Source organism: Cryptomeria japonica, chromosome 10 (assembly GCF_030272615.1).
Source record: "Cryptomeria japonica chromosome 10, Sugi_1.0, whole genome shotgun sequence".
In the NCBI taxonomy this organism is placed as follows: domain Eukaryota; kingdom Viridiplantae; phylum Streptophyta; class Pinopsida; order Cupressales; family Cupressaceae; genus Cryptomeria; species Cryptomeria japonica.
The window spans coordinates 86,076,427-86,148,515 of record NC_081414.1 but is presented as its reverse complement, the minus strand read 5'-3'; the positions used below and the strand labels follow the sequence as shown (position 1 = coordinate 86,148,515).

At 36.2% G+C, this 72,089-nt stretch overlaps 1 protein-coding gene and 1 long non-coding RNA gene across 3 annotated transcripts; one reads left to right on the top strand and one right to left on the bottom strand.

Annotated features, from left to right (window-relative positions):
- Positions 1-25,962: 25,962 nt before the first annotated feature.
- On the bottom strand, positions 25,963-29,306 carry LOC131031545 (12-oxophytodienoate reductase 3). 2 transcript variants are annotated; one of them, XM_059213723.1, is made up of 5 exons: positions 29,161-29,306; positions 28,528-28,668; positions 27,855-28,009; positions 27,325-27,507; positions 25,963-26,713 (listed from the first exon to the last, which is right to left on the bottom strand). In XM_059213723.1, exons 1-5 carry the CDS (start codon positions 29,238-29,240, stop codon positions 26,049-26,051), a joined length of 1,224 nt encoding a protein of 407 aa, XP_059069706.1. In that variant the 5' UTR covers positions 29,241-29,306; the 3' UTR covers positions 25,963-26,048. The 2 variants fall into 2 exon arrangements, with proteins under 2 accessions (XP_059069706.1, XP_057818664.2); XM_057962681.2 differs by having other exon boundaries at positions 27,879-28,009; positions 29,161-29,304.
- Positions 29,307-36,165: 6,859 nt separating this feature from the next.
- On the top strand, positions 36,166-37,469 carry LOC131859668 (uncharacterized). The gene is made up of 5 exons (XR_009359275.1): positions 36,166-36,643; positions 36,740-36,808; positions 36,904-36,972; positions 37,065-37,178; positions 37,294-37,469. It is a non-coding gene; the product is annotated as an uncharacterized LOC131859668 (long non-coding RNA).
- The last annotated feature ends 34,620 nt before the right edge of the window (positions 37,470-72,089 follow it).

The following is a 72,089-nucleotide window of genomic DNA, read 5'->3' as shown; positions in this document are numbered from 1 at the left end:
ATTTCCTCCAAGTGACTAGATCATCACTGCAATGTTAGAATTAAAAGCTTTCAAATAGAACACAAAATCTATATTAGTCAGTGGGTGAGCGGTTGTTGATATTCTTTGTCAGGTATTTTGGAACCTTGTATTGAAATTTGAGACTGCCTTTAGTGGAGCTCGCTTGATATATATCAACTAATGCAATAGAGAAGAGTGATATCTTTTTTTAGTGAAATGTGCAAAGAAAATATTCTTGAGAGCATCCCAATCTCTGATGGAATTAGGGGGTGAAGACATATACTAGTCAAGGGCTCTTCCTTTAAAGGGTGTTGCTAGTAATCTTAATGCTACATTTTGCTCTGTTACAAAATGCACTCTACACACATCAACCACATCTTGAAAATGTTCTACAAAGGTTTTGCCCTCCTTGCCATTAAAGTTAGGTAAATCTTTTAGAGCATAGGTAGGAATAGGATCCCACTGGTCAGGTGGAGTCAAAGGAGTCAAAGGACTACCACTATCCCAGTTAACAAAGTTTTGGTGTTGTCCCTAAAGGACCATTTGAGCTTGCAGTTGGATATGGGCTCGACTCACACCTGATATGGTGGATCTCAACCATGATACATTCACTAATGGAGAGAGCAATAAGATCAGGTTGCGAGCAACTTGCAACCTAGTGACTGGTTTATGGCTCATACACCTACTTATATTTAGAGGAGTTTTTCCCACCAGGAATGCCAGAAAAATAAGTATTGATCCTAAAAAAATTGTTGATGAAGGTAAAAAATCTTATGGGAAGTTTAGTGGTTAGGGGACTAATTGCAATCCACTAAACAACCTCCAGGATTTTAGAAGCTATCTCTTTGTTCTTTCTTTTTTAGGAAAAGGGGCTAGAAGAAAATCAAGAAAATAATATTTATAACTTAGACAATACGCCAAAAATTTTGCAATAACTCAAATATCTCAAGAGTAGATGTTAAATACAACATTTCCAATATAAGCACAAAATACCGTTACCTCTTCATTGTTAGAAAGAATTGACAGAGAGTACAAGGTCATGTAGGCACATGGATAAATATTAAAATCCTTCTTTGAGGGCACCTATGAAGGCTTGGTAGAAATTATTGTTCTCTAACTACTCTAGATAAGTAATATTGAAAGGATTGCTAGTTCATCAAATTGATATGATATGACATCATAGCATTCATAATGAGTGGCTAAAAGAGTGCAACAACACATGATCTAGTCGCTTATATCAAGGAATTGAAATCTCAAGAGTCTGAAAGCAAGACTTATTATCAACTCATCCATGACATAGAATTTTAAATATTCATAAAGAAAGAGCACACATAGAGGAAAACTTGGCACAATCCAATATGTCTTCTTCATCTATGAGTAAAACTAAAGTCTCGATATATTAATGGAGTCTTCAGTGAAACTACTAAAAATTGATGAAGCAACCCTCTAAAACAGAAAACCTACAAGCCTTTTAAACATCCTAAGCACTAACTGCAATCAATGATCATAATAGAAAAGATTTTACATATTGGTCACATGTTAAAACAATCATGGTGGTTGTTATAACCATTTCCTCTTGAACAGATCAATCATCATCATTGACCCTATATGCATGCACAGAAAAAGAACTTTTGAGCACATCCACTCTCTTTGTTGTAACTACCAATCATGCAGTTCTTTCCAATTGAATGAGTATTGTCTACAATCTTCGATCATTGTGACATGTGTAATTTCTTCATGGAGTTGTTGGAATCCTTTGGTCTCTACCTAATTAAAACATGTGACATCTTGGTGAACTTTTAAAAATTCCCTTTCTCCCCGCCACTCTAGAAATTCCGCAAGGTAGCCATATGGAGGTCTCAGAAAAAATTCTCGGAAGTAGAAGACCTCGAGAAAAAAAGGAAGGTGAGAGTACACGTGTCAACCTCGCACTTTATTTTAAAAAATTTAAAACATAGCCCTCTTGAAAGTTCCACCCAATATCCAAGTGGCGCCTTCTACGAGCCTAACATTTTTTAGACAAATAAAAATGAGAGTTGATCATTCAAGAAAGCGATATTATTGAAACATAGCTCGGGAATAAGGTAAATATGTTTACAGTTTTCTTTATTGCATTCATTTTTTCAAATTTTGTGTTTTTGGCTAATCTATTATAGGGAGGAACATCACACCTAGTATCAAAGCTCTTTCTACGATTTTTTTTTCCCCTGGCACCATATACAACTATATGTACTCATGTTTGAAATCATCAGAAATTTGAGGCTAATTAGACTAAAAGGATGAATCACAGGAATCCTTAACTAATTAAACTGATTCTAAACATAATTCAATGAAATAAATGAAAGAAATAAGAAGATTAAGCTAATTAAATGTCCCTATTCTCCACTTGTGCTTCCATTGTTCTTCTCCAATTTGCGTGGTTGATGGCTCTCGAGTATTGCACCAATTTCTTGCATACAAATGTTTTGAAGACTGTGATTCTCTGATCCTCTGACTCTGAATGTTGAATGCTAGAAAATGCTAGATCAAATTGATGAAGATGATGTTGAATTTATAGATTTTCAACACAAAGGGGGTGAGAAATAGAACTCAAGTGTTGATTGGGAGACAACTGGTTTAGATTGATTAGTTAACAGAGCTGATTGATTTGTTAACTAAGATTGATTGGCTTGTTAACTCATTTGATTGAGTAGTCAACTAGATTGATTGGAGAGTGAACTGAATAAATGGATTAGTAAACTCATTTGATTGATTAGTGAACTCAATAGACTACAAAGATGACTGAGTTGATGGATTAGTCATAAAAAGTTGATTTTGAGTTAAAAAGGATGATTGATGAGTTAACTAAGCTAACTGATTAGACAACTGATTTGATCAATCAGTTCTGATTTAGCATGTGTTGTAGTAATTTGAAATTGAATTTGATTTTCATTTTCAATTTGAATTTGAATTTGGTCATTTGAATGCTTAAATGCACATGAAATTAACCGAAATTCAAATTTAGGGAAATGTGAGTTTAATTTAAATGAAATTATTTAAACTTAGAAAATAGAATTAATCAAATAATAAAGATTATTTAACTAAGGAATAAATCATAATTAATTAAATAATTAGGAAATAAAATTAATTAAATAATAAAGATTATTTAACTATGGAATAAATCATAATTAATTAAATAATTGATATTTAATTAATATTTGAGATATTGTTAGCTGATTAAAATGATTTGAGAATAGAAATAGAATAATTAGAAGTGTTGAAGGGCGATGATTAGAAGAAATTGTTAATTTAATCAAATAATTAAAAAAATTACTTAATTAAATAGACGAATGATTAGTGTAGAATTAATGAGACATTTTTAGGTGTCTACACTATCCATTGTATTCTCTCACCTTACCCTCTTAGGATCTTGGTAATTAGAAAGTGACTATAAAAGTAATAAAACTATATTTTTGCATATAAAATACTACCTAGTTATTTTTATTTATTTTTAGGGTAAAAAAACTATATTGAAATTTTTTACCTATATAGGGTAAAAAAATTTCATTGTCCAGAACATAATGCCTTGTGAACCTAAACTTTATTTCACCAAATTTGATGGTACAAACCTTACTAGTTGGATCTATCACATTAAATAATTTGTATCTCCATAGCATTCATATTTTTTGTTGCCTCATTAAACTTAGAAAAAGAACTAATGAGCACATCCACAAAGATAGGGAACCAAAAAATGGTCAAGACCACTTTTTGGGACCTATGAGAACAATAATGTGAGTGCATTATAGCTTATTATTGACCAAGCCTAGGATAACCACTACCACAACATAATAGAAATAGAAATAGAAATTAAATAGAAATGAAATGTAATTGAATTGAAATAGAAATGAAATGTAATTGAATTGCAGTAATGGAAATGTTCTCCTTTTGAGCGAGATGTTGAATAATGACTAAAACACTAATGATATACCTTCTAATGGAATTTTGTTTGTCTCCACAAGGAATTAGGGTTTCATGAAGTCTTCACAAACATGAACATAAATGCCAACTCCAATGTTTGAATCTTGACCTTACTTTTGCTCCAATGCTTGATAGAAGATTGATTGCTTGCTCACTTAAATTTGAATGAATGCTCGATTTCTTGATTGAATTCCTTGGTTTGGATTGTATGTGTGTGTATCAAAAAGAGAGGGGTAGACCTCCTTTTATACTTGCCCATTGAAAAACAACTTAATTTTTTGACATGGGACCTAGGTCCCCACCAAAATGACGTGACCATTAAGGGGTCCAAAAAAGGGTACTAACTGGGAGGACCAAGGTGCTAGGTGCTCTAGTCCCTGAGGACCAGGGTGCCAATGCCCTAGTCCTGACCAATCAGGAACCAAGAAATAAAGGGAAAATGAAGTGCAAGGTAAAAATAATGAAGAACTTGTATGGTGTGAGAAGAATCAGGGCTCCAATCAAGCCTTGGGATATGAACGCCAAGGTGAGGGCCCAAATAAGGATAAAATTGTAAGGGAGTACAATTTAGGATCCTACACTTACATATATTCTATTAGTGGGAAAATTAAAATATGGTTCAATCATAAGCAGAACACACTATGATTCCACTATAAAAATTTGTCATATAAACAAGTAAAAGAGAAAAAAATTGAAATATGATTTGTGTGTATTGTTTTTTGGTCCAAGAACCAATGCACCCTTACACAAAAGTTGCAAGAAATTCCCTATTAGTTGATGTCAACACCACAAATAAGGATTTTTTTGGGATAGATAGTGGATGGTTTTTTTCCATCCTCAATGCAACAACATGAGGTCCCATTGTTAGAGTCACCAATGGACTCAAACCTCTAGAATCACCAGCAAAAATAAAAAGATTCCCTCCACATAAGAGAAAAATAATGTTTGATTATGGGCACAATAGAATAGATTGAATTGGATACTACAAATCACAAAATATACATATGAGGTATTGCTTATATAGCAATGTTGATAGATAGAATTAGACAAGACTGTGACATATGTCTTAATTCTACATAATGATACAACTAACTTGACAATTATTAAATGACACAAGACTCAAAATTAAATGCCAAAAGATAAGATAAGATCTAATTGAAAAAAATACCTTCTAGAAATGTTCCTAGGACCTAATTAAACTTAACATGTGAATAGGACCTACTTGTGAACTAGTTAGGTAAAATACATCATTCACACCCAACGCTCAAATACTTCTTGAGGAAAATCCATTATGCATTTTTCCTCAATGAGATCCTATAATATTTTGACATATGATATTTCCAAGGTAGAGGAAAAGGCTTTCCACATGACAATGAGGGGAAACGCCATGACCAATACCATGTATCGAGGGATTTAATACGACAAGACATTCAAATTGTGATGGTTCCTTCTACTACAAAGGAGAGTGTCAAGGTGGATCCATAGCACAAACCTTACTATAACACAATAGGCCATTATCATAAGGTGTTGAGGTTAAAACTTCTAGATGTTGACATTCACCTCACCTTTGTTGTAATTTTGTATTCTTTTGTGAGTATGCCTTAGAGGATGTTGAGGACACGCACTGTTGATGACACTAGAGAGTTTCAAGAGTATGGTAGACAAGGCCATGAGGAGGATATGTCATTATTAGACAATATCATGTTAACTAATAAGTTTCTCAATAGAACCTTAAACTTTGGTCAATAGGTAGTTTCTAATAAGGCCATGCAATTTATTTAAAAAATGAAAACATAAGATTAACAATATTAATATAATGTGAATCAAAGTTAGTGTGAAGAGGGTGTGTGCAAGAAGTTGAGTCCACTTTTTGGCCAAAAGGTGGAAAGATCGAATCTTGAAAAAAGTCAGTAATATGAAATGTAGCACTCAGAGTTTATTTTCCAAATATATAATTTATTTTATTACCTAGATAATAGAAACTAACTTTAAAATGGGATTTCTAAATGCCATTATATAAAAATGCATGTTTCAAGGCCATACCATGCACATGTATGACCACCATTTTTTGACATAAATAAAAGCTTTTTTTTTTAACCCTTTTGGGAAACAATCTACAATACACTAAAGATTGATGAGGACATTTTTTAATATTTTTTTTATTAATTTTCTATTATCCCTAATTGTTGTTTTAAAAAACCCTCGTGTACGGCCACTATAATTTGACCTAAAATTATCATTTGTTGATTTTTTTTGTTTAGAAAAAGATTTTTTTGTAGATTGATGTCATATAAATTTTTTTCATAAAACGTAAAGGAAAAAGTTATTAATTAAATAACAAAAATTGATATTTCAAGTTTATCGACCAAATCCAATACAAATTAATTAAAAAATAGAAAAAAAAACCATTTTTTTCTTAAAAATTATGTATTTGGAATCTACACAATGTAATCTCTAGATAATGGGTTTCAGTTTTGTTTAATAATCATGTAAAAAAGGCATGAAACATATGTCAAAAAATAGTATTTTGTTACTCACATAGTCCAACCTTGTACTTGCACATCCAAGGCTTGGGTTTGGGCATTCTAGGCCTTACCTTACCTAATTCCCAAGGCATGTGACGGAGTTGGTTTTCAAATTTTAAATAATAGGGCCCTATTCTAGAATGGGTCCACATTATTTAAATGTAATGGTACTCGTTATATAAAGTGTGAAAATGAGTTTGTAAGATTTTAAAAAAATACTTTTACAAAACGAGGCCCCATTTTTTAAATAACAGGGACCCATTTTTTACATAATCAGGCCCTATTATTTAAAAATATATATTTTTAAAAATGGGGTCCCGTTTGTGATTTTTTGGCTTAGGCTCCCAAAGCATAACAAGTGCCCATTTTCTAAAAAATGGGTCCCCGTTTCTAATGGCATTTTCCCTCATGGAAAAACTTCCCCTGAATTGGGACTCATCTTCTTACAGTTGGCCAAGAATTGTTTGTAATAAAATTCAAGGGTTAGAACATTCATCCTACATTTGTTAGTCATTCAAATCTTTATTATGTAGCCATGTCAAGTCCACAAGTATGAAATTTGTAAAACAATAATTTTATATACATGCAAATTATTATTTTTTGATTGGTAATTCATATTTTGTATTGATGCAAAAAAGAAGCAGACATTTCATAGTATCATATCCTCAAATATGCATATCGAGGCAAATTTTAGATCATCCCTTACATACAAAAAGCCAAAATTACATTCCCCTTTCCCATCTACGCCTATAGTATATCGACAAACATTAAAAAGCACCAAAAAATACATAAAAGGTTATGCCGCCTCCTACCCCTCCTCCACCACTGCTTTTTCTTTTTCGCTCTTTGCCACCATCGTCATTGCATTCTAGTTCATAATCTCTAGTTCAACTAGGCAATCAGAGGGTTCCCATTGCAACAGGACATGAACCGTCCTCGTCATCCTCTGTCCCGCAGGTCTTCTTTTTCTACGCTTAGGAGGAGCCACCTTTCCTTCAATGCCTAGTAATTCTCATAGGGTCCCCATTTAGCTTGCTCCAATTAGGTCTCCTAAGCGATCACAAATGCAATGTATGATTTCACCCCTTGCATCCCAATTTGGGTCGTTACCCTCTTCACTTCCTTGTTACAATTTAATCTCCATAGAAGAAATGGTCTGAGAAGAGGCACAAATTCACTCACATGTATCCATACCCCTCCCAAGCATGAAAACCCTTCCTTGTCATGCACCAATGCTAAAAAACTCTCCATTCCCCCCAGCCATTCTTTCCTCGCACATTGATTCATGATTTCCATCACCGAATCTCTAGGTTCCAGCTCAAGGCACCATGCCATGAACATCAATGCAATGTCTGCATTGGTGTGGTATCTGAATTCTTCATTTAGGTACTCCTCCCCAAGCACAATCTTAACCCACATAATGAATGTTCGCTCTTCGTAACTAAAGATGTTAGCGAATCTATCATTGATAATATGATCCCAAAATGCCACCAGCTTCTTATTGATCTACAACGAGAAATTCACCTCCATTCTTTTGACTCTGTTCACTCACTCCACCTCTAGCTTCACCGAGACACCAAAAAGTGTAAATAAAAGGTCGTATGTTGTGGTATATAATCTTCATTAAATTGCCCTACGTCTTAAATGCCCTTTCCAACTTGCCATTGCCTCATAAATTTTGGCAACAAATATTTCATATGGATTCTACACCATGAGGGAGATTTTTTGGTTTTCGAATTCATTATAATCTCCTATTAGGTCATCTTGAATCAGCCACTTCTAGTCACCACCATTCATCTCTATTGTTGGTGCGAAGGGCATCATTCCTCGTACCTCCACCTCATTCACAGACCAATCTTATGTACTTCCTTCGAGCTCCCATGCTTGAGAGCAGTATACTCCTTCTCTCCTTGCATTAATTTCATTAATGAGTAGATAGCCTTCCCCTTGCCTTAACCTTATTATGCTACCATCATCCTTTCCTCATTCCACTTGATCTATCCTTGTCGATATTCCACTACTTCCTTTGCTTAAGCATCTACTTCCTGATTTCCCTCTCTCAGAGTATTATATATTTTGAATTTTAGGAATTCATTTAAAAGTTTAATAATGATCTGCATTATCTTGTCAATTTTTCAATGGTTGCCTCCCCTTTCGATATCACCTGTGTGATGATTTTTGAGTCACCCTCCGGTGCAAGGCACCTAACACTCCAAGTATAAAAAAAAAAATTTCTTTCAATTTTGTGAGTTATCTTTGTAATGTAATAATGGACCAACCATTTAGGACTCAGTAGAGCCATGGTTGAGGTGTCCAAGTTTTGGTTTGAGTCAATTGTGTTCAGGATGCTGATAACCTAAGAAGTGAGATGCATAGGTAGTTCACTGGTAAAGTACTCCAGATGAATGTATTCATGTATTAGGGGTCAATTGTGTTATGTTTAGGTCTTCTAGGGTGTTTGAGGACCTTCAGGAGTCTTAAAATACATTTGAATGTAAAATTGCATCCTAGAGCAAAAAGATGTAAACAGTTGTTGAGCAACATTTTGCAATTTCTTGCAAAAGTTGCATTTTTGGTTATAGGCGTTAAAAGTTGGTTGAAATGACTAAAATAGGAGCATAAAAGCCAAAATTCACTTCATTGTACGGGTTGCAGGATTGGAAATGCAAGAGCAAGTTTTTGGATTGTGAAGCAAACTTGTTTCCACCAGTTTTTGACAGTTTTACTCTTGTTTTCATTCCTTGTATGGTCCAGTACGGACTAGATGGTGTAAAATCATTGAAATTGTTGAGTGTTCATTGTATTTTTCTTCATTAAGGTTTATTTTCAGGTTTGATTGTCCTAGGTTGCATAGATTTCTTCCATTCTTTGCAACTAGGTACAAAACCCTTGCAAGTAGGGTTTAAGAGCAAGAAAATGGCTCTAACCTAGGCATTCTTTGATGGAACCTATTGAAATCACTAAGAATGCTAGGTTAGGGTTTGTACATAGCTTTAGGATAGGATTTGTGGTTTTGCAGGTCCTTGTGGAGGAGAAACAATGAAGCCCTAGGCTCACTGCTGGGAGTAGGTGAGATAGGATAGCAGGAAAAGTGAGATTTATGAGCACATGGGGATTGGTGTAGGACCAAGTGTCATATGAATGGAAATCCCTCTGAGTGCCCTTGAATATTCCTACATTTTTTGGAGCAGGAGATTTGACTAGTGAAGAGTTTTAGACCCATCTTGCCAAGTCACCCGATGAGGCCTAAACCCTTCAAAATATTGCAGCATTGGAAACCCCACTTGTACGGATAACCCAGATGCACTTTTATAGTATTTTTTGTAACTTCCAAAAGGGTACTCGAATCCATGATTTATTTCTATCCTTGTTTCAAACTTTTACAAACTAAGACCCTAAAACCGCCAAGGGAGGGCTAATGCAATTAGGCCTATTTTGATCTGGTAGGGACCTAGAAAGGTTAAGAAGCTAAAGCGATGCATTTTTGTGAGCCTAAAGCCTAAAAATACTTCAAAGACACCTGGTAGATGCATTGGGGACCCATTGGGAGTGGTTGTGTGTTGAGATCCTTGCAGGAGTGGTTGGAGCCATGGAGAGGAGTGTGTGTGTGATTGAGGTGGCAACCTCAAGAGGTGGAGTTGATTGTCCAAAGAGCCATTGTCTATACCTAGGAGGCAAGACAAAGAGGTTCAGACCTTGGAGGTCTCATTAGCATAACCCCTGCTAAGTGCTATTGGTTGGACTTGAGTAGTTGAAGGGTTGAGCAGGGCAAGTCACTCAAGAAGGTGTGTTGAACCAAGCTCCAAGACTCTCTGCATCACCCTCCAACTACAAATTTCTCACCCTGAGCCTTTTTTCCATCTGAAAAGCCAACAAGGATGCATTTTCTTCTGCCAAGTTATTGGTGGTAACCTCTAGGCCTTGTCCACACTTTGCCAAAATCATGCCTTTGTGATTTCCTGCCACACATCCTTCTCTCGATTAACCCAAGTTACCCCTTGTCGCATCATCAAAGTTCACCTTTATCTAATCTTTGTCTGAGGGATTCAATTTAATGTTTTGCCTCTATTTTTCTTTAGGATCAACCCTATGAAGCCCATTAACGGGATAATTTACATGCAAATTATTTTTATATATCACTGATAATCTTAAAATTTACATTTGATGATGAATAGGTGGATGTCAAACCTTCAAAATCAACACCCATTTGTGCTAGTGATTGTATATCAAATTTCACTAAGGTAATTGTAGTGTCTTAAATTGTAACCTTGTATAATTTACACCACTTTTTGTGCCCCCACTTTGGCGTGTCTGTTGGAAGTATGTGTTGTTGTGGTTGTCATTGATTTCCAACTTATTGTTCCGGATAGTTGTTGGTTCAGAAAGTCTATGGTGTAGAGATATCTTGTTGTATTGGTGTTGCAGTTATTCTATTGGTTGTTCAATAAGTGTTCGGGTATAAAAAGTGTTGTTAATGTTGCTTGGTGTTGTTATCTTCTTTGATTATGTTTTTGGCATTATGGATATGTTAGTTTTGTGGTTTAGAAATATCTTTGTGTTCTTCGGATGTTGTAGTATGTTAAATCGTTGTCGAATATGATATTTTGTTTTAATCTTATCTTTTGGTTTGGATATGATTTGTGGAAGGTAATTTGATGTGTTATGGGTCTCACCATAGCTTGTGGAGATCCAAATAAGAGTAATTTACATTGGAGAATATGTTTTGGGCTGTTAATCTCTATATGGACACATTAAGTGTTGGAATGTTGTGGGTTATGTTCCAGTGTTTGCAGATCAATGGATTGGACTTAGGAAGATGTGTTTTGGTCCCCTCTTTCTCTTGGAGTGGATCAACATATGTGTTTTTGGTTCGAAAGGTATATTTTTTCAAGTTGGATTGGTTCAAGTTTTGATGATATATCTTGTATATAAAGAATGTATGTGATTTAGTTGAAACAACATGGAAAAGAGTGTGATGTGGATATAGTCAGCAAAATTCAGTGAAGAGCACAGAAATTGGGTTGACATGTTTGAATGATATGCAAGTTGTTTGAGATTGTAGCAGAAATATGAGACAATGCATTGATAGATGAGGTTTGAGTTGTGTGTGTTGATGTTGGTCGCTTGATGCAAGGCTCAAGGATAGCCTCATGATCAAAAGATCATTCCTTTCAAATCAATTTTTTGTATCTTGCCTTGTTGTAGTGAGCATCATGTTTGCTAGTCATTTTTGTATCTTATCCCAAGAGCAATTAGCCTTGGTCTACAAGTTTGGAGAAATTAGCTCTCTTTTTGTAAAACATTTCTATATAGTGGATCATTTTTGTGAGTTGGCGCTCACCGTGGTTTTCCCTTGGTTTGATTTGTCCACATACAAAATTTTGGTGTTGATGTGTTGATGTGTTGATTATGTGTTGTTGTTTAAGTATTGTGAGTTACTGCATTAATTTTGGTTTAGACCGATTCAACCCCCCCCCCCTGCGTCTCAGTCCTGCCTTGGGTTCAACAATGTCTCGTCTTAGCTCTCTCCCAATTTTATTTTTGGCCTTTTTACCTCAAACCCAACATCATATTTCTACATGAAGAACTGAACTTGTGTCTCAAGTTGTGCACTCTTATTTCCCACTTTCCTACCCTATTTTTGGTGGACTAGGTTGCCTAAGATATCCTAGTCCAAGATAGGGAGGACCAAGGTGTCCCGGTCCTCCTTAAACAAGACGTAATTTGAATATGATGGTGTACTTCCCTCCCTAGTGATTTTGATTTTTAGTGTCTTAATTTGACCATTGGAGGTTAGCCTAATCATTAAATTACCTTTCGAACCCTATATAAGAGAATTCCTCTATTTCATTTTCACATCCATCTTCATGTATCCACATCCACTATCATCCACAAGCAACATCAAGAATCATCGAGTATTCAAGGCAACATTTCATCCAACTATATCCTTCCAACAATTTCAATGGCATGGAGCAACAAATTACAAAAATCTTCATGCTTGAGCATGTGTTTATGTTTGAGTAATTCTTTTTTTTGTCATTTTATTGCATCCAAACTTGTGATTATATTCAAAGAGAATTGCATCATCAACCTTCATCAATTGCAGCAAATCCGAAGTATATCATTCAGCATTTACTTCAATATTTTTATTTACAATTTCAATTCAATTCAAGAGTTAATTCCAAACATGAGGTTTGACCTAGGAAAACCCCTATCAACAATACATCTTCCCTTCTTTTTATGTACAAGAAATAGATTCAAAAGCTACAAATGAAGATTCTAACGAACGAGATGGCAATGATCATATCTAAATTTTGCAAGAGCAAAAATTGGAGGATTGGGATGCCCTAGGCATCTCAATCTTGCAAATTTATGATGAGATTTAGGGATAATAATTTGAGTGACATTTTGATTCCAAAAAATTATCATTTGTCCACTTTTTGATAATTGGAGGACTAGGTCACCCCAAGCATCCTAGTCTTGTACTTTCGAGCTGAATTTTTTCGCACAAGTTACTCTATGTTCCTTTTGCTCAAATCTAGATCTATGTCTACATACTACATATGTATATTGTTAATCATGTTGTTTTATGTCAATTTTCCATCATTTACCCTAGATCTAGTATTCAATTTTAAATCTCTGATGCATACTTGAATCAAACGAAAAAGAGGATAAATTGTAATAAGCATTTCATTCCAACTAAGGTTGAATCTATTAATTTTACTCCTCTCTTCCATGTGTGGTGGTTATAAGTGGATTCATATCTGTGGATCCCTATTTCACCACCTTACACTTTGGTGAGCCCAATGCTTCTTACATTTGCATTATTTCTAATTTTTCAGTTTTAGGTCTAATTTTTCATAATGAAATTTATAAAATCTAATTAGTTTTCTATTTCACGTGTGATGGCATTACTTATTAGTTATATTTATCAGAATCATGTGTTGGAAAATAGTCTCTTTCATTTCATGTTACTTGCATTTTTCATAGTACTTTCACATATTGCATAACAAGTTTTTCAAACATATTTCCTACTTATAAATTAATTTTCAAAGTTGTTATCCATTTTTAATGTCATTATATAATGACATTTTTAAATAAATTAATGGAAGGTGTTGATTTCATAAAGGCTTTGGTAGATAGTACCCTTGATAATCTTAGATGATATTGAAATGAATAACACTTGTACCTCTCCTAGGGTATTTTTTTTAATAAGGAAAGAATAAATATTCCTATCATTGATCTCTACAAGGGAGAGGTTGTTGGTAATTTGTATTGTTTTGTCATTGATGTCACGCTTGTGTGTATTGATGACAAAAGAGAACAGTAAGAGGAAGTTGTTAGTTGTGTTTTTTTTTGGTGTTGCCATCAATGGAAAAGGGGGAGGTTGTTAGCAATGTGAGTTGAATGTTGCCATTCATGTCAACCTTATATGTGTGGATTATTGTCTGATATGTAAAGGTATGAAAATGAGTGTTTATATGTTATTATGATGTCTAGTGGTGACATTGAGTGAGTATGTAGTGTTTCTATAAGGTGACAGTATTGGAAGCCAAAATATGTAGGTAAGAGTGTTTAAAGACTGTATGGGAGAATGCTCTACATTCCTCTTCTTTTGAAGATGATGGCTTGCAGTTTTGGATTTTATGTCTATGTTCTTTGGATGTTGCACTGTTATGTTTTTAGGTCCTCAACAATTCAGGTGTTGAATTTTATTGTTACAGTTTGCTAACAGTGAGGCTGTATGTCAGCACTGGTTCGAAGAATAATCTAAATTTCTTTGTAGTGTTGATTCAAGTGTTGTGTCTTGAAGGACATGTTCATATTGTTTGTGCAATGTTTCAACTCATAATTCAAGTGTTGGTTTTCTCTGCAAGTGAAGTTATCTTATTCAATTGTTTAATGTTATCATTTATGTTGGTCTCTAGACAACTCAATTGGTTCATTTTATTTGGATCCTACTCTTTTGTTCTGAGTATAAATTGGAGGTTGTGTTAAGGTGTTGTTGTGGGTCTTACCATGGCATGTGAAGATCTGCATTAATTCATTTGCATTGGATAATGTTTTTGGGTCGATTGGTTAACGTGATTTATTGTTTATCTACATGTTATGTTTGATATTGACTTTGGAGGATGTGTTGTTGTGTGTGATTCATTGGATTCAATTTAGGAAGACATATTGTGATGTATTTGGCTCCCCTTTATCTCTTGGAGTGGACTGCATTTAGCACAGTTTCTCATGGTGGCCAACTTGGTGTAAATTAAGTTTATTGTATTTTTTGCTAGCCTATTTGATAGTTTTAGTGAATAAGTTGATATAAATAGATGTGCAGCTGTGTGCATTAGAGTTTGAATTGATTGAAGGTGATGTGGAAGTATATGCGGGAAGAAGAAGTGTGAATGTCAGTTTGTGATGAGCTTTGATGATCATATATAAAACAATGATAGTGTTTTGAGGCAACGGATATGTGTGTTGTATTTACAATGATATTGGTCACTTGAATCAAAGGTTCAAGGATAGTTTCATGACTATAACATCTTATTCAACAATTCACCATTACTTTGTTCCTACTGGAAGATAGTGAGTCCTTTTGGCAGCTTGTGCAGATTTGTATCTTGCCCTCAAATCGTGCATCTCAGCCTACAAGTCAATTGAATCCTACCTTAAGGTTGTGCACCTTAGCCCGCAACTCCAAATTAGGAGCAGAGAGCTTCCTTGTTCTTGTGCCAAAAGTGTTATATTCAATTACTCATATAGTGAGTGTGATTCTCATTGAGTTCTTCTCATATTGGGTTTTCCACATAAAAATATGGTGTTCATGTGTTTGGTGTTTGTTGCTTTATATTTCATTGGTGTTTAGTTGGTTAAATATAATTGATAAGTGTTTGTGATTGAAAAAGTTTGAAGATTTTCTCAAGACTGATTCACCCCCCTCTTAGTATTGTGGTGTTCAACAATTGTGCTCAAATTATTCCTTTTGGAAGGAGGGGATGGAATCTTATTTGGATTCTATGCCATTTGGAATATGGGATCTGTTGTTAAAAATGGTTATTCTCTTTCAACTGGTGGTCCTTCTATTGCAGATGAGATCAGGTTGCATGAAAATAATGGCAAGGCAAGAAATGCACTTATCAATGGTTTGAGTGATTTAGTGCTCTTGAAATTCATGCATGCAAGACTGCAAAGGAAGACTGGGAGAAGATTATCAACATTTATGAATGAGATCAGAAGATCAAGAAAGTCAAGATGTAGAATCTAAAGTACAAATTTGAGACTTTAATGATGTCTAAATATGAGAACATTGATAGTTACCTACAATGAGTGAATGAGATAGTAAGTGCAATTAAAGGTATTGGAGGAACTATGGAAGAAAATGAGGTTGTGAGAAAACTAATGAGAACAATGATTATCAAAGGTACTAGAGGAACTATGAAATAAAATGAGGTTGTGAGAAAAGTAATGAGAACAATGCATATATCCTATAGACCTAAGCTATATGCTATTGAGGAGAGTCATAATATGGTTACATATACCTTGGATGAGCTCTATGGATTGATCTATGCCTTTGAGATATTAGAATTTGGAGATCGACACAATGTTAAGAAGGAAGTTTCATTCAAAAATACCAAGAAGATTGAAAATGTACCTAAAACAAGAAATGATCCAGATGATGAGGATACAAACTTTGTGAGAAGACTAAAGAAAGGATCTGAAAAATAGAAAGGTAAGTTTCTCTTTAAATTTTTAATTATGGAAGAATTGGTCATTATGTTGCTAAATGTACTTTCAAGGAAGATAACTATAAGAGACTTAGTGGTGATAACAAGAGAAAGGATAGTTATAGAAGAGAAGAAAAAAATAAAAGAATAGATGACAGAGAAAAGCCTAAGAATAATTTTTATTTAATAGAGAACCATTCATCTAAAGATGAAGATTGTGATGACTCAAATGCTGAATTATTATTTTTAGCCATAAAAGAAAAGGATAATGAAAGGTCTGATACTCTGCATGATGGAGAGAACAATGAAAGATCAATGATTTTAAGGACTACACTACTGTAACGGTGAAAAATTAGGGTTTCACCAAGAGAGAGATGAAAATCGATAATTTACCATTACATTCAAAAGAGGGGTGAATCCAATAGATTCAATCACAAATTACTAATGATAAGGACTGAATGTTGATGGAATTCAAGGGTCTGTGAATTGATTTGCCATATTTTTTGAGTTGAAATGATGAAATTAGGGAAAACTATTGAAAATGAAGGTAAATATGCAAAAACAGTGAGCTACAGTTGTCAGATTAAGGCAGGTACTTGGATATGAGAAGTATATGTAGATTTGGACCCGATCCCCTAAAAAGCTCCAAAAATGTTGGGACCGGAGCGCCCATCACTCTAGTCCTACTAACTTTTCGCATGCCAAAGAGGATTTATTCATCTCTGTAAATAATGCCTATTATGAAGATCATAGCTTCGTACCTGTTTCCAGCACATGGAAAGAAAGGGAAATAGGTTGGGAATAGGGGCTTGCCTAAGTCAAACCCCAGGTTTGTGAATTAACCATGAACTAGAGATAAAAGATAATTGAACTATTGCAAATGAAGATTCTCCTTTTGAGGGAGATGCTAAATAATGACTGAAAACCAATCGATATACCTTTTTGTGAAGTTTTGTTTGCCTCCACACGGGATTAGGGTTTTATGAAGTCTTTGACAAAATAAGGTGTGAATCTCCACTTCAATCCTTGAATCTTTTGTTGCTGCTCCAAGGCTTGAAGGAAGACTAATTACTTGGTAAATTGCTCGAATGCTTGATCTCATGTGTGTATTCTTGTTCCTCTATTTTTACCAAATAAGAGGGAAAAGCCTCCTTTTATATTTACCCATTGGAAAACTTGCTTATTTCTTGACATGAACCAACACGGAGCTGGGAATCCTACTCAAATTTGAAATAGGGAAAAGGGTTTTAAAGAGGCCCAAATTGACGAGGACTAGAGTGTAGCACTCTGGTCCTACCCCAATTTAGGGCTAGGACAAGGTGCCATGATAATGTGCAGGGTCAAAATAAAGATATTCTTGAATGGTGCAAGCAGAATTAGGTCCCAATCAGGCCTAGGGGCACAAACGCTAAGGTAGGGACCCAATGCGGTCAAAAAAATGCACAAGGGTGCAATTTTAGGGCACTACAACTACATACAAAAGAAGAACCTAAAGCTCGGATAATAGATTATGGATGTTCAAATCCTATGACAAGTAACAAAAGGAAGTTCATTGGCTTTGAAAATTATAATGGTGGATCAATGAAATTTGTTGATGAAGAGGCAACACCTATATGTGGTAAAGGAACTATATCCATTGACGGTAAGCATAAGACAAATGATGTTTACTATGTTCAAGGTTTAAGACATAATTTTTTGAGTGTGACTCGAATGTGTAGTAAGGGTCACAAGCTTATATTTCATGGGTCTGGATATGAAATTAGAAAAGGTGATTCCAAAAGGTTAGTTGCAAAAGGTATAAGAATAAATGCCAATGTTTATTACATAAAGGAAAACATAGGAAGTAGTTGTCTCTTGGTGCAAAGCAGTGAATGTTGGTTGTGGCAAAAAGGATCGAACACATTAATATTGACAAAATGGTGAAGATTAGTTCTACTCAAGCAATGAGAGATTTTCTAAAGATTATGAAACCTACCAATATAGTGTGCAAGGAATGCTAGATGGGAAATCAAACGATGAACAAATTCAAGAACAAGAAGTATTCTACTACAAAACCTTTGGAATTTCATATTTATATAGACTCGTGAAAACCCATAAGAACACAAGGACTAAATGGTGAAAGGTATTTTATGTTTCTCATTTATGATTATTCTAGAATGACGTGGCTTACTTTCTTATAAGAAAAATTAGAAGCACCACATAGGTTTAAATTGTTGAACTCTACAGTTGAAAATCAAATAGAAGCTAAGATCAAATGTCTAAGGTTTAATAGAGGTGGAGAATTTGTATCAAGTTAATTTGATAGATTTTTTAAAGAGCATGGTGTTAGAATACAATTGTCTACACCTAGGACTCTACAACAAAATGGAGTTATTGAAAGGAAGAATAGAACTATTGTTGAAATGGCTAGAGTTATGTTAAAACATGAGACCCTTCTTGATGTGTATTGGAAAGAAGTTGTGCATATTTTTGTCTATATTCTTAATGGGGTACAAGTAAGAGTGAACCATACAAAGACAACTTATGAGCTATGGTATGGAAGATCACCTACGATCAAATATTTTAGAATCCTTGGAAGAAAGTGTTACATCAAAAGAGATGAGGAAGATTTGGGGAAGTTTGATGCAAAAATATAATGAAGGAATATTTCTAGGACACTCTACAAAGAGGAAGGCATACTGATGCTACATCATGAGGCTGAAGAGGATTGTGGAAAGTACAAATGTTAGAGTAAGTGAAGAATGAAATCAGGTTGCACCAAAATTTGATATTTAGATAGAAGATACCCCATTACTGCGGAAGAGAAAGAAGTTCCAAAAGATAAAGTAGAACTAGATGGAAAAGACAAGGAACCTAAGCAAGGACCTAAGACACCTGCAAAGTATGTGTAGAAGAATATGTTGCAAGGTGTGCGCCCTTGGTCTCCTTGTGTTGTGCAATGTAGTGCTTGGGTTTGTGACATGGCTTAGCCGCCTCTTGTGGATTCTATAAATCTAGTGGTTGTATTGGGCATTACAAGGTCGATCTTTTGGTGCAACGACAACTACACTTGTAACAAGTGGTATCAAAGCTTGGTAACAGGTTCAAACCCCTCGCTTATGCTGGGGGGGATTGTTGCAAGGTGTGCACCCTTGGTTTCCTTGTGTTGTGCAGCGTAGCGCTCGGGTTTGTGACATGGATTAACTACCTCTTGTGGATTCTATAAGTCTAGTGGTTGTATCAAGAATTAAAAGGATGATCTTTTGGTGCAACAACAACCACACTTGTAACAGAATCATTCAAAAGATCATATCATTGGAGATAAAGACAAACTAGTTCAAACAAGAAGAAGATTAGCCAATGCTAGTGAACAACCAATTTTTTGTTTCTTATCTAAGGTACAGCCAAAGACCTTTACAAAGGCCTGCAAAGATGATGGATGGATGAAGGTAATGGAAAAAGAGCTAAAATAGATAGAAAAGAATTAGACATGGGAATTGGTTTCCAGATTGATGAACAAGAATGTGATAGGAACAAAGTGGGTGTTTCGGGACAAGTTGAATGAAGATGGAGAAAATTCACAAGAAATAAGGAAATACCGATTTGTAAAGGTTATTCATAAGTTGAAGGTATAGACTTGGAGCAAACTTTTTCTTCAATAGCTAAGATGGAAGTGATAAAAATGTTTCTCTCATTTGTTTCTTACAAGAACCTTAAGATGTATTAGATGGATGTTAAGTCAACATTCTTGAATGGAGAACTTGAAGAAGAGGTTTACATTGAACATTCAAATGGGTTTTAGTTGTCAGGAAATCTCGATATGGCTTGTAGACTCAAGAAGGCACTTTATAGACTCAAGCAAGATGCTAGAGCTTAGTATGTAAGGTTGGACAGATATTTGTTGCAACAAAACTTCAAGAAAAGTACTGCATATAGTAATTTGTATTTCAAGGAACCTTGAAAGTGAAAAACTATTGATAGTAGTTGTATATGTTGATGATATATTTTTTGGTGGATATGGTTATATTTGCAAAAGGTTTGTATAAGGAATTTGATATGTCAATTATTGGTGAGTTGTCATTTTTTCTTGGTCCTTAAGTAACACAGCTGAAAGATGGTATTTTCATTTCTTAGGTCAATTGATTCAATTAGGTGTTGAAAACCTTTGGTATGGAGAATTGTAAGTCAATTGGAACCCCATGGTTATTGGCTGTCATTTGATCAAAGATGATGAATCTCCAAAAGTGGATTAGAAACTTTATAGATCTATGATTTGTGGATTGTTGTATTTGACTACTGCAAGATGGGATATTATGCATGCAGTTTGTTTGATTGCCAAATATCAAACTAATCCAAAGCAGTCTCATGATAACAAAGTGAAAAGGATATTTAGATAATTGAAAGGGACTCTAGATGGTTTGTGGTATAAGAAGGATGATGATTTGTCTTTGAAAGCTTACATGAATGCTAACTGGGTTGGATATGCTAATGACAAAAGAAGTACAAGTGGTGATGCATTTTTTGGGGAGATAGATTGGTCTCTTGGTTGAGCAAAAAACATGATTCAATGTCATTATCTACAACAAAAGAAGAATATATTGCAACAAGGTGATGTATGATGAGGCAATTCTTATTATGTGTGATAATACAAGTGTAATTAACATTTCAAAGAATTCGATAATCCATTCAAGGGCTTAACTAATGCAAATATTCAACTAAGCACATTTGATAGTGAATAATTGAGTTTACTTAAATTCATAAATTAAATATCTTTCTAGCAATTATAAATTTCTAGAATGAAGGGTTATAACAAACAAATAAATATTAAGTGTTTTGACAACACCTATAGTTTTATTGGCCTTAATATGTTAATATTAACTAATACTAAAGCAATTATTTAATTATGTTTATTAACTTTGTGAGCTAAATAACGTTATACATTATTTTTTCCTAGATAAATTATTGCATTGGGGTAGCACCCTTATATTACTAAGAGAAAGGTACAGTATAGTTTATTAGCTTTCTACATATCTAGTTCTACCTTTCCATTCAAAAAAGCCTCTTATCAGTATGCATATTACTATTCTTGCCCCAACTTATCCTCCAAGACATAAAATTGGAGGTTATAAATGGATATCACTATAACTTTCATTATATTAGCAAAATGGTGAAATGAACTAAGACCTACCAATTTACAGCATAAACCTATCGATTCATTACGATAGACAAAGAAGATGCCAAAAAACCAAAACCACACAGGCCGCCATATTAATCATCATGTTTTAGCCTTTTGATTTCTAAGTCTTTGGTCGCCATGGGGCATTCTGGGTCACAAGCATCATGAACCGTAGTGCTTTCCATCTCCAGGGGGTCGCACATGTCAATGTCTACCCATTCCTCTTCCAGTATTGGTGCCCCAAAATCTAGGTCTGCATTCAACTCTACCTCATTCTCCTCCAACAATCCCTCCTTTTACATGTATTCCTTCACCCAACCTTCCTCCATGACCATCCTAATCCTAGTCAACCTCTAAGGAAAGATAATGCTCCTACTAATTTCCTCCCCGTGTCTACTCAAACTATCTAGCTCCAAGGTGGTATTAAGTTGGAATTTATTCACCTCCCCACCCTTATCTTTTTGCATATAATAATTATGTGGCATTAGAATGTGCAAATTTCGATCTATTTTGTCTAGCACCGCATCAATCTCACCGAGAAAATCATGCTTAAAAATATTCTAGCATAACACCTTAGCTTCATCTTTTAGCTCCCCTACCATTAGCACCGCGACCAAAAAAGTAGCTGTCATTGTCTGTATTCACCCTATGATGGAAAAAGGTTGGGAGAAACTCCTTCTCAAGGATGGTCTTCACAGCATGAATGACCAAGGGGTTGCTTGTGGTGAGTATAGACACCAACCTTTTATCAAACACCTCCCCTAAGAAGGACATCTATCACTTGGATGACTCAAGCAAAATCAACATGTCCGTTTCTTCCTCTCTTAGCTCGTAGAGTCAGGCAACTTAGTGTGACTAATTTACCACTTCCTCCACCCATTTATAAGTGCATGCCTTATGTAGTCATCATGAAAGCTTATTTCCTTTTGCATTAGTCATTTTCATCATCCTAGTCGATCTTTCCTAATCGGCCACTTAACCTTAATTATCTATTCTTCAAATATTTCTGATGCTCTGCAAAAAGGATTAGAAAATCTGTTTGATGGCAACACACACAAGAGCACAAGAAACAAACGTTAGTGTTAGCAACAAAAGATTATCCTAAACAGGCATATCAAGAGAGATATTAAGCATGAAATAGAAAGCATATAAACATAGAATGAAATAGCTAATCAAGATGCTCATAGTTGCTCCTCCCTTGTTCCTCTCCTCTCCAAGTCCCAAATGAGTGTAGCTCTCAGCTTTTAGCACTAGCCATGGATGTCATATGGAGATTCAAGATGGTTGAATATGATAAGCAAATACTATGCAAGAGTAGATAGTGATGCTATGAAAAAGCTCTATGCTAATGCCAGTATAACAACAATACTCTAAATGCTTCTTTTTGCTTGAGGAGAAGGGTTCTATTTATAGAAGAAATGGGGAAATGAAGGGTTAAGATTGAATGGTTTAATCAAGGGCCAAGTTTGAAAGTTGGGGATCCATGTGCACAATTGGCACCAATAAAATGGTGACAAGTGTCAACATAGGATTGGGTTGAGAGAAGAGGTTGGAGGCATTAAAGGCCTGAGAAGACCTCATGGTTATCTAGAAGGTAAGGGTCAAGTCTAAATTAAGATTACCCATTGGATTAAGAGTTAATCCAAGGATAAACCTTTGTGCAAATGTTTAAGAGATAATCATGGTCAAAGCATTAATGGCCTGATGAGACCTTTGGGTTGGGTAGAGGTTGAGTCAAAACAAATGTTTTAACCATGTGGGAGGGTTGAATTAACCATTAATGGTTATTGGAGACTTTGGGGATTAAGTGGTTGAAGGTTGAAAGCTTTCAAAGGTTATCCAAGACTTTGAGGGTTAATTTGTTGAACACACAAAGCATTAATTGCTTTTCAAAGACTTTGGAGTCTTTGAGAAGTGACTCCAATTTGCTTAGGAATGTGACAATATTTAGGGGATGGATTAGGCTAATTAGGAAGGGTTTAGAAGAATCTAGAAGGGGTTTAGGCATACAAGTGGATTTTGTAGGAAAATGCAAGTGGGAGAAATTTTGGTATTTTCAATTAAAATAAAATCATTTATTTCAATTAAATGGTGTAAGTTGAATTTGGATAAATATTTAAATAAGTATTAATTTATTTAAATGAGAAAAAGAAGATAAAGCATTTAAAATGCTTGAAGACTTTGAGGGAAACCATTAAAGGCTTGAAGACTTTAAGGAAAACCATTAAAGTCTTAAGAAGACTATAGAAGGAAGCCATCAAGTTTGAAGACTTTAAAGCCATCAAGTTTGAATACTTTAAGGGAAACCATTAAAGGTTTCAAGTGGGTGAGGATAAATAGGATTTTAAATAAATAATTTATTTAAAATAGTTGTGCAACTTGCTTTTGTAGGAAAATACAAGTGGGTGGAGGATAAAGGTGATTTAAATAAATTATTTATTTAAAATAATTGTGCAACTTGTATTTGTAGGAAAATGCAAGTGGGTGGAGGATAAAGGTGATTTAAATAAATGATTTATTTATTTAAATGTGAGAGGTGGGATTTTGGGGGATTTAAATAAATATTAATTTATTTAAATGTGAGAGAAGATTTAATTAAACAAATATGATTTACTTATTTAATTAATGGTATGAATTTGGTTAAGTGAATTAAATCAAATAAATTGAATAATTTATTTAATTAATAGGAGAAGAGGGTTAAGATGAATTAATTAAATATTAATTTAATTAACTATTAATTGATGGTTAAATAATCAAATAAATACTAAGTATTCATTTAATTAAGTGGACAGATTTATGTGACTACAATTTCTATTCGCCCTCCAAATGCACTTTATCCACCTTCAATTCTAGGCTCAACTTGAGTCCGAGTAGGACCACCTAAAAAAGTTATTAGTAGCCACCCCTAGCGACACTCTCTTTTTCTTTAATATATGACGTTCACATGGTCTCTAGCGACACATCTCACACTACTTGGTCCTAGATTGCCCATTGAGGCACCATCAAAGTTGATTTTGATCCAGCCCGCTTCCAAGGCAACCCATTAAACTCTATCCCTTAGATTGATAAGGTGATCAACTAACCAAGCCCCATTAACGAAGGAATAACGTTATACATTATTAATTAAGTCAGTATGGTTATTAAATTATAATAGAATTTATACTTCTAAAAATTATTTTAAATTTAAATATAATTGTTTGGTTGAATCAAATTTATTAATGGTTAAACATGGTTGGAGTAGACTTCTTTTAAAATAAATTTAATACTTATTCTTAAAATTGGAAAGTCAATCCCATATGATATAATAATAATATTGAATTAAATAAATGAGTTGTGCCAATGAAGTTGTTACACATTCAAATTTTAATATTAATTTATATTATGGACACCTTATAGTTAAGATTTCTATTTCAATATCAATTTAAAATCTTTGCATATTATAAATTCAATACTTGATTTTGTGAAAATATATATTCTATGTTAGTTATATTTGTATTGAAATATTATATAGGTTAAAGATATCAATTTTCTACAATCCATAATGTTGATAGTTGTTGTTTCTTAGTAAGATTGTGTGTGTGTTTTTCATCAAAAAAAAACACACAATTTTACGCAGAAACAACAGGGATCAATTATATAGATTACCAGAAAGAGATAGTGGTTTATCATTATTGATATATGTTATAAGTGTTTTATTTGTTAAGATAACTAATAGTACTTTAATGACTAATTTTATTAATTTAAGAGTCACAATTATTAGATTAGTGAGAGTATGTCTGCTTTATATTATTTTTATTTTAAGATAGTTCCAATTTATTGAAGGATAAATTCAATTGGTTGGTGTTAGTCCCTAATTTATATCACGTGATTTATTTATCTTATTTTCATTTGAATATTACCTTGTTTGAGTAAAAAGTTTGTTTTTTTAAATGGAGTTATGTCATGTTCACATATGTTAAAATGTGGGCATGACAAGCCCCCTTGTGACCAAGGAAAGTTTTCTCACTTAGGACTTGACATCTCCCTGCCAAGGAGTGCTTGGGTACAATCAAGGTACAAGACTCATAGTCATAAGAGGTTCCATGGAAAGAAAAACACCACTTTCATCAATTAAAAGTTAAAAACAAAACAAAGATTTGCTCGGTGCGGGGGTCACATGACCTTGACCATCAAATCAACCCTCAAGTGTTAGTTTTAGTATACTTTTTACTTAGTTTGCTTTCTATTTATTTTTATGTATTGAACGTATAACTTAGACGAATGATTAATTGCACTTATACTACTTGATTCTATTAGATTTCCTACTTTGTTCTATTGCACTTTTTTATATTTGTGTATTGGATATTTAACTTAAAGAATTATTTACTATTTTAACAAATAACTTAAATAGTTATATTATATTTAAAACCATTTATTAATTATTATTTCATTTTTAATTATTTATTTTTAAAATTTAATTTTATGTCAATTTTTTTATTAAGAAAATAAACTATAACTTTATTATATACCTCTTATTTTTCAATAATAAAAAATCCTCACCTAAAAAAATTCTCAAATTATTAAAAATTGATCATCAAATTTACAACTGACTATTCATAAAAAAAAATTAAAAAAAAATAAAAGTAAATTAATTAAATTAAATTTACAACTGCTCTTCACATTGTGCTAAAGATCTTTAGCAGGTCATTAGTATTACTTTCCAAGCCACACTCTAACCACAGTAGGGCATATAAATTTGGGCAAATATGAAGAAGACCCATTATAGGTTTTTATGCGGTTAATTGAGAAATGGATAATCAGTATACCCCACAACAGGGTGGTGGGTATAAAATGTAGACCTGCAGTAGCAAATCTCAGAGGTAAATCGGGGTTTGAAAGAAACAAGCGTCCATATGAAACAAGGTCTGCTTCACCATTAACAATGGCAGCCATACCAGAATCCCTGCTGTATCCGCCACTGCTAATTAGGGTTCCTCTGAAGGCCTTCCGAATACAGGAATGATAATTTGCATACTCTTCCTTGTCTTCCACATCTCCGCCTGCTGTAAAACGTGGGCATGTAAGATGCAAATAGCACAGGCCCGGAGCAGGGAGGTTATTTAGCTGCTGGATTATGTATAACGCGAGGGACAGGGGATCTGAGTCTGTTGCGTCCAGATGGTTTATCAGCGGGGAGATTCGAACGCCTACCCTGTCGCCTCCGATTTCCTCTGTAATAGCAGCTATTATGCGGAATAGAAATCTGCATCTGTTGTGGACTGGACCGCCGTATTCGTCGGTGCGATCATTAATGGAGTCTTTGAGGAATTGATCTACCAGGTAACCGTGAGCTCCGTGAATTTCTACCCCGTCGAATCCTGCACACACAAAACCAGAAGCTCATTTGCTATTTGCCAATTAGGTATTGTCTGTTTTCTGGAAAATCTAAATATTTTTCTTTCTATTTATAAGGATCACCATATTCCTTGTACCCTAGAAACATTTTCTTTCATTTTGAGTTGTAAGTGCATTAGTTTGCTTGTTTTAATAGTACTAAGAAATCTGAGGATATGAGGCCCACTGAAGTTACACAGATAAAAGAAATTGTACATCAAATGTACTCTTTTTTAAATATTACATCTATTAATTGTTGGAGTGAACCATGAAGACCAGCAGTTAAAATAATACTTGGCTGTACAACACTATCGTGGCTTAACCTGGAGCTAGTTATCTTACAAAATATTTATGATCAAAGGATACCTGCAAACTGTCATGATTAAGGACAGCTGCATCCAACAAGCTATTATTTACCTACTGTTCTGCATTTGGTAGATTGTTATGGTAGAGGATATCTGAAGAAATAGATTTGAATATTTTACAGCAATAATGACATTGTTTATTATATAAATTAAGTGCTGACTGATTATTTACTCCTGTTATCCAATTTGATTGAATGTTTTAAATAGTTATCTAAATGTTAGAAAATTGCCTGCTTCAATTGCATTTCTGGCTGATCTCCTGAACTGTTCAATAATTAATTCTATCTCTTTGGCATTTAAAACCCTGGGCCAGGAAAAAGTGGCCTTTGAGGCATCCGGCATTAGAATGGTCCAGTGATCTGAAATCTTCCTTCCTGTGGCAGAAACAGGTGCCATCTCATCGGCTTGGTAGCCTGCATAAATAAAATCTGTCCTGTTAGGATTTCAACAACCGTGTTGCTTATGATACTGACTGCCAATAATTAAACACGGAAATTATTATCAAAAAGCTGATTTGCGTATCTATTTTAAATGTGCGAGGGTAACAATTCAGGAATTAGGTGTGGAATGATTGTCATGTTTAAACAGTCTGACTCTTAGTGCAATAAACTCTTTTAAAATACTCCTTAAGCTTGAGAGATTAAAAGACTTGAGCTGGGGAAAAAGCAAATTGGCTATAATATAATGAAGGGTGAATTCTAAAAAGTTTTACTATTGAACAATAAATACAACAATGTGCACACTGTTTCACTCAACATACAAAAAAATAATAGCAATTTCTTACAGGTATGGGAAGCTCTACCAACATGCCAAAGCTGACAGAAAATTACACCACCCTTGTCATGAACAGCCTTCGATACAGGTTTCCAAGCTTCCACTTGCTCTTCTGTATATATTCCAGGACAGTGTGGAAATCTGCAAACAGAGAGCACAACTAGGTAAAATCCAACAAACACACTGATATTTCCTTCTGTGTACAAAACATTAATGGTGGAATCCAGTACATATATTGAAGTTTTCTTTTATATGAAAAACAGAGTACCATTAGAGAGATTGTCAAGACTTTATTACCACCAGCTTTGTCAAAAGGTCTATATCTAAAATGATAGAAAACTTCTTCCCATTCTATGATCTAGTAGACCCTCTTAAAGACATGAAATTCCAGTGTATAGTTAAAATTATGTAAATTTATTTTCTTTATCAATATTTGAGATCTTTCCTCTGACTATCTCACTCTGATAACATCATAAAATGTGATCAAAAATAAATTAAAATAAACTAATCCAAAAGTTCTGGAAGTTAAACCTCTATTTATAAATATAGAATGTAAAGGTCACTGTAATTGAACACCATGGAGAAGCATAATAAAGATCACCACCAACATTGCAATGACCCTGCTCAGATTCTTATGTAAGTCAATTAATAAAACATACCCAAAGGCATTATCTGCTATACCAACACCCTCAGTGATGAGAAAGCCTCCCTTAGTTGCTCTCTGGGAGTAAAACTCTATGTGAGCTGCCTGCGGAAGGTGATCCAATGCTCTGCACCTGGTCATGGGAGCCAATACAATCCTGAAAAAAAAAAACACTATAAACTTTTTTAAAAGCACTTCAACTCTTCTCCCACCATAAACAGAAATGGCTTTTTAATCAGATTTAAATATGAAGGTGCAAAAGAAGAACAATATTGTCAATCACAGCTCCTGATTCTAACAATATTGCCAAAATTACACATCCTATACAACTACAGAATATGTAAGTTGGCTAACTTAAATGAATAAACATATTCTTTAAAATTTGTCCACTGTGTATTCAACTATGTTAGTTGTGATCAGAACTTGATTTTAAGTTTAAACCAAAACACATTTTTAAATAAGAATCGGAATGTCATTTTAAGAGTATTCAACCCTTTGGAGACTTCAAATCAAACAGTCATATAAGCAATGTTATGAAAAGTAAACCCGCTGTTCATTATCCAGCAAACCATAAGTAGCTGAAAAGATATAAAATGTCTTCTACACTTCATTTCTCCCAAAAACTCTACATCTCTCAATCACTATATACCTGTGAGATAGCTTGAATCTCCCCAGTTGATAATTGGACAACAAGCCCTTTGACGATTCTTCCAAGTTATTCTTACTCATAGTGACTGCACCTCCCGTAAAGTAGTTGACAAGTGATCAAAAGCACGAATGTTGTTGCTCTTCTAGGAGAGGTTATTTTATAGACTACTTGGGCATGGACGTGGAAATGTTTTCTTCCACAACATGGTGACCATCAATAAAGTAATGTACCAGTAAACTGTTATATCGATGAAGTAGTTTTAGTAGGTGGACAAATTGCAGAGTCCTACTGGAAGAAAGCCGTCCTTTGTCATGAGGGCCACACAAGACGAAGGCATTATTACACAAGACGTGGAAGCTCCTTAGTCATGAATTCAAGTCAGGTCGATGTGACCTTAAAAGAGCAATGTTGTTTTCACCTACACCAGCTTTCAAGTTACAAAGTCTTTTTTTTTGTTTTTTTTCAATTTTTTCCATACGATATGACATATATATAATCTGCATTGTAACGTGGCAGCTAGTATCATGTTCCTGCGAAGCTCGTGCAGACAGCCTTATCATACCCAACTATGAAATTATGCATTATGTTAGTGTTAAATTGAATGCACATGAAGTAAACGAGATTAAAAAAACAACCAAAGAGAAAATATGTTGCTGTTCAAATGCTTTATTCTATGCTGGTATTGAGCTAATTGTGAGCCAATGTTTTGTAGTTAAATTTTCTTGTGCCATTAATAGAGAATAAGCAAGCCACTTTGCTAGAAGAAATTAATGGGTACACATCATTTCCCTCATATAAATAGGTCCAGTCTTTTCAAGGTCATTTTCTGGCTAGATCGCTTTCAGTGGGCTGGTGTATATGAGCTTTTTCTAGCTTTATGACATAAATGGCCGTGCACCTACTGGATATGATTTCTTAGCTATTCGTACCAGGTGAGGTGAGATAGCGGTGAGAAGTTGAAATATAAAAAATTGTGAAATATAAAAATCAATCACCGATCACCACTTTAACATTTAGTTATTTACTAGCTTTTAAACTAATAGAAATGTATATTGTTGTGTTAATAGGAACATGCCAATTATATGGATAAGGATTTAATATAATAATATTGAAGTGGAGAGGGAATATATAAAATATTAATAGTGAATGTAGGTGTAGCAATGATCATTTTAATTTATGAATGTATAGAAAATGATGTAAATAAAAGTGAAATGAATATGAATGAGAATATAGTCATGAGTCAAATTTAACATGAGTGTACTACTTATCATTAAGATGGTAATCATAAAAGTAAGTGGGAAACGTATGGATATGTTAGTGTATGGATATTTATCTCAATCTTAATATTCTAAACGAACATTTTCTTTTGACATTATTTAAACTTACATCTTTTACACACTACATTTTCTTCTATTCTTGCAATTTCAGTCTTATACACATATCTTATTCATTCTAATGGTTCTTTCTTTTTTTTGAAAAAGAGGGTAAAAAATTATTTAGAAAAATAGCAAGAATACAAAGCAAGGGCAAACAACCCACACAAAGAGCCACACAACCCCAAGGGAACAAGCCCCAAGGAACCAGCCCAAAAACAACTACCTCTCCTAATCATCCTCAATTAATCTATCCAAGATGCCAGAATATTTTGGAGATATTCCACTCCCCCAAGTTCTCCATGGCCCATTTGGCCAAACAATTTGCAAGTTTATTCCATTCACGAGGGATATGACTAAAAGAGATATACTCCAGGGATAAGCATAAATTCAAAATATGCCTAGCCACCCTAGCTCGCTGCCAATTAACATCCTCCATACAATGAGCATTCAACATATCAATCGCAATTTGTGAGTCAGACTCACAAGCAATCCTTCTCCAACCAAAGGCATACCCTTTTTCAATCCCTTGGAGAATAGCCATGGCCTCCATTAGATTATTAGAGTGAACCCCTTTAAAAGTAGAGAAAAAGAATAGAAACCTACCATCACTACTTCTGCCAACACCACCAATTCCAACAAGACCTGGATTTCTCCTAGAGGATCCATTCGTGTTCACTTTTAGAACCCCTTCAAGGGGAGGGAGCCATCTCCCCCCTCTTTAAACTTTTTGCCTAGCCTTCCTCGATCTCCTGCCAACCAAGGAGTTCAAGACATTGTCAACAAGATTTAATTTCCTAACAATATCCATGTCGATCACATCCACTGGTACCGATAGATCACACTTAGCAGCTATAGTTTCTCCAAGTTTACCAACAATCTTGTGCCACAAAGGGGCACTTTCCAAGGTCGTTTCTTGAAAGATTCTCTGATTCCTCTCAAGCCAAAGAATCCAAATGATGAAAGAGGGGCCACCGGCCCAAGCAATCTGAAGGGAAGGTGTCTGAGTTGGAGGTCTACCCATACTATCCCAAAACTCCACCAGAGAGGTGGCATGAACACAAGCGTGGTTCCAAATTGCCCACCAGAGATGCCAAATCTCCCTTGAATGGGGGCATTGAAAGAAAATATGAGGAACACTCTCAACATTGTTTTTACACAAGACACAAATCGAAGGCCCTTGAAATCCACGTTTACTCAGATTATCCTAGGTTAAACATTTATTCCGAGCCACCAACTAGAGAAAAAAATTGCACTTAGGCCATGAGAATCTATTCCAAACCTGTTTCCACCAAGCAATACCCACGCTACCATACAATTTTCTATCTAACTCCAGGTACCCTAAAGAAACCGAAAATTTGCCCTTTAGATCAGGACCCCAAGCCAAAGTATCGCTCTCCATCTGCAAAGTCTCCCAACAAGGATTCTAGCAAGCTCCTAACGATTCTCCTCAGAACCACCCATCGGCCATTCCTGGGGGTCTTTCCAGCAACAAATTTCCATTTGACCTTGGTATTTAACCTTCTTAAAATCCTACACCTTACACCATCCAACATCTACAAAGAGGTTGAAGATGTGGAAATTGGGACATAATCGGAGGATGCCCATCCCAAGAGTCGTACCAAAATAAAACTTTAGTACCCCTATTACATAACCAAAAGAGACCATCCTTAATAAGCTTTTCCCCTCTCTTAAGAGCGCCCCAAATCATGGATCCCTTCCCCACAAGAGGATATCTAGGCACTTCACTACCACAAACTCCCCGCAAGTATTTATGTGACAAAATTCTTGCCCATCCCTGATCCTGAAAAGTACACCAGCTCCAGTATAACTTAGCAGATAAGACTTAATTATTTATCCTAGCAGGATAGAGCCCTAAATCTCCTTCTTGCTTTGGTCTACACATTGAGTCCCACTCAACCAAACTCCACTTAGCCGAGAGCAAATTACCATACGAGAAATTGACGCAACAAAGCATCAAATTCCTTAACAAAACTAGAAGGGGCTACCTGCACAAAAATTTTGTAAAGAGGGAGGGCCTACACCATTGCCTTCAAAAGAGTCACCCTACCAGCAAAAGTGAGCCAATGGTAGGTCCAATGACTAACCTTCTTTCAAAACTTATCCAAAATTTCCTGCACCCCAAACCAAGAGGAATCCCCAGATAAACCAAAGGGAGGGTGCCAATATAAAATCTAAGAATGTGAGCAATCTTGATCTAGATGAGCCGAGGAGTATTTAAAAATATGGACAACTTATCTTCATTAATTCTTTGTCTAGAAGCTGCCAAATAGATGTCCAAAGTACGTATAAAATTAACTGCTTCATTAATCCTAGCCAATCCCATCAAAGCCATGTCATCCACAAACTGGAGGTGTGAAGAAGGAGGCACATTATCACCCTATCTCCAACCCTGAATCAAACCTTGTTGACCCTGAGACTTAATAAATGCCAAGACCTTCAGCCAAAATGATTAACAAATACAAAGAGAGAGGTGTTGATGTTTGTAGCTACGTCAGATTCCTTCTAAGGCCGACCTAGCATATGAATGACTAATTGGCCTATCAGCCTTAGTCATGATGGATGCGCGAGATTAAAATATAACTTGTATTTGGACGACCTTATAATAGAATGTTATATTGGTAAAGGGTCGACCCACTATGAAAGGGTGCCTCTTGCATATATATACAAGGTGTAAATGTCATTCATTGAATTAAACACAATAAGCAGATTGAATGCTCATAGAAGAGCGTAGAAGACAAGCAAGTCGTCACGTAGTTGTGCTCGGGGGAGACAATAACAGTATATTGTCTATAGCTCAGAGGGCAACGTTGTGTCATTGCCCGTGGTTAATCGAGCACATACCATTTAACATGGTATCAGAGAGAAGGTCCTAATCCTGGCTTATATTCAGCTACGTATCTATCGCCAAATACCATTAGAAGATTAAATTGCAGAAGTGAGAGCAATATCAACCTTATACAATAGATACATTTTCAGTATTGGATCTTTGGCGGGAGCATGGAATTATCATAATACACCAGATAAGCCCGACAAGCATCCATTCCGAAAGCAAATCCCTATAATTCATGTGGAGATCTAACTAAACTAATCAGAATCATTCATGTTCATCATGAACGAGTATATAGAGCCTCAATTGAAGAGGATAGAGAGTAGAGGCTATCACTCAGTATCGTGGGCATTGTGTTATACGGAGCCATTGCATATTGATCAAAAAGATTAGATTCATGTTCAGGTGTGGATTAGCAACGAAGAATATCGTGAAAGTGAATATCTCGATTTCTTATCCAGTCAGGATCATTCCGAGTGGGAAAATATTGTAGGCACAAACTATCGGGATCCTAAGGGAATCGTACCAATCTTAGAACACCCCTATCAAGTGCAAGCATATAAGACATCTGCAAAAGAGATGAAATAATAATATCTTTTGTATCGTTATTAAAGGGAGTCTTATGTTTTGAGTCGATTATTTTATTTGTGCCTAAGCTTTCATCAAGAGTAGTATGCAGAAATAAGATTATCAATGGAGCTTAATATCACTTTAGCGTGGAATGCATCTGGAAACATATCAGTGGTTCCTGGTATCCACACGTTTCCCTGTGTGTTATGGGCTCTTGGAGAAAGTGATTTATGAATGCTTTGTGGCCTTGTTTCCTATCGCATTGAAGGACAATAGCTTGTAGCGACGATTCTCTTATTTGGCGTGAGACTATATTGATCGGATAAACATATTGTTGTGTGACATTAAGAGATATATCATTATGTGAAGCCTGTGAAGACAAAAAGAAGAGTTGATGTTTGGTATTGATTGTTAGGAGATTATGGGGTAATTGCACAAAGATGGTGGTCAGAAAAGTGGACACCACCCAAAAAAAACATGGAAAAACAAGCAGCGCGTACGCTGTTCTAAAATTTGAATTCACCGTGTATGCGCTTAGGTTTGTTATTCTCGAGCCTAGAGAAGGTAGCGCGTACGCATTGCTTTTAGGAAAATGAGCGCGTACACACTACGCCTAGGAAAATAAGCGTGTACACGCTACTTATAGGAAAATGAGTGCATACGCACTAATAATCCAAAGATAACCGCGTATGCGGTTCCTGTTAAAAAAGTATTTTTAAAAAAATTGGGTCTCATTTACCCGTGAATAGCACGTTTTTACTTCATTTTTTCTTCATTTTACCTCATAAATCGCGAACAGGGTGCTAGATTTCTCCTCCAGGCTATGGATCAAGGTTAGTTTTTGTTTATTTTTGTCTTTCTTTCCTGTTTGTTCAATTTGTTTTACATTTTGAATTTAATTTCATTAATTTTGATTAGGTTTTTTCATTTTTTGTTTCAAAAACTAGATTCTTCTAATCCACAACAAGAACAACCAAATGCACCTCCTGAAAACCCACAAGAACAACCCCCAATTCCTCCTTTTGACCGCACACCTGAAACACGGGAGCAATTAATTAATCAGTTAGGACTAAATACGTCTAAAATCAATAGACTGATTGTTAAATTGAAAACATCTGAACTTGAGCATCATCAATCTCTCGCCACTAGCCTAGAAACATTAGCTAGTGGTGCCATAGTTGTTTCCACACAAATTACAAAATGGGGAAGTTTTAGGGATAGGTGTCGTCAATTCTATGCCGATGGGCTATCATACGATAAAGTAAAAAACAAAAATATTACTAAACAACAAATATGTGCCCTTTTCGTTGATCCCAAAACTGGTCAGTCATTACCTCTTAATGCAAAGAGGTTTCCCATACATTGGTGTACCAATGTGCAGATGAAGAATCTTTTTTGGCAAAGGTGGTGGATGGTCTTTGATGATCCACCTTGTAATAATTATGAGGTGCCATTATATTTTTTGAGAAAAATATATTGTGAGTTTGTGTTCAATGTGCGCCTAAACTATTTTGACATGAGAGAGTTCCATGGTAGAGGTGGTGGCTCTACCCAAGATAGACCTGGAGCCCGTAGGCGATTACCCACGAAGAGTTGTCGCCCCCTAGCACCCAAACCCAAGGTGCATCAGGTTGTCCCAGTAGAGATGAAAGATTCAATGGAGCTACAGACTCTTCAGGCGGCCACAACATTGATTGGTGCCATCATCCAGCATGGGACGTCATTAGCACACCCTATTGTATTGGATGATGAACCATTAGGTGGCGACAGAGAGCCCATCCAGCATATGTGTGTCAGTTGCTCGGGGATAGATGATGCAGCTGATGTAGATGGATCCTCATCTCATTTGTGCATGATTTGCGGGAGTAGATGTCAGGCCCGCACGGCTGAGGATTTCACACTGACAGATGATTTGATGGACATAGTGTTTGCCCATGAGCGACAGACACAGGTGTGTTGATTTGAATTCATAGCATTTTATTTATCAGTCACTTTAAATTTGTAATTACTTAAATGAATTTTCATTTATACAACGATTTAAATTGAGACAAATAATATGCATTTCAAGATGCAGCAGTGGTATCCCATACTCCTCCCCCAGTTACTATAGCTGCAACTTCGATGCCTGAGCTATAAATTTTGTAACATGTTAAAATAGAATAGTACACTTTGAGTTCAAAAAAATACAAGATATACTAACTATCTTTAATGCTTGGTCCAATTTTTGGTTTGTAGGTGTTGACAGGGGATGAAATGTCCCAGATTGATGACATCACGCTCTCGGTGATCGATTTTGGCCTACAAGGCTATACAGTATCATATTTTGTACAACCCTTTTTATGTATTGTTTTGATGGAATATGCAAGTCATTTCATTTTAGATTTTTAAAATTATGTTTAATTTATTATTTGTACTAATATCTCATGTTAATTTTGTTTTTTTAGGGTACCCCCTCCGCGTCTAGGGCTCGTCCTAAGAAAAAGAATTCCTCGAAGACACCAAAACGTGGGAAGAAGGTAATTGAACACATTTTTAGTTGTACAATTGTTTGAAAATGTTGAAATCAATTATTAGTTGGGGTTTGTAGATTGATTAGTGTTTTTTGTCTATTTTACATGTACAACGGCCATTGAGCTATGTGGATTTGTTGAATGCACCTGATTCGCTCGTGGATCAAGAGAGGGCAGAGGTATGTATCTCTACTTTATTTTCTTGATTTCATGATTATATGCATGCGTACATGTGAACTTGTGATATATTATAATCTTATAATGTTTTCATACAGGAAATATCCATACCTATTTCATCAATGGCGAACCCTCCTCTGTGCACTGGAGAAGCATCTCAAGATCTGGTACACTTTTATTTGATATGTAAAATTAATTGTTTTAACCTTCAATACTTATCATTATATTAATTGTATTTAATCTTTGAACATTTTTTGTATAGGTAATAGCGACAGTTTCTACATCGATGGTGAGCCATCCTCAGTCCATTGGAGAAGCATCTCAGGCACAAGTACGTCATTGTTCTCTATATTATAGCTTTTAAGTGTTTTTGATATATTTATGTTAGTACATTGTATTAATTGTACATTTAATCTACAATAGACCCCTTCGTAGTACGGCCATAATGTGGATCCATTTAAGCATGTCTTCAAGAAAACTCCTAAGAGTGACAAGGAGAGGAGAGCGAAGACATTAGCTCCTAGATCGGCCGATGAGGTAATCTACATTTCAATTGCAAAAGAATTATAGTTAAATGCATAGTTATGTTGTTAATTGTGAACTATTTTCTACAAAAGAATTCTAACTCGGCTTTTGAATTGTGGTTTTGTAGCCATCTACAAAGTCGCGTATTGCATCGAGGAGGCTTGATTTTGATGATCCACCACAAGTTTAGGATCATATAGTGTTAGTTTTGATCATAGAATGACCAATACATGTAGATATATTCTACATTTTTATTGTATATCGATTTGGACATGGCATATGCCACATTTTTGTAATGCTTGTATTGACTTGGCAAACATGCCTTTTTTTAATATATAAATATCGATATTTGATCCAATAAATGTGTACTAAGTTCATTATTTTGTATTTGTTGTATTTTGTGGTTGTCTTTTTATAAATTTAATTGATCATTTGCCTATGTAATCAACAATATGAATATAAACAACAAAAATATATGATATAAAACATTGCAATCGTGGAATATGATTTGATAAAATTTCTAAAATGTTTAATTAACCCTATAAAACTCCTTGTATTCAGTTCATTATTGTGTATTCGTTGTATTTGGTGGCTTCTCTTTTATAAATTTAAATCAATATTTGCATATGTAATCAACAATATAAATATAAACAACAAAAATCAACAATATGTGTAAAGTTTTATTCAATTGCAATAAAAGAACAAATTATATATGTGAGAAATTTATATGATTATATTGTCTGATAATCTGATTGTTTTGTTGCAAGCTGAAGGAGAGAGATCGTTAATATTTTTATATGTCTTCTCCAAATGATTTATGTCGGGCTTTATATGTTTTAGAAGACCAGTCAATAGATGTCTTAACCGGTCATGTCTTTGATCGATCAAGGCACCTATTGATCGGTGTCTTTCCATATTGCACATCCCGATTTCGGTTATGTTTGGTAACTAACATTTAATACTTAAACACTCGATTGAAATGGTGTTAGTTATGATGCTTTGTTAATGGCCCGATTATAAATGCTTTTCGGTATGAACTAAACCCGATAACAAATTGCATTACATATGCTATTGGGTTAATACCCCGATAGCATATTAATGTTGATTCATAAATGAATCGACATTAATATGCTATCAGGTTATTAGCCCGATAGCATTAAGATCAACGCTTAACTATGTTAAGCAAGTCGTCGATCTAATCCTTCTTTATCCAATGCCAAAATCATAATCATGATCAATGTTACAATTTGATAAACATATTCAGTTCGGAAAGAATAAATTAGATAATCTAATAGCATAGATGAATAAACCATAACAGAATAAAGGAGATTAATGGGTTAGAGAAGTCTTATCTTGCAGAAGCTACTAATGCATTAACACTCTTAGCTTTGGAAGATAGATAAAGTAACCTGCATCACATTTCTCTTTCATAACCAAAATAATGTCAGTCTCCAAGAATATATATCATCTATACATATGATATGAAGTACCATCAGGACACAAGATACAAATATAAAATATCACTCTAAGTATGTGACATAGAGTATCACCTAACCATGTGATATAGAAGATTCATCATTTCTTTATGACAAGATATCACCTGAACACGTGATATCACTATTGCCTAAACATGCAATACTACGGATAAACATATAAGGATGGTTAAATTCTCATCTTATCCAGGTTGTGATATGTGCACAAACATTTTATACAATTGTTTTACCACAACACCATCATGGCACATCCATGACATACCAGAGATCCAACATGATAACTGGTTTAGAGAATCATAAGATCGTCACCTTATGATGTCTGCATACAAGTGTTCATAAGCTGAGAGATCGTCACCTCTTAGATATGAACACAGGGGGTGAAACCCAAAATGTCCCAACATGACAAAAGAAGTTTACACATTAAACATCTTACTTACAAAGCAGATTACCTTTCTATCATACCTAAACCTTTTCTGAAGTGATCAATCTTCACTCTGGAAAGAGGTTTGGTCAAAATTTCTGCAGTTTGATCTCATGTACAAACATATTCTAATTGAATTACATTCCTGTCAACCATATCTCGTACATAGTGGTATGGGATCTCAATATGTTTGGACCTGTCATGTAATACTGGATTTACTGAAAGTTTTATGCAACTCTGATTGTCACAATGAATAATAGTAGGTTTCATAGGTTCTCCAAACAATCCCACAAGCAACTTCCTAAGCCATACTACCTCTCAGGCAGCCATAGAAGCTGCAATATATTTGGCCTCGGTGGAACTTTGAGTTACAGAAGACTTCTTTCTGCTGATCCAAGATATCATGGCTGAACCTAAACTGAAACAACACCCTGAAGTGCTTTTTCTGTCAGTCACGTTGCCAGCCCAATCTGAATCTGTAAATCCGTGTAGATCTATATCAACTTTCTCATATTTAAGACCAAGGTTTAGGGTACCTTGTAAGTATCTCATAATATGTTTTACTGCCACCAGGTGTATCTCCTTAGGTTCACACATAAACTGACTTAGAGCATTAACAACATAACAAATATATGGCCTTGTATTTAATAGATACATTAGGGACCCAATCATCTGCCTGTACTGAGTAGGATCAGTGGACTGTGATTCTACTACTGCTTCTTTAAGTTTATGTAAGTTGGTTTCCATAGGAGAGGTCATGGGCCTACAGTTTAGCATTCTAAATCTCGTCAAAATGTCCAAGGTGTACTTTCCTTGGTTTAGTACAATATTATTGGAATTCTGCCATACTTCTAACCCTAGGAAGTAATGAAGTAGTCCCAAGTCCTTCGTATCAAATTTTGTGGATAAATCTTTCTTGCATTGATCTATAAGGTGATCATCTCCTGTGATTAATAGGTCATCAACATAAAAATTAATATTAGCATATCACCTTTATTTCTTTTGTAGTAGAGATTAGGATCTGCATCAATTTTAGTGAAACCTAGTTTTGAGAGATAGGTGTCAATTATTTCATACCAGGCCCTGGGAGCCTGTTTGAGCCCATAGAGAGATTTCTTAAGTCTACATACATGAGACTCTGCATTATGAATTTCAAACCCTTCAGGTTGCTCTAGGTAGACTTCTTTTGAGATCTCACTATTTAAAAATGTTGTCTTAACATCCATCTGGTGTAACTTCCATCCCTTTGCTGCTGCAATGGCTAATACAGCTCTTATCGATGTATATCTGGCAACAGGTGCAAATGTTTCTTCATAATCTATTCCTTCCCTTTGTGAGAACCCTCTAGCTACAAATCTGGCCTTGTGTTTTTCAATACTGCCATCTGCGGCATGTTTGATCTTGAAAAGCCATTTAGATGAAACAACAGATTTCTTAGTTGGCCTAGGAACAATCTCCCAAACATCATTCTTCATAATGGATTGATACTCTTCAGACATGGCATCCTTCCATACTTGATGTTCAAGTGCATCTGATACTTTGTTTGGTTCAACTTTAGAGAGATCATTCATAAGGGCAACATAGCTAGTGAATTTATTAGGCCTTTTACTTTCCCTGAAGGTTCCTGAAGGGGCAGCAAAGTTCTGAGCTTCTGTTACAGTTTTGGTGGCCCATAGTGGTCTTTTCTTGAGTTTTTCTCTAGGTGGGTTTTGAGTTTCACCTATAGTCTCCTCAGGATTCTCCCTCTGAAGCTCAGGAGTAAGATCTTCTTCTATGTTAGGAGTAGGGATATAGATTTCAGGTTCTATTGCACTTTGGGCTCTTTTGAAGGCTGAGTCTTCTTCAAAGATTACATCCCTACTGAGTTCAATATTTATATGACCTTGTATTAATGCCTTGGACAAATGTATTCCATCCACTGGGCAACCCATCTAGAGCAATGAGTGTTAATTCTTTACTCTAGATCTCATAATCAAGGGTTGCAAGTTCATCTCTTAGGGTTGATATTCACATGAAATAGGAGTTGATTGTCTCCCCTTTGTTCATCGTGATATGATTTATCTCTTGTTTCAATGCCAGAGTACGACTTGCATTTGGTATCTCAAATGTCCTTTCAAGTGCTTTGAACATTTTGTAAGCTGTCTCTTGTTTCTTTATGATGGGCATTATGTTGTTTCTTACCCCATCAACTATTATTTTAATAACCTTTTCATTTCCCTCAATCCATGTTGTTTTGTCAAGTTCATTCTCGGGTGTTGCACTTTTAGTTTGAACATATGAATCAACTTTGTTTTCTCTCAAAATCATTTTGATTCTAAACTTCCAAGCTGAGAAATCATCGCTACCTCCGAGTCTATCTTCGAATCTAATAGCACTGGCCATTTTGGAAATGTGATGTAATATATAATTTTGTTCTTGAATTATTCAAAAATTGAATAGCCTCAGATTCGATTAGCCTCGCTCTGATACCATGTAAAGTTTTATTCAATTGCAATAAAAGAACAAATTATATATGTGAGAATTTTATATGATTATATTGTCTGATAATCTGATTGTTTTGTTGCAGGCTAAAGGAGAGAGATCATTAATATTTTTATATGTCTTCTCCAAATGATTCATGTCGGGCTTTATATGTTTTAGAAGACCGGTCAATAGATGTCTTGACTGGTCATGTCTTTTAGACATGACCGATCAAGGAACCTATTGATCGGTGTCTTTCTATATTGCACATCCTGATTTTGGTTATGTTTGGTAACTAACATTTAATACTTAAACACTCGGTTGAAACGGTGTTAGTTATGATGCTTTGTTAATGGCTCGATTATAAATGCTTATCAGTATGAACTAAACCCGATAACAAATAGCATTACATATGCTATCGAGTTAATGCCGATTCATAAATGTATCAACATTAATATGCTATCGGGTTATTAGCCCGATAGCATTTAGATCGACGCTTAACTATGTTAAGCAAGTCATCGATCTAATCCATCTTTATCGAATGTCAATATCATAATCATGATCAATGTTACAATCTGATAAACATATTCAGTTCAGAAAGCATAAATCAGATAATCTAATAGCATAGATGAATAAACCATAACAGAATAAAGGAGATTAACGAGTTAGAGAAGTCTTATCTTGCAGAAGCTACTAATGCATTAACAATATGAATTTAAACAACAATATTTGTTTGGTGCGAGAGCACCCTCGCGCTCGCAATGGTCAAATTTTGTTCGTCATGTGCACAAACCAACATCATGAGCGCGTCCAGGTGGGAAGATTTATGCTAGGCATGCCCCTATCGTGCATCCCAAAGCGTCAAAATGTCGAGTCATACCATACCAATGCAATCTCTCAAGTGCCCTGAGTCCAAAAAACTGTCAAAATTTGACGGACTGTTTCTTCAAATCCAGGACACATATGGTCGATCCGTTTGAACCTGTGGGGTCGCATGAGGATCCTCTACAAGTCCTATCTCAGTTTTTGATGACTCGGAGCCATTTTCAATTGGTAGCATTTTTTTGCCTGCTACAAAAATCGTCAGTTGCATGCAATGCAAAGTTGCAAGATTGGCTAGAATTGATTTGGTTCATCGTGTGCACAAACCAACATCACGAGCACGTTCGGGTGGGTAGCTTTACGCTACGCATGCCCCTATCATGCATCCCAAAGCGTCGGAACATCGAGAGTCATACCCATACCGAGGCGATCTCTCAAGTGCCATGAGTCCAAAAAATTGTGAAAAATTGACGGACTATTTTTTCAAATCCAAGACAAATATGGTCGATCCATTTGAACCCATGGGGTTGTGTGAGGATCCTCTACAATGCCCGATCTCGGTTTTTGACAACTCGGAGCCATTTTCAATTGGTAGCATTTTTTCGCCTGCTGCAAAAACCATCAGTTGCATGCAATGCAAAGTTGCAAGATTGGCTAGAATTGATTCGATTTGTCGTGTGCACAAACCGACGTCACAAGCGCATTCAGGTGGGTAGGTTTACACTAGGCATGCCCCTATCGTGCATCCCAAAGTGTCGAAATGTCGAAAGTCATACCGTACCGGGGCGATCTCTCAAGTGCCATGAGTCAAAAAAATTATCAAAATTTGACGGACTGTTTCTTCAAATCCAGGACACATATGTTCAATCCGTTTGAACCCGTGGGGTCGCGTGAGGCTCCTCTACAATGGCCTATCTTGGTTTTTGATGACTCTGAGCCATTTTCAATTGGTAGCATTTTTCGCCTGTTGCAAAAACCGTCAGTTGCATGCAATTCAAAGTTGCAAGATTGGCTAGAATTTATTCAGTTCATCGTGTGCACAAACCGACATCACGAGAGCGTTCTATGGGGGCAATTTTACGCTAGGCATGCCCCTGTTATGCATCCCAAAGTGTCGGAACATCGAGAGTCATACCGTACCGGGGCGAACTCTCAAGTGCCTTGAGTCCAAAAAATTATTAAAATTTCACGGACTGTTTCTTGAAATCCAAGATACATATGGTCGATCCGTTTGAACCCATGGGGTCACGTGAGGCTCCTCTACAATGGCCTATCTTGGTTTTTGACGAATCGGAGCCATTTTCAATTGGTAGCATTTTTTCGCCTGCTGCAAAAACCGTCAGTTGTATGCAATGCAAAGTTGCAAGATTGGCTAGATTTGATTCGGTTCATCGTGTGCACAAACCAACGTCACGAGTGCATATAGGTGGGCAGTTTTACGCTAGGCATTCCCCTCTCATGCATCCCAAAGTGCCAGAACGTCGAGAGTCATACTCTACCGACACAATGTAGAAGTTGCTTGACAACCTTTTTGACAATTTTTTTGACAACAATGACAATTTTTGCTCAAATTGTATCTAGTCTCAATGTATGACCCCTATGACCCGATAATGACTCAATAATTCTCCATGATTATACAAGAATTAAGAATTCTCGTGATTGACCAGGGACACATCACATATACTCAAAACATAGTCACAAAACATTGTCACATATTATTCAAAAATTTGCTTCTAAATATGGTCAAATCAGCTCTTGGCTATTTGATTATACAAAAAAATGTCTTACAAATCATCTCATGGACTTTTATACAAAATTTGGCATTACAATATGTGCGTTTCAACTCATCGTCATTTTAATATACAAATCATCTCATGGGATTTTATACAAAATTTGGCATTACAATATGTGCGATTAAGCTCATCACCATTTTAATATACAAAATTTGGCATGTACATATGTACAAATCAGCTCATTTCCATTTAAATATACAAAATTATGCCCCTAAACATGTAAAAATCAGCTCATGGGCATTTATATTACAAAAAATGAATACAGAACAATTCGTCGATGATTTATAAAAAATTCTCAAAATCATTCTACTCTAAACCATAGAATCAATCAAGTGAGCCTTCAGGATCGGCTCTAACCCGTATTGTGTCAAGTATTGCCTCGTGGTTAGATTCACAAACTTTCCATAAAATCTTGTTATGAGGTCTACCATGATACTTCATCAAATGAATATTTGTTGCAACAACAAAGTTAGAGAAATGAAGAATATGTCTGTGTATTTCAAAGTCCTTGAACAACCAAACATCAGAATTCTTGATAGGGTATCTCCGAAGTCATGTTCCTGTCACAACAACAGACCCTATTGGGTACTCAATACCCTCTCTGTCAATGATTGTGGTTGTCAATTTTCTTTCTGGCTCAACACAACGACACAAATAGTAATCTATTCCTTCTTCATTGTTCTCTTCTGTAACAACTGCATACACATGACCTGCATTTTATAAAGTATTAATTAATACCAAAAATAAAGTATGATGTACAACAAAATGAACCAAAAAGAATACTTGCAAAAAAATTAACTCAAAAAATCACCTGAATCCACTAGGTCGAATACATGGTCAAAATCCACTGATGTCTCCATCTGGCTCAATTGTAGTGCTTTGAGAATTTGATATGAATCAATGGGGACCAACAGTCTACAAGACCATTTGTCAACCCACTCTTGTGATTCACATTCTTCCTACAAACAATACATGCATGAAGAGAAAAAACATACCATTTGTCTCGTATAAATTACCAATGAACTTGAATTTGAACTCATAAATGAGTGCATGTCACTCGATCCTGCAACTGTACAACAATCTAGATAGTTTTCAATGTTAGATTCAGTGATCAAGCAAAAATATCTATGAACCATTGATGTACCTGGATTACCTGGACCCATCGTATACTTACACCATCGCACAATTGTTTCTGCATCTATCAACTCAACACCACCTTCGTGCTTCAATTCTTCTCTAGCTAGGGCTATTTTCACACATGCTCCTGCACCATCATGCTCTCCCTTACCATGTCCAGCCTCAGTGAAATTCCAAAAATGTTGTACATCACTTGTCATATGCATCCTTGTCAACCAACAAAACATCCTTGCATTCTTGAATTGTGCGGTGCAATTATCTGACCATATTAAGTGTCGGTTGTATCGTATGTTCCTTTCCCTTGAACTATCATAGAAAACTTTAAAGCATCCTTGTACAAACTCTGATGAATGAGTACGATCATCACTTATGTAGAAGTGATATTCTCTTACAACCTTTCTATCCTCCCCTATGTTATCATATGCATGCATGAATGCTATGTGTACAAAAATAGAAACTTGTGTAGAGTGATAATACATAGATTGCACTTCATTTTGAGGTTGTAGTGTATAATTTTCAACGAAATCAACGATAGAGACAATGGTGCCAAGAGGAAATGTGTCCTTACATAACTTGAATTTCTCATCTAACCATCGAGCTCTATGTGTATGCATTATGTACTCATAAACTAGTTTCTCTTGAAACATTTTCATAAATTCAGCTACACATATATCATTTTTCACTAGCTCACATCTCTTCAAATCATTTCCATCTTTAACTCCATATGTGACTGTCTTATATTTTCCAAAAGAAAATAGTTTCGTACCAATTTCATGTGTGCTCTCCAAATGTACGCATCTTGGTAAACGTTGCAAACCACCACATATAGCACAAGAACCTTCCAAAAAGGCATCTTATAATAAACGCAACCATGATGTCTATTACATAGCACACTTGAAATAAATTATCTTACCGACTTAGGAGGTGCTTGTATATTACATTCCTACAAAACATCATTAGTGTGCAAAGTAGAACAAATATGATGAAAAATATCATAGTGCATGGAAAATTCAATATGCATCCTACAACAACACGTGGTGCGTACATGATTAATCTTAATATATAAAGGTTTTGCCATTTCAAAAAATCTTTGAGAAATTCTTATTTGAGGAAACTTTTGAAGGAATCTTTCATAAAATTTAGTTTGAGTCATATCCAAATAGTGTTTGGCATGTGGCTCACGATTCATAGACCCAATTCGCCTTCTAACAACATCTCTTTGGTTGGGCGAAACTCTTGTGTTGTCATGCCAAAAATTTTCAATTAATGTTCTTAGTGCACCAACAACAACCTTGTCTTTGCGTGGTAGTCTACCTGAGAATTCCCAAAGAGAATTATTGTTAGGTTCCTCTATTTCTTCCCGCCTCTTTAATGCTTTACTTAATGTTGTTCTACTAGCGTTTAATGACTTATTTGTTTTGCTTATCAAACGATCTTTTTTTATTTTCTTGCTCATTATGGTTGATGTAATGACACGTCGAGTAGCATTAGAATATTTAGTATGTCATTTTGAACCAACAGCTTGATATGCATCAAATAGATTTCTCACAATAGTTCTTTCACTGCTACTTTCAGATCATCTTAGGCCTAGAATTTTCATTCTCTCTAAAATTCAAATTTTTAATCATTTGAACAATTAATTGACATCTTGCGGTTTGATTTAAGTTTTCAAAATAGTTTTGACATATTCTTTTAACAATTCTCCTACAAGTTCGTTCATTCATTTTATTGGGCATTGGCTTCAATATATTCTCATCAATGTCAATTAGATACCTTGGTTTCCTACGAATGATTCTAGGAGGTGTTAACATCGATGCATTATGTACATTCAATTCATCAAATAGAGAAGGTGTATGCTCATCATTTAATTGATTATTCAATGCGGTATCTTCTTCAATTGCATTAGGTTCATACGGTAAATCAAATGTATCTTCTTCAATTGCATTAGGTGCATTATGTTCGTTTGGTAAATCGAATTGATATGTTGAGGATGACATATCTTCTTCTCCCATTGTTCTTATGTCACGCAATTTCTTCATACGCTTCCTTTGTCTTTCCTTTTGAGCCTCTCATTGTTCCATTGTTCCTTGCTTGTTCTTTCCCTTGGTTGATATCGGTTGTCCTAAATAGAATCATATTACATATATATGTAAACAAAAGTTAATAAACAAACAAATAACCATAAATATGCATCTTATCACTATTTTTTGGAATCAAACTATTAAACAATCACAATACTATTGACAAAACTAATAAGAACAACAATTCAATCATTTGAAATCATGCAAAAACAAAAAATTCGCTTACTTTTATGTATAAAACATTGATAGAAGTGCAGACAGATCCAGTGGGGCCTTCAACGACCTCAAAAACTTCTTTTGAGGTCGTTGAGGCTCTTGGGTAACTAAAACTATGCCTGTGTACCGCGTACATGCTACATTAATAACTGTGTACGCGTTGTTAGTCCATAAAATGTTGGCAAGCCCAATGGTATTATTTTTTCCCATTCTGTACTAATAAGTAGTGTGTACACGCTCCTAAGCCTAAAAAATGTTATCGCGGGGTAGTGAATAATGGGCTCAGTACCCCGTACGTGCTTACAAGTAATAAGTACTGCATACGTGCTCCTACGCCTTAAAAAAGTTATGGCAGGGCAGTGAACTAATAGTTTCAATACCCCGTACATGTTATTGGTAGTAGAAAAAATGTGAATGAAAAGGGAGGGAGGGAGAGAGAGAGAGAGAGGGAGAGGGGGGAGAGTAGGGGGGAGGGGGAGGAAGAGAGAGAGGGAGAGGGAGAGGGAGAGGGAGAGAGAGAGGAGGGAGAGGAAGAGAGAGAGAGAGGGGGAAGGAGAGAGAGGGAGGGAGAGGGAAGGAGGGAAGGTAGAGAGAGGGAGGGAGAGAGGGAGAGAAGAGGGGAGAGGGTGGGAGAGAAGAAGGGGTATGGAGGAAGGGAGAGGGAGGTTAGGGTGGAGGGAGAGAGGAGGGAAGGAGAGAGGGAGAGAGAGAGAGGGGGGAGGGAGGGAGGGAGGGAGGGGTAGCGAGAGAGAGAGAGAGAGAGGGGGGAGGGGTAGCGGGAGAGAGAGAGGGGGGAGGGAGGGAGAGGTAGAGAGAGATAGAGAGAGGAGGGGAGGAGGGAGAGGAAGAGAGAGAGAGGGAAGGAGCGAGATGGAGAGAGAGGGAGAGAGAGAGAGGGGGAGGGAAGGTAGAGGGAGGGAGAGAGGTAGAGGGAGGGAGAGAAGAGGGGGGAGGGAGGGACCTATAATGACACCAAATAGTGTCCTAAGGGTCATATGGCATCCTATGACCCCTTAGGACACCATATGGTGTTGTTATGTGTCGTATGGTGTCTTAAGGGGTCATATGGTGTCCTAAGGGGTCACGGGACACCATATGACCTCTTAGGAAACAATACGACCTCTAATGACACCTAAGGGGTCATAAGGTGGGCTAATAAAATGATATATTGAATTTAAAGTTATGAATAGAACATCATACAATAGAACTTCCGTAGTTTAGTTTTGATATAGCTAAGTGTAAGAGCTTGACCTAACCCTAAGAGTACTGCCTAAGTTCTAAAACATATGATGCTATTAAATTTACTAGTTTATAGGACTGATCTCGATTGTGACTATAGGAATTACAGAAGAAGAGAAAGAGGGAGGGAGAGAAAAAGAGAAAGAGGGATGGGGTATGGAGGAAGGGAGAAGGAGAGAGAGAGAGAGAGAGAGAGAGAGAGAGAGAGATATCGAATCCAGGACACAATATGACCCCTAACAACATCTAAGGGGTCATAGGGTGTCCTAAGGGGTCATATGACACTATATTATCCCTTAGCACACCATAGGACCTATAACGACACAAATAGTGTCCTAAGGGGTGATAGAACACCATATGACCCTTTAGAACACCATATGGTGTTGTTATGGGTCATTGGTGTCCTGAGGGGTCATATGGAATCCTATGACCCCTTAGGACACCATATGGTGTTGTTATGGGTCATATGGTGTCTTAAGGGGTCATACAGTGTCCTAAGGGGTCACAGGACATCATATGACCTCTTAGAAACAATATGACCTCTAATGACACCTAAGGGGTCATATGGTGGGCTAATAAAATGATATATTAAATTTAAAGTTATGAATAGAACATCATACAATGAGACTCCAAGCGAACAAACAACGAAGCTTCACTAAAAAGCAAGTGTAAGAGCTTGACCTAACCCTAAGAGTACTACCTAAGTTCTAAAACATATGATGCTATTAAATTTGCAAGGTTATAAGACTAATCTCGATTGTGACTATAGGAATTACACACTTGATTTCTTTCATTGGTATGTACCATTCCAAACCGTTTTCCAAGTGATGATCATCATATACTACCACTACCATGCATACAACAAACTTTAATTTCTTTAGGTGACAGGCATTGTGTAACAACATGGGAACTCTCGCATACCCACCACTATCATTCTCCAGGACATCATCTGTGTTACTCTCCCTCTTTCTCTTCCTACGGGTTGTTTCCTTTTGAAAAACATATTGTAGGTACTATGACTCATCATGTTGCTTTGTTGACACTATTTTCCACATCTGCTCATTAAAAACACATTCGAGAAAAATATTGTTGTAGGTTTCCTTGTTTGTCACGGTAATACACTCGTGGTTCAATTTCAAACCCTATTCCTCATATTCAATATACACACACAAATCCATTGGTCAATTTTCTTAGGAGAGCATACACGATAAAAATCAAAGAGGAAGTTGCAGACAAGAAATAAATTCACTTACTTCTATAGAAGTGTAGACACAATTGCAGTAGGGTATGGAGGGAGGGAGGGAGAGAAGAAGAGAAAGAGGGATGGTGTATGGAGGAAGGGAGAAGGGGAGAGAGCGAGAGAGAGAGAGGGATGGGGTATGGAGGAAGGGATAAGGGGAGAGAGGGAGGGATGGGGTATGGAGGAAGGGAGAAGGGGAGAGAGAGAGAGAGGCACCTTGTATGCGTTTGAGAGGGGGAGACAATACACTTACACGTGTATATATATACTTAATATATCATATATATAAATATTATATATTATATGTATATACACATATTATATATACAATATCATATTATACACATATTATATATTACATATATTATATGTATATACACATATTATATATATAATATCATATTATACAATAGCGCGTACGCGCTATTTATAATAAAAAGAGCGCTTACGCGCTGTTTATAGTAAAAAGAGCGTGTACGCACTGCTTACACCATAAGTACCCCGTACGCGCTTTTGACTGTTTAGGCTTGGAAATAGGCCTGGATGACAAAGCTACGATTTGGAACTTTGATTTCCCTCCATTTCTCTCATTTTTGACATGTTTTATTTTATCAACTTGGTTTATCGACTTTGTCATCATCAGGTTTACACTTCATCAAGTGTGTATTTCTAAAATTGCCCCCATATTTTCACCCATCTTCTGAGCTTTCTAACTATATAAATTTTTTTCAATTTGAACAACAATAACATATTATTATTGAATTTCTTTTACCAGTGTCTCCATAGCACCATTTTTTGAATAACTTTTGATATACTTATCCAAATTTAAAAAACTTTATATATTATTTTAGTGCCCTTGATTGTTTACAATTTAAAAACAAATAAAATTGTATTTTAGATTTTTTTAGTGCAACTTATGCTTCGCGCACGAACAGGTACCTAATTTTCAGGATGTGCTCGATTGGAAAAATCATAAAAAAAAAATACTCAACAAAAAATTACAAAAAAATACAAATATTCTAGTGCTCACTCTTAACTATCTTTTTGCCAAAGGATACGTCAAAATACTAAATCTAACTATGACTTTTTTGATGCACACATCAGACACTATGTTATGTTTTTCAGAAAAAATCAGGGTCAATTTTTTGTGCGCGAAGGATTTGACCCCCTTAATCTTATCCAATTTTGAAAAAGTTTAGTACTTTGGAAACTGGATTCAGAGTACTATAATATTTGTTCTTTGATTATCTTCATATCTTGAGTGGATGACTTTAAAATTTTGCCTCCAAGTTTTGGTTCACCTGATTTCAGAAAATAAGTGTCCACTTATACCCCCCTTTTTGACCACCATCTTTTTGCACTTATCCTATTCGATCTGATGTTATCTCACTGACAGAGATTTAAATATATTTGCAACTAAGTGACTCCATTTTGTTGGTCGATATTGTTAATTCTGGGCATGTTGTTGTAAGCCCTCAAGCTAATGCGGCACTTGAAGAAAATCATATTTAAATGAGATAAGTATTTCATACTATAGCTTGGATAATGAATCATGTATGCTTCATTAGATGAACTATTATTAATCTCTTCAAAATGCTTTCAGGATGGACCAAGAAGCATAAGAGATTGCATTCAAGGAAGGAAGAACTTGATGCTTGCTGCCATGAGATTGAGTTGGTGGCTGAAGATGTTTATTCGAAGAGGAGGAATCAACATTGAGAGGAAGTCTGACAATCCATCAAAGGCAACCTTGGATAAGGAGGTCAAAAGGTTGATATTAGATTCAAAGGGAGTCTGACACTTCATCAGGAGCACTACCTTGGACAAGGAGGTTAGAAGGTTGATATCTATTTCAGAGGGAGCCACACCATCATGAATATGTGTTAATGCATTCTTCTCTGCCAGAGAAGTTTGAGGTGCAAGCCCTTGTTAATGCATTTTTCTCTGCAAGAGAAGTTTGAGGTGCCAGCCCTTGTTAATGCATTCTTCTCTGCAAGAGAGGTTTCAGGTGCAATCCCTTGTTAGTGCATTCTTCTCTGCAAGAGAAGCTTGAGGTGGAAGCCCTTGTTCCACCCTCTGGGAGTAGCCATGGTGGATCCACCCTCTAGGAGTAGCTATGGTGGATGCCATGTGAGAGACTCAATGACTTAGCACTTGTGTTTATTCACCCTCTAGGAGTAGCCATGGTGAACGTCATGACAAAATGATGACATCGCATTGAGTGATTCTTGTAATGGTGGGAAAATGGTGAATGATAGATCAAGAAGGAAACTACCCTTTCCCTCAAAGAGAGATGAGAGTTTTGCTATCGATTACCATTCAAGCACTTTTCACCATGGTACATTAGAAAGAGGAGAGGATAATTCACTAGATTCAATCTCTCCACACGAAGATGGTAGATTGAATTCTGAATAAATTGGGAATGCTAAGTTGATCCCCTCTTTCTTGTTTGACTTGGAAAGGAATTAATTGAATTATGTATTGCAAAAGTGACAAAGAATTGGTTGTAACTTGGGATCGGAATATGGGATGAAGCTATGCACCTAGATCTGGTAGTAAAATGTTGAGATGAAGTTGCCTTGCGAATTTAAGGAAATTTTGTCTGGACTGTGGCGGGAATGTACATGGTCCTCCGAAAATTCCATGAAACGAAAAGGGTTTTTCCGCCTCTGCAAATGAAACCTGAATCCGAAAGTACAACTACGCACCTGCAACTTACACATAGAAAAGAGAGGAAAATGGGTTGGGATTGGGGGTTTGCCTTTAGGTCAAACCCCAGTTTTGGAATTAACCAAGTAATGAAAGAAAGTATTTGCAAGTAGAAGTAAATGAAAGACTGAATTGTAAATCACCTCAAGGGAGGTTGTGAAAGCAATGTTGATAGAAGCACTCGTGTGGAATTGAATGTTGAAATCAATCTCCTCTTCAATGGTTGAATCCTTGACTTGAATGCAACACCTAGCCTTGAAGGAAGACTTGAGAATGCTCAATGTTGGAAAAGAAGGCTTGAATGCTTGATCGCTTGTACACACTTGAATCTCTCCAACTTCAACTTATCCAACTTATCAAATTTCCCCTTATGCAAATGAGAGGAGGAATTCCCCTTCAATACATCTTGGTGGATTTGAATTTCATCACGGGTCGACATCGGGGGAGTTTCCCGCCCGAGGCACAACCAACAATGAAACCCTAGGAAGGGTCCTGCCCCAAAATAGGGTAGGGACACAGGCGTCATGCCCCTGTCCTGGGAGGACAAGGGTGCCACACCCCTATCTAAGGGTGGGGGGGGCAATGGCATCACACCCCTATCCTACCCCTTTCTCCAGGGCAGAGTGCGAATGGGGTGATGTAGAGGCCAAGGAAGAAGCTATTTCCGCAAGCTGAGCAATCTTCGGTCTCTAATCAGGCTAGAGGATTCAAATTTGCACGTGTGAGGATCCTATTGCAGTCAAAAATTGCTAGGGTCGTAATTTTATAACACTACATTTAGCCCCCACTTTAGTGGGAGTATAAGTGTACGCCAATATTGTCGATAAAGTTCAAGGAAACAAGATTGAAAGACTTTTACCATGTCAAGGAGGCAAGATGCGCTAAGCCCCCAGTGGACTTAGGATCCTACGACTTCGATTGACAAAGTAAAAGGGAAGACTGAGAATGGGAGAACCATGACAGCAAGTAGCAAAGTTCCCTTCACTATGAGTCATGAAAGAAAGGATACAAAAGATTACAAAGCAAAACAAAGTTCACTAAGTAATTCTAAGTATCACAAGGAGGAAAGTATGAGCAAAGTGTATGCCCCCACGTTAAAGTGATTGCACGCACCTTATCGAGAGCGATTACTTTAAGGTAGGATACACCCAAGAGAGAGAGAAGAGAGGGATTATTTTATTGCAAGGATTTAGCCCCCAATCGAGGTATAAACCAAAGGATAATGAACACAAAACTTGAGGTAGTGTCACTTTCCTCGAGGTCACTATGTTGTATGATAAGTCATGTATATCATGTATGTATATGCATATAATAATCTTCATTCCCCAAAGAAGGACACTACCTTAGAAGAAAGGGAAGAGAGAATGTCTTTTGAGTCAACATAAAAGAGACCAAGAGAAGATCTCAATGCTTTGCATCATCCCCAAGTAGACATTAAGGGAACAATAGAAGAACAGGGCTACACATAGAAGAATGGTCACAAAGAGAAAGAAAGGAGAGAGAGAGAGAGAGAGAGTGAGTGAGTGAGAGAGAGGATCTACAGTGCTAATATTGCTAATCTAGCACGACATCGGCCTCCCAATCTTGTTGATCACTATTTTGGGAAGGCGAGTAGCATGCCAGAGGAGAGACATCTAGCATAGCAGATGGAGCTATCACAAGATCCAAACAAGGACTATGCTCATGTGGTGAGTCACTTTGTTCGATTCTAGAAGCTAGGATAAGGGTTTGTGAAAACTCATCTGATAAATGTTTGTCCACATGAACACATTCATACTCTCTATCAGAAGCATTAGGAGTTGTATTGCTATTATGACTAACATTTTCATCCATTTCTTTATCAAAGTTTAGAGAAAGAGGAGCAAGAATACAAATAGGAGTAAAACCATCACATATTTTATGCAACTTATGATATGGAGATGTAGGTTGAACATCTTGCTTAGGAGAAAAGGGAATCATGTCAACTGTTGGAGTCTGAGGAGATTGAGTATTTCGAGGGATAGCTTCACGAGCTCGAACACGGCGTCATCATCGGCATTCTCTTGCACAATGATTTCATCGAGTCTTAGTGGAAGGCTAAGAATAAGGAGGAAAAATTGAACAAGTAGGAATGTTTCTCTCATTGATAGTGGAAGGTTTAGGTTGAGGTCTTTTTGGTTGAACAATAGGAGAAGTAGGCCTCTTCTCTAGATAAGAGGAAGGAGGTGGAACTGCACCATAGAAAGGAGGAATATTAGGTGTAGGATGGAGACCGGGTCCATCATGAGGAGGAGGTATAGGTATAACCTTAGGAAGAATATTGTTGTTCTCCTTAAGAGAAAGTAAAGTCAAATCCATAGGGGTAGGTGGACAATCTTCCTTAGGAGGGAGATTAGTTCTATTCGAGTGAGGAATAACCTTATCTTAGAGAATAATAGGAATGTCAAGTGTTGGCGATCTAGGTTGACTTAAGGATAAGATCATATCATTCTTCCATTTTTTATAAGATTGAAAAAGAGCATTGCTCCTTGATGGAAGATATTGAAATTGTTTAGGCCAAAAGAGATTAATAGGAACATCGAGGCTTCTTTCAGATGGACGAAATATGTTATGGTTCATAGTTATGATTTCTCCATTGTGAGGACATTTAAGACACTTGTGGATTTGAGAAGCAATAGCCTTCATGGAAGATAGCCAATGATAGCCCAACTTCACATGGAATTGCTTAGAAGAAGGTATGATAACAAAGTCAACATCCAAGGTTTTAGTATGAACTTCAACAAGAAGGGTGATAGAACCAATGGTAGGACAAGAGAAGCCATCAAATAATTTTACAACCACATTAGAGGCATCATATAGTGGTTTATGCAATCGTAAAGTGAAAAGATACTCTTCAGTTATGACATTAACCATGCAAGAGGGATCAATTAGGGCACCACGGCAAGGGATATCCTTAACCTTTGCAACTATGTATAAAGGGCCATTGGGTGCTCTAATGGTCTCACTAGGGTCAAATGTTATACAAGGATCCTTAGGTGTGTCTTGTGTTTCTACCATATTAACCAAGTTAGGAGCCATAGAGGTGAATTCTTCAGAAGAGAGAGAATTAGGCACAATCTCAATAACGGTAGAGGTGTGAGATGGCAAGGGGTCAGTGAAAATATTAAGATTTTGATTAGGAAGAGCAACTGATTTATTCCCTTTATCATTCACACCTGCCACAGATATAGTATTATTATCAATCAAGTCTTGAATCTTATTCTTCAATATAAAACATTTTCAGTATCATGACTGGGTTGATGATGAAATTAGCAAAAAGAATTGTTATCAAAATAAAGGGATGCAAGTTTGGAAGGATCAATTTGTTTTATAGGAGGAAGTTTGATAAGATTTATGTGCAACAACTGAGACATAATACTATGTAAAGATTCATTCAAAGGAGTAAATTGTCTTTCTATTTGGAAAAATTTAGAAATAGAAGGCACACCTGTTGTAGCATTCACATGGTTGTTGTTGATTGGATCATTGAACTTGATGAAGTTTTTTGTTGGTTTGAACTTCGCAAACGGTTGTTGAACACTCTACCCCTTATCACTTAGATCCATAGAAGTGGATTGCTCCATTTGACTCATAGCCAGTTGATAATTCTGGAGTGTTGCACGCAACTGCAGAAAGGAAGTAAACACAGACAAAAGAAGCTTTTCCTTGATATCTTTTTGTAAATTAGAAATGAAAATTCTTTGAATATCATTATCAGGCACATGAAAAGAAATTTGAGCACACAAATGCTTATATCTACCAATGAAATCAGTCACTTTTTCTTTAACACCTTGTTTACAATGCATTAAATCAGTCAAAGTGATTTTAGGACCAATGTTGTTTTGAAAATATTGGATGAAAGCATTTGCCAGTTGTTGAAAAGAAGTGATGGAATAAGAAGACAAACAGCAATACCATTGTAAAGTCTTATCCCTTAGTGTTCTTGTAAACAGTTTTGCAAGCAATCATTGATCATAAGCAAAATCAATACACAAGGTTTGAAATGTTTTGACATGCCTGAGAGGATTACCTTTTCCATTATAGAGTTCCAATTGAGGGATCTCCACATGTTTAGGTGGCACGACTTTAACAATATCAAAATAAAGTGAGCCGCAACATCAAAGGTGGGCACACTAAACTTGGATTGACTCATAGAAGCAATTTGTTGTTGTAAGCAAGACACGGTTCGAGCAAGATTGTTAATTGTCATTTCAGTAGAAGAATTGATGTTAGACATAGGTGATTGAGAAGGTGGTGTGATGTTATTGAAAGAAGGCATGGACTGAGAATAAGGTGGTGGGACATTATGATAAATAGGCATTGGTGATGACTGGGTAGGAAAAGGCACACTTAAAGGAGGAATAAAGTTGTTGAAAGAATTGCCCCCTTGTGTCACACTGATTGGTTGAGGAATAATAGGAACACTCATGGAAGACATAGGTAAAGATGAAGGATTAAATGAAGAGGAGCGATTTCCCCCATGACCTATGGTTGTAGGGATGACATTTTGAGTTGAAGTGGCCATGATGTTAGATGTGAAAGTAGGAATGCTAGTCATAGGATTAGTCAAAGGAATAGAGGAATTGACTTATGTTGAAGGTTGTGAGTAACCTAGGGTTTCAGCACAACTCTTGATAGGCATGACATTAGAATCAACAATAAGTACACTGCCACACAATATATCAATTCCATTCTTATCACTTTGAAGCATGCATTTAAGACCTTCAATTAATGGAAGAGCTTCACTATTAGGGTACTCTTGGGACATCCATTGTTGAAAGTTATCAAATTTATTGTCCAAATAGAAATTTGATCTAAAGAAACCCTATTTAAAGCTTCTTCTTCATCATGGGATCCATCAATGGGGTGAATAGGCACATGATTAGGATGGGAAGAATTAGCATGATCCTCATTAAAGAAGTCACCCAAATTAGACTCCATCTCCTCGGTAATTAAACCTTGGGAAGCCTTAATTCTAATGCTTCGTCTAATAGGGATAGGATAGGTGGGACTAATAATGGTAAAAGTCATGCACTAGAGGGAAAATTTGAATTTTGAATTGTGGAACAAAGCTTAAAAAATTGATTAATGCAAAATTTAAGAAAATAATGATTACACAATTTGAACTTTGTTGGGGGAAGAGGATGACACAATTTCAAAAAATGAAAGGAAATTGGAATTTTAAAATTAGGGCCGAGGGAATACCACTTAATTTTAAAATTTGAATTTTCAAAATCAGGGCAGACTATAATTAACCTCTTAATTTAAAAAAAAATTCTTGAAATTTGAAATGTTGAATTTTGAAGGTATTTCCGATTCTAGAGGGATCAAACATCGATAAAATCAGTCAATCTTTTGGATTTAGGCTATCAAATACAGTCATAATAGTCTCCCGAAATTTTGGGAAAAAAGCCGAGGACCATGGCGAGAACGCACATGGTCCAACCAACTTTTTTTTAAATTCCAGGGATGGATATTACGATGATTTTAAAGCTAACCCCCAAAAATTGGCGAATTTTACGATCTTTAGATGGGCGAAATGAAGGCGCAAATGTGAAAATAGGACCCTATTAGGGTTTTGAAGAAAAAGAGGAATTGAATTACAATTTTGAAAAGGGTCAAACCTAATGGATAGGGAGGACACCTTGGAAAATGTTTAGAAATATGAATGTAAATGAAATTGATTTGAAATTCATACAAAATCCAATTAATTTTAAAAATTAGGGTTTGCTAACCTAACCACTTAATTTTGAAATTTGAATTTTGGGAAAAGGGGGGGAAATTAAAAATTTGAATTGTAGGATTGAAGACAAATCTGAGAACAATCAGAAACCTAAAAATTAAATGGAAATCTAATTTTTGCACAAGTTCAAGATGATTTTTGAAAATTAGGGTTTTAACAAGTAACCTCTCGATTTTTTAAATTTTAATTGCAAATTGAACAAGACAAAGAGGAAGTTGAATTTGACAAACAAAGCAATTTTCAGATCTAAGATAACCACAAGCAATTTTTACAAATCACAAGTTCAATTTTGATTTTAAAAAGTAGGGTTTTTAATAATTTAACCACTAAGTTTGCAGAATGTAAATGAAAAATATGCAATGTTGTTCAAAGGAAAGCATGCAAGATGTCGGGTTCACCAAAATGTAATGGTGGGAAAATGGTGAATGATAAATCAAGAAGGAAACTACCCTTTCCCTCAATGAGAGATGAGAGTTTCGCTATCGATTACCATTCAAGCACTTTTCACCATGGTACATTAGAAAGAGGAGAGGATAATTTACTAGATTCAATCTCTCCACACAAAGATGGTAGATTGAATTTTGAATGAATTGGGAATGCTAAGTTGATCCCCTCTTTCTTGTTTGACTTGGAAAGGAATTGATTGAATTATGTAGTGCAAAAGTGACAAAGAATTGGTTGTAACTTGAGATCGAAATATGGGATGAAGTTGTGCACCTGGATCTAGCAGTAAAATGTCGGAATGAAGTTGCCCTGCGAATTTGAGGAAAAATTGCCCAGACCATGACAGGAATGTACACGGTCCTCCGAAAAATCCACGAAATGAAAAGGGTTTTTTTGCCTCTTTAAATGAAGCCTGAATCTGAAAATACAACTGCACACTTACAACCTGCACACAGAAAAGAGAGGAAAATGGGTTGGGATTGGGGGTTTTCCTTTAGGTTAAACTCCAATTTTGGAGTTAACCAAGTAATGAAATAAAGTACTTGCAAGTAGATGTAAATGAAAGACTGAATTGTAAATCACCTCAAGGGAGGTTATGAAAGCAATGTTGATAGAAGCACTTGTATGGAATTGAATGTTGAAATCAATCTCCTCTTCAATGGTTGAATCCTTGACTTGAATGAAACACCTAGCCTTGAAGGAAGACTTGAGAATGCTCAATGCTGGAAAAGAAGGCTTAAATGCTTGATCATTTGTGCACACTGGAATCTCTCCAACTTCAACTTATCCAACTTATCGAATTTCCCCTTATGCAAATGAGAGGACAATTGCCCCTTAAATACATGTTGGTGGATTTGAATTTCATCACGGGCCAACATCGAGGGAGTTTCCTACCCGAGGCACGACCAACAATGCAACCCTAGGAAGGGTCCTGCCCCAAAATAGGGCAGGGACAAGGGCGCCACGTCCCTATCTTGGGAGGACATGGGTGCCACGCCCTTGTCCTACCCCTTTCTCCAGGGTAGAGTGCAGACGAGGTGATGTAGAGGCCAAGGAAGAATTTATTTTTGCAAGCTAAGCAATCTTCGGTCTCCGATCAAGCTAGAGGATTCGAATTCACATGTGTGACGACCCTAATGCAATCGAAAATTGCTAGGGTCGCAATTTTGTGACACTACAATTTTGTGATGAGCACTTGTGTTTATTTGCATTTCTATAGATGGGAGTAACCATGATGGACACACCCTCTGGGAGTAGCCATGGTGGATGTCACTAGGTGACCCAGATATTGAGAAGGTCTCCTCCCTAGTTAAGAGGGAGTGTTGATGTTTGTAGTTAGGTCAGATTCCTTCTAAGGCCAACCTAGCATATGAATGACTAATTGACCTATCGACCTTAGTCATGATGGATGTGCAAGATTAAAATATAACTTGTATTTAGCCGACTTTATAAAAGAATGTTATATTGCTAAAGGGTCGACCCACTATGAAAGGGTGCCTCTTGCATATATATACAAGGTGTAAATGTCATTCATTGGCATCAATTCATTCAATGAATTAAACATAATAAGTAGATCAAATGCTCATAGAAGAGCGTAGAAGACAAGGAGGTTGTCACGTAGTTGTGCTCAGGGGAGACAATAATAGTATATTATCTATGGTTGGGAGGGCAACGTTGTGTCATTGCCTGTGGTTAATTGAACACAAACCATTTAACAAGAGGATCTCCTTGACGAAGACCCCTAGAAGCACTGAATAGCTCAAAAGGTTCTCCATTAATGAGCACTAAAAAAAGAGGTAGAGTACACACATCTCATGACCCTGCTAACCCATTCACTAGCAAAACCAAAAGCTAACAAGATCTTTCGCAAAAACGTCAATTTCACCCTATCATAGGCTTTTTCCATATCTAGCTTGATAAACATGGCTTTTTTGTTTGACATTGCCATAGAATGAATGGCCTCCACAACAATCACAATCCCATCCATAATTTGTCTCCCTCCAACAAATCCTCCTTGCTCCTCAGAAATTAGATATTTGAGGTAATGTTTGAGAAATTTTGCAATGAGTTTAGTAATAATTTTATCTATCATATTGCAAAGGGAAATGGGCCTAAATTGATCTAATCTATTAGCCCCTTCTTTTTTAAGGATAAGAGTGAGGAAAGTAGCATTCAAAGCCCACAACATTTGTTTATTTTTACAGGATTCCTGAACTACCTCAAGTAGATCAAGCTTGATTATCTCCCAATATTCTTGAAAAAAACTCAATGGGGAAACCATTAGGGCCTGAGGCTTTCCCTTTCTTTATATGAAACACAACATCTTCCAACTCTAAGAGATCAATAGGCTGAATGACAAACTCGTTCATCTCTTGAGAAACTAACAAAGGGACACAATCTAAAATCACAACTTCTGTTGGATATTAGAGTTGTTGGGATATGTTGTTGTCATTGATGTCAACATATTCTTATGTTGTAGAGAATTATTTGGGTGATCTGTTGCAGATGTGTTGATGCGGTTTATTGAGTTTTGAGATACTTATCTCTAATTGATTCAGTATGAGTTTCATGATGCTATGAGGTGATTTGGTCGAGTTATGTGTTTTAGTATGTGGACTAGTTTTTCAGTATTGTGTGTTGCAGAGTTATAGTATTTGATCGATATTGCTCTGAAATGATCATATCTTGAGTTGCGGATTTTGGAGAGTGTTTGGGACATTCATGTGTGTCATTTGATCAAGTGGTTCATGATTTGGAACTTTGCAAGCATATCTTTCAGTTTGTCAGTTCGTGTTCTTGAGCTCCAATGATGCAATAATGATGAATCTTGTTATCTGAGTTGTTGCAGTGATTGCGGTGGAATTCACGTTGCTTGTTGATATTCTCTAATCATGTGTTATGCATTTTGGTGGTCCGTGTTGATCGTGGTGTGCGTTAATGAAGATTTTATTGGTCTGGTGGTATTCTTCGTGTTATGCGACATATTTGGTGGTGTAGCGTGTTACAAATGATCTTGGCGAATTATTTGATGGTGTAGCATGTTCGAGGATTTGATTTGGGTCCATGTTATTTCCTTGCCGACATTTTATTGGTCTGGTTATGGATTTATGTATTGTGTGATGTAATTTTGTAATTAGGTCTTATGTGTTGAGCCAACCTTAAGGGTAAGGTTGATGATTTGTATAAATAGGAATTGTAATCATGTTAGTTGTGTGTTTGCGGTTGTGTTTATGATCTAAGAGTATATTGTGTGTGCGAACAAGTGAATCTATCATTCAAAAGTGTGAAAGAGTAGAGAAGAGTTGTTGTGCAGACAGTGTGCTTAACCGGAATTGTAATCAGGCATTTACAGATTCTACTCTTTCAGTTCATGTAATCCAGATTCTTGTCCGATCTTTGTAAGGAAGTGAACCTTCCTCATGGTTGTAGCCCTTCATTTTTTTGAGTAGTGAGCTCTAGGAAGTGTGCCTGAATGCATGTACATTCTCCATTGTAGTATTTACACATACTACTACAAAGTATCATCTTATTGTGGGTAGGTTCCCAATGTGGCTTTTCCCTTAACTGGGTTTTCCACGTCAAAAATCCTTGTGTTATGTGTGTTGTTGATGTGGTGTTTATCTTTGCTATTGTTGTTGTTGATCAAATCTAAAGTTGTGGTTACTTTGGTTGAACTTGGTGAAAACTAATTCACCCCTCCCCCCTCTCAGTTTTCCTACATTGGTGTTGCCTTGCTATCAACAATTGGTATCAGAGATAGATCCTCTGGAAGGAGATCGACCACTTGAGGAGATTCAGGATGGTAGCTATTGTTTTCAACGAGAGTCCGAGATTTCATGGATCTAATTACTCTATATGGAAGCACCGGATGAAAGTTCACCTGAACTGTCTTGGAGAAGATTATTGGAAGATTACAAAGAATGTATGCATTGTTCCTACAAATGGTCATGTTACTGCTAATGAGATCAAAGCTACTACACATAACATAAGAGCTAAGGAAGCATTGCTAAGTGCCCTGACTGATGTAGGGATGACTAATGTGGTGGGATCGCAGACTGCACATAAGATTTGGGTGAAGCTTGAAACCCTATATGAAGGAGATAAACATGTGAAAGTTGTCAAATTGCAGAGCTTGAAAGGAAAGTGTGAGATGCTGAAGATGGGAGAAGATGAGAATATTACATCATTTATGGCTAAAGTGAATGACCTTTTGTTGAACATTAGATGTGTCGGTGGAGTTCTTGAAGAAGATGAAATTGTGGCTAAAGTGTTGAGATCTTTGCCTCCTGATTATAAACATAAAGTTGCTGCTATTGATCAAATCCGGACTGTGACAAGAGATATGTTGGTTGGTAAGATTGTTGCTTTTGAATTGAGCGAACTTGGTAAATCACATGGTAAGACTAAGACTGCATTTAAAGCTACTATATCCGGGAAGCAAAAATATGATCGAGGAGAAAGTTCAACTAGGGTTTCCAGATATGAAAGAGAAATGAGAGAAATGGAAGAGCAAGAAAGAGAGTTGGAAGAGCTTGAAGCATTTATTGCTAGAAGATTGCCTAAGGGAGCCAGTAAGTATGAAGGAAAGTTACCTTTGAAATATTTTTCATGGAACAATAAGATTGGTAATTTTGCTTCTAGATGTCCTATAAGAGCTTAAAAGTGTCTAAGTATGACAAGCCTTACAAGCCTAACTGGAAGTATAGATATCAGAAGAAATGTTATTATGTTGCTGATGAAGGTGTGACAGATGAGGAATTTGAGAAAGGGAATTCGGAAGATGAATTTGTATTCATTGCTATCAAGGAAGATGATCTGGTATCTGTTGATTATACAAGCTGTGTTGTTGAAGAGAAAGCTTTAGCTGCTAAGATTGATGAGAAAGATGAATGGGTGATTAACAGTTGTTCACATCATATGACTGGTGATAAAGATAAATTTGTGAATATGGAGAAGTATGATGGCAGTGTAGTAAGATTTGGAGACAACAAAGCTTGTGTAATCTGTGGTAGAGGCTCTATTTCTCTTGATGGTAAGCATAACACTAATGATGTTTTATATGTTGAAGGTTTGAAGAATAATATTTTAAGTTTTGGATAGATGGTTGATAAGGGATATGATTTTCAATTCAAGAATGAGAAATGTAAGATCTTGAATAGCTTTTGTATAGAGATTGCATCAGGTACTAAAACTAAAGGTAATATCTTTCATCTGAATGCTAGTGAGAAAAGTTGTTTGATTCCTTAGATTGATGATAGTTGGTTGTGGCATAGGAGAGTGTGTCATGTTAACTTTGATTGCATGATCAAGATTAGTTATACTCAAGTTGTTAGAGATCTACCTAAGATAGTGAAGCCTACTAATCCGGTATGTAAAGAATGTCAATTGGGAAAGCAAACAAGAATTTCATTCAAGAGAAAACTGTATACATCTAATAGGTTGTTAGATCTTGTGCATACTGATTTATGTGGTCCATCTAGAGTGAGAAGCTTTCAGGGAGATAGATTCTTTATGTTGTTGATTGATGACTATTCTAGGATGATGTGGGTCACTTTTCTAAGGGAGAAAAGTGAAGCATTGGAGAAGTTCAAAAAATTCAAAGCTAAAGTGGAGATAGAGACAGGATTGAAGTTGAAGTGTCTGAGATTTGACAGAGGAGGAGAATTCACCTCCAATGAATTTAATTTATTTTGTGAAGAGCATGGAATCAAAAGACAGTTATCTGCTCCGAAAACCCCTCAGTAGAATGGAGTTGTTGAAAGAAAGATCAAAACTATCTTGGATGTTGCTAGAACTATGTTGATTGAAGGGAATGTTCTGCATATCTATTGGAGAGAAGTTGTTAGCAGTGTTGTATACACATTCAACCAGGTGCATATAAAAGTTGATTCCGATAAGACCCCTTACGAACTTTGGTTTGGTCATGTTCCTACAGTTAGATATTTCAAAATCTTTGGAAGAAAATGTTATATCAAAAGAGATGAGGATATAGGAAAATTTGATGCAAGATGTGATCAAGGAATCTTTTTGGGATATTTTGCTAAGAGCAAAGCCTACCGGTGTTACAATAAGAGACTGAGAAAGATAGTGGAAAGTGCAAATGTGAAGGTTGATGAGAATCATGAGAAGCAAATCAGAGCATGCAGATATGAGTCTGATGATCAGGTTGTTACTTCAAAGAAAGTGCAGACTGAGAGCATGAAGCAAAGTGATTCGGTAGAGATAGTGAATGCAGATGTTGTTGTTAGTGAAGATGTCCAAGAGCCTAAGAATCAAAATAATCAGAAGACCCTGAGGTATGTAAGACTGAATCATTCAGAAAATCAGATTATTGGTAATAAAAATAAAGGTGTGATGACTAGGAGAAGGATTGTTGCTGAAGAGATGTGTTTGATTTCTAAAATTGAGCCTAAAGATGTTGTTGAAGCTTGTAAAGATGAAAACTGAGTAAAAGCTATGGAATAAGAGTTAGATCAAATTAAGAAGAACAAAACATGGGAACTTGTTTCGAGACCTAAGGACAAGAATGTAATTGGTACTAAATGGGTGTTCCAGAATAAGATGAATGAAGATGGACAAGTTGTTAAAAACAAAGCAAGACTGGTATGTAAGGGATATTCACAAATGGAAGGTATTGATTTTGAGGAGACTTTTGCTCTGGTAGCTAGAATTGAAGCTATTAGACTATTTCTTGCATATGTTGCTCATAAGAAATTCAAGGTATATTAGATGGATGTGAAGTCAGCCTTTTCGAATGGTGAATTGGAAGAAGAAGTCTACATTGAGCAATTGGATGGATTTTCATTAACACATGAAGAAGACATGGTGTGCAGATTGAAGAAAACATTGTACGGTCTTAAACAAGCCCCTAGAGCCTGGTATGTTAGATTGGATAGGTATTTGATGAAATTGGGATTATGTAAAGGTACTATTGATAGTAATTTGTACTTCAAAATTAATAATGATAACATTATGATTGTTGAAGTCTTTGTTGGTGATATTATTTTTGGAGGAGATGATGATTTGAGTAAGAAATTTGTTGATGATATGCAAAAAGAATTTGAGATGTGTATGATAGGTGAAATGAAATTCTTTCTAGGATTGCAAATTACACAAATTGACAAAGGCATTTTCATATCTCAATTTAAGTATGTGAAGGAATTATTGAAGAAGTTTGGACTCGATGATTTCAAACCTGTTGGAACTCCTATGGTGACTGGATGTAAGATGACAAAAGATGATGAATCTCTGAAGGCTAACCAGACCTTGTATAGATCTATGATTGGTGGACTGTTATATTTGACTCAAACTAGGCCTTACATTATGAGTGATGTATGCCCTGTTTCTAGATTTCAAGTTGATCCTAAGGAAAGTCATGTTATTGTTGTGAAGAGGATATTCAAATACTTGAAGGGAACAGTTGGCTATAGTCTATCGTATCTGAAGAAGATGATTTCACTTTAAACATTTATACTGATGCTGATTGGGCAAATGATGTTGATGAACGGAAGAGCACTTTCGGTGGAGCATTCTTTTTGGAAAAGAAGTTGGTTTCTTGGACAAGTAAGAAACAAGATGGTATTTCTTTATCTACTGCAGAAAATGAATACATCAATGCTACTGATGGCAACCATCCTTGGGTTACTTGGATGAAGTAGATGTTGAAGGATATTAGAGTTGTTTATGATGACCCTACTCTTATTTATTATGATAATTCTAGTGCTATCAATATTTATTAGAATATAGTGTTGCATTCAAAGACAAAGCATATATTAATTAAGTTTAATTATCTGAGAGAAAGTCAGTGATAAGGAAGTCAGATTGGAGTATCTATCTACAAAGGAAGAGATTGCAAATATCTTCACTAAGCCTTTACCTACAGAAAAAATTGTATATCTGAGAGAAAAGTTAGGGGTGATTGCCCCTCCTACTATGATCTAGATGCATTGAGTTGCATCAATCTGGTGGACTTCATAGTCTTATTCTGTTATCTAGATTGATGAGTTGGTGCTGTTTCTCAAGAGGAGTAGTCAATGTATGTTTCAATTGTTCAGATTTGTGAGTTTATCCTAAGGGGGAGAGATTGTTCTTCTTAGAGGGAGAGATGCATGATTTGTATGTCTTTGACTTTGTTCTCAAAGGGGGAGAAGAGCATGTGAAAAAACCTAAAGTATTTCTGAGTTGTCAGTCAAAGGTGGAGTTGATCCTTATGATCTCAGGGAGAGATTGTTGGTTGTTGATTTCTTTCTTTGCATTGATTGTTTTAAATATTCATATCTTTCCATCAATGCCAAAGGGGAAGATTGTTGGATATTAGAGTTGTTGGGATATGTTGTTGTCATTGATATCAACGTATTCTTGTATTGCAGAGAATTAATTTGTTGTAGAGAATTGTTTAGGTGATCTATTTTTATTGGGTTTTGAGATACTTATCTCTAGTTGATTTAGTATGAGTTTCATGATGCTATAAGGTGATTTGGTCGGGTTATGTGGTCCAGTATATGGATTGGTTTTTCAGTATTTTGTGTTGCAAAGTTATAGTATTTGATCCATATTGCTCCAGAATGATCATATCTTGAGTTGCAGATTTTGGAGAGTGTTTGGGACGTTCATGTGTGTCCTCTAATCGGGCGGTTCATGATTTTGAACTTCGCAAGTGTATCTTTCAGTTTGTTAGTTGGTGTTCTTGAGCTCCGATGATGCAATAATGATGAATCTTGTTATCCGAGTTGTTGCGGTGATTGCGGTGGAATTCACGTTGCTTGTTGATGTTCTCTAATCCTGTGCTATGTGTTTTGGTGGTCCACGTTGATCATGGTGCATGTTAATAAAGATTTAATTGGTCTGGTGGCATTCTTCTTGTTATTTGACATATTCGGTGGTGTAGCGTGTTGTGGATGATCTTGGCGAATTATTTGATGGTGTAGCATGTTCGAGGATTTGATTTAGGTCCATGCTATGTCCTTACCGATATTGTATTGGTCCAGTTATGGATTTGTGTATTGTGTGATGTAATTTTGTAATTAGGTCTTATGTGTTGAGTCAACCTTAAGGGTAAGGTTGATGATTTGTATAAATAGGCATTGTAATCAGTTTAGTTGTGTGTTTTGCGGTTGTGTTTATGATATGAGATTATATTGTGTGTGCAAACAAGCAAATATATCATTCGGAAGTGTGAAAGAGAAGAGAAGAGCTATTGTCCAGATAGTGTTCTTAACTAGAACTGTAATTAGGCATTTGGAGATGCTACTCTTTTAGTTTATGGAATCTGGATTGTTGTTTGATCTTTGTAAGGCAGTGAGCCTTTCTCAAGGTTGTAGCCCTTCTTGTTTTTGAGCAGTGAGCTCTAGGCCCCCTCTTGAACAATATAAACAGAGCAGTGAAATACTGCAAAGCCTCTTGAACAATATCAACTTTTGAAAATAAGATGGCCCCCTCTCAATATACAAGGGATGATATAAAATTATTAATTCTATGAGCTTTCACAGAGTTATGAAATAAGGTCGTATTCCTATCACCCTCTTGAAGCCAATCAACTCAAGACTTTTCCTTCCCAAAAATCTCTTTGTGAAGCTCCCATTCATCTAAATTCTTCATGGCTAAGGACTCCATTCTACTCAACTCCATAGTCATGCCTTGGTCCTGAATCGAACAAGTGATGCCATCAAGACGAGCTTGAGCTACCATTTTGTTAGCCTGTAGGTTACCATATCCTTGCTTATTCCATCTCTTAAGCTTATATTTCACAAACTGCAATCTTTTGACAAAAGAGTACATGGCTCTACCACGAGCCGGTTTTCCCTAGTACCACCAGACAGATATTAAGTCTTGAAGAGAAGGGTCCCTTAACCACGTCAACTAGAACTTAAAGGAGGGGTTCCTAAGCGATGTAAAGGAGCCCACTAAGATTTTTAAGCTAGTAGTCCATCTGTCACTAATCCAAAAACAAGAAATCAGGAATCTATCGAGCCTCTTTGAGATCGCACCTCCTATTGTTCCAAGTAAATGTACCATTGTTTGGCTTCACATCAATAACATTCAAAAGCTCAATATTCATACTAAGAAGATGGGTAGAAGGATCCAACCTAATCATGCCTCCTCTTTTTTCCCCCAAGCTACAAACAACATAGAAATCTCCAGTCGTGATCCAAGGAAGAAAAGGCACCAGAGACCGAACATATCTAATGTGCTCCCAAAGATGAGACTTACCTAGAATTTCAGTGGGGGCATAAACATTACTAAATAGACAAACCTTGAAAGAATCTAAACTAGAAGCCACCATAGATATAGAAGACGGAAAAGAAATACTTCAAAAAGGGATAATCTTCCTGGGATCCCAAAAGCAAGCCAAACCACCCAAATTACCAAAAGCTCCAACACACTAACAAATCCCACAAGACCAAATACCAGAAGCTTTATTAATCATACCATCCACTGTCAACTTAGTTTCTTGAATGTAAACCAAGTCGGGACAATGAGTGTTAATCAAATCTCGAACAACATTTTGTCTAGGGATGTTGTTCATACCCCTCACATTCCAAGATAGAAAAATTATTTTAGGGGTTGGGAGAAATGGGAGTCAATGGTTTTTACTAGCCCAGATTCCACCAAAGTATCCCCAATTAACTTCTCCTTCTCCTAATATGTCTTGCGGCCAATCTTCAAGGATTTCTTCAAAGGCCCTTTTTTAAGTTTTTTGTTGCAAGCCCAAGGTTTGAGAGGCCTTGCCCTTCTTCCCAAATTCAAACTTCCCTTCAGCTAGAGAAGATCCCTGAGCACCCAAAGCATCCCCATCCATCTGTTTTAGCCTCTCCCCTAATTTGGGGCATCTGGAATCTGAGTATGCACATTTGTATCTGTTACCCCATCAAGTATTGATCATTTAAAGGAAAACCATGATTATCCTTCCCCCCAGCCTCAATGACCCCATGCAAGTGACCCACAGGGGGCCAGTTTGGTGCATGCTCCTTAATGCCCGTAGCATTATTACTCGCTACCTGAGCACACTGAGATAGATCCATAGGAATTCCTTCCTCTTGAGTCAAGTTATCTAGAACATCAAATTGCTTGAAATTCTTGTCTGTTTGTATGTCCCGCATGGTCCGCTTTTGGCCCCTTCCTCTATTATGAGTCTTAATCGGGACAAATCCATCCTTGTCTACATACGCATCTATCCTAAGGGCATTTCCTTTATTCTATTTTGGGGATGATTTGGGAGGAACATTAGAAGCTGCAGATGGTTGGTTAAAACGGGGACATTTCCTCTGTAAATGCCAATACTCATGACAAACTCAACACCTAAAAGGTAGATTTACATAATCTAACTATTTAATCCAAGAAGATCCAATACAAATTTCAACTGAATCGGGCAACGGATTATTTAGATCAACCTCAATACCAATGCACGCATAAGAAAATACCTTGCATTCTTGAGTTGTAGAAGCGAACCCAACCAGTTTACCCAACAAAATTGCAACAGAATGAAAAATATCACCTCTCCAAAAATCAAGTGGGAGTTGAGGAAGACGAACCCAAACAAAGACTCTTGAGGGAATTTCCTCAACTGAGTCAAACCCCACATGCCAAGGTTTAATAATAAGCCCAATTTGATTAAAGAAATACGATCCCCCTTCAAAAGCCTTGTTACAATCTATCATGCATGGGAAGACAACTATAAAATAATTATTAGCAGCAACCAAGATCTCCATTTATCCTTCCAGGTTCCAAACCCTTCTTGCCCAAGACTCCAAGACAAACAAAGAAAGGCAAAGGCCCATAAATTTGCAGATGAGAGCATGCTTGCACTAGTACTCCACCTCCTCTGAAATCGATTCAAGTTGAATCACCAAAACTGGGCGATCCAAACTCCTTTCTAGACACCCATTCACCTTTTTAGATTTTGACGTCGCCTTAGAAGAATCACCCAATGAAGGTTTACCCTGAAGCTCAGCACCGCTTGCATGCACACCAATCTCATTTTCATGCAACCCAAAACCACTTGCATGCACTCTTGGAGGGGGATCAAATGAAGCCAAATTCTCAAGAATCATTGGAACCTAAGAATCACATGGAACTGCCATGCCAAGAATCAAAAGAACAAGGTTTATCCGGACAACTTTGAAACAAAAAATCACAGAGGCACTGTAACCACCACCTCACGCCTTGCAGAAAACCCCGCCACAAAGAAGGAATGAAAGGAGGAGCACTGCATCCACACAGGATGCAGAAGCCAAACAAGGAGAATACAGAAGGAAAACACCCTCCAAAGCCAGCCAAAAAGGAGGCACAGCGAGCTCCCACAGCTCCACACACCTCCCAAAACCTACACCACGCATAACTCTCCCACCCCAACATGCAGAAAGTAATCAGGAAGAGATCGCTAGTAAGGTTTCCCTAGCGGGTGATCAAAAAAATGCAAACACCCAACGCTACTATTCCCATTGCTCTCCCTTTTCAAATGGTTCGATGAAGATATTATTAGTTCTTGCTGATAGGCAGGAATACTAATGCATTCATTTAGTGCATTTTATTTTCTAAGGAAGCCAATCATTTGAGAGTATTTTTAAAACTTTGTTCATATTTCTATAGTTCTAATTTTTGCCTGTTTTTTTACAAGTCAAATAATACTATTTATTTGCTTTGTTATTGGTGAATTCTGCAAACAATCATTGCCAAAAATCTATTTTCTTCAATTATTTAGTCAATATTTTTATGAACCATCCAAAGTGTCAATAAATTTGTGGTCTTGTTGATTATGATAGATGGTCTTTGAAATCCATAAAGATGTACCAAAATCTTATCGCATTCAATGAGATCCAAGAAAATCTAAATAAAAAATTATTTCTTCAGATGTATCTTCTGACAAATGTCATATAATTCAATGCATATTTATTATACTTTTTGACAATTGTATATATATTCAATACATAGAACTATTAGTATTGTACATTTTACTGTGTATATAGTTGAGACATTAAATTTTAGAATATGTATACTACACTAAGTGTCTAGAAACATCCTCCCTTTGTTAATGCATGCACATGAATTTCTGTGGAGTCGTTCGAGTATTAATTATCTTTTGTTGACTGGAGAATGTTCCTCTCCATT

Excerpts from the sequence above, each read along its gene's own strand:
- LOC131031545 (XM_059213723.1), bottom strand. The coding sequence starts at position 29,240 with ATGAGTAAGAATAACTTGGAAGAATCGTCAAAGGGCTTGTTGTCCAAT. Across the intron at positions 28,669-29,160 it reads AGATTCAAGCTATCTCACAG|GATTGTATTGGCTCCCATGA; the intron begins GTATATAGTGAT and ends TTTTTTTTTCAG. Across the intron at positions 26,714-27,324 it reads CAGAAATGCAATTGAAGCAG|GATTCGACGGGGTAGAAATT; the intron begins GCAATTTTCTAA and ends TTGTGTGTGCAG.